The sequence below is a fragment of the Pocillopora damicornis genome, chromosome 14 (genome assembly GCF_964200805.1).
Source record: "Pocillopora damicornis chromosome 14, jaPocDami1.2, whole genome shotgun sequence".
Lineage (NCBI taxonomy): Eukaryota > Metazoa > Cnidaria > Anthozoa > Scleractinia > Pocilloporidae > Pocillopora > Pocillopora damicornis.
This window is the reverse complement of record NC_142683.1, coordinates 4,951,474-5,007,500: the sequence shown is the minus strand read 5'-3', so window position 1 is coordinate 5,007,500 and position 56,027 is coordinate 4,951,474. Positions and strand designations below refer to the sequence as shown.

Here is a 56,027-nt window from a genome sequence, read left to right as displayed (position 1 = left end):
ACAAGCGCAAATCCGGAAAATATTCATAATGCAGATTTTTCTAGTCCTAGCAAGAGATTGTCAGTTTATAATCTCTTGCTTGTAGATACTCCATTTACTAGTCTTTCTCGCCGCATGAATACGAGCCCGCTGATTCATAAGGAAGAACAGGGGAATAAAATTCTGCACAATGAGCGCAGCTACGCCGCTATAAATTGTCTCTTCTTCTTCCAGTTTTCAAAGTGGAAAGGACAACATTTCATTCAAGCTGGTTTACACGGTTAGTTGACTATTTTCATCCACGTGATATTCTCACGTGACAGTCTAGGGATCTGTCATAACTCAAGGGGGTGGGAGGGTTTTTTGGGGAGTCACATGATTTTCAGATGTAACGGAGCGGGGCTCAGTCTTCGCTAACAGAGTATAAAAAGGGGACTGTAGAAAATTGACTGCCAACAGGAGCCCATTACTTGTAATGTACCCCTGCTGCCAACGAGAGAGTAACCCCACAATACCACAGAGCCTCAGGGGAGGGGAACAGGTAAATTGTTTTTGTTAGCCAAATAAAACTCTTCTTCCCCCCACCCTACCACAGGTGATATGTTATGAACGGTCCCCCTTTTAACTCCCATGAGTGACCAAGAGAGAATTTCTCCATACAATATCGATACAATATCAAGCAGACAAGTGATGAGAATAAAAGTAGGGATTATTAGTTGATCCAATACCAAATTCTCCAAACTAACATCACAAGAACTATATGGCAGACAGTAAGGAGAATTACTAATGAGATATTGGAAGGGTTAACATTTCACGCAGTGGACGGTAGCTTCCGAAAAAACCTTCAAGGGAGGAACTTTACGTGAACGCTTCAATTTGAGGTGACGGGGAAACAATTTTAAGTGGAATTTAGTTTCGCCCTATATCTGACGAGAAGAAATCGCACGGTGCCTTTGTCTTTGGATCTATTTCACTTGAATTTTCAAAGTTCTCCTAATTTGGAGAAAGGCTACGAAAATACGAGAGAATTTAATCCATTCATTGTGATTACAAAAGCATCATTCACTTTTGTGGTTTGTACATGTGGTAGATATTCTTTCAATTTGAGGGGACATAGCCAAACAAACGGTTTCGTATGTGAGTCCATTTCCGTGAGAACCACACAACGAGTCAATTTTTAACTCTACGACCGCTGGCCGACGATAGCGCTGATGTCTTGAGTTAAAGATCACAGGTTGTTTTGAAGTAATCCATTTAATTGCCATCTAATTGGCAAGCTGCCCTAGAAGATTAGCACCAGGAGTAAACGCCATTGTTTGCCCAGTTGTCCCTTTAAAAAGACAAAAGCACGTCATTCTGGATTTTAATTTTACTCCAGCTGTGGTTTTCCGCCTAGGCGCGTTTGTTTTGTTCTTTGTTGGGGTGCAATTTCGCTAATTCATCAGAGTTCCATAGGGAAAAAAAATTCTTTCATGGAAATTTCATTACAGTTGTCATAATTGTTTCTCGGCTACCTTAAGGTAGAGAATACCAAGCTTCTAGCTGTACAAAGAAACCTAAAGGACCGTACGTTGAGTAATCTCTCACTGCCGTTTTACTTTGCCTAAACACCATGAGATCTTAAAATAGCTCATTCTTGCGTTCCGAGTCGATATGCGTAGCGAAGCAACTCAAGCGAAATAAAAACAAGTATTGTATGGGAAGAATAATGTAGGAAGGAATTTAATCAAGGCAGAAGTTGTTTTGAACGGAAGCCGTAGTGGAAACAGCATGTTTTACTAAATGAAAGTTACTTTAAGTGCCTTCTACGAGAATATCTTACTTCGTCACTGAGCCTTCCAAATGAACAATGGCTTTAGCTCAAAGACAGACGCCTTTCAAATGAAATGTATGTACACGAGCTGGTTTTAAGGATCATTTGCGTGGAATTTTAGGTAACCCTTTCTTGTTTTTTAGGGGCAATGAGAAAAGCTTTGGAGCTCATATTTACTGCACGGGGATGTCGTGTTTTCTGTTACATAGTTCGTTCCGTAGCTCTCTGGCGGATGCAAGTCATTGTTTGACATTTGAACAACAAGCATGAGCGTTTGTTTTGATTGATTTATTAGCTAATTTTCTCTCACTGTATTTTTTACGGTTTTGGATGCGACAATTTATCATAGCACACATGGCGGCAAAGTAACACGACAGTATAGTAAAGAGTATAGTGACAGTATAGTGAATGGAGATCAGTCTCTTGTTTTGAAGCAGAGAAGGAAACACTATCATATCTTAACCTTCGTTCTAATTCGTCTCTGTTCTTAAAAGAAGTGTATTAGAATTCTATTTTTGGAACGTAGTATACTTCAATGAGTATGGTTCACGCGACGAATCATAGAACAACAGAGGCGATATTAATGAATGTTTGCGGAGTGTAACTGTCTCAACATGCGTGAATAAAAAATAATGAGTATTCCTGAAATCAATCCTCGAGCAATCATCTTAAAGTTCATTAAACTCTTTGAGCGATAGTAAACTTTAGCGTTCTAATTCTTCCTCTAACTTTTCAATACTTTAATGAGTTGAAAGGCTTGAAAACTGGCAATCGGGGAATCGTTTTTTTTTTATCTAAGTTCTCCATGTCGGATTTTGGGTCAGCTCCTTACCACGTGGAGTTCAGCGCCACCAAAAGCGGGTCGATAAATGAATAACGATGTTTTTGTCAGTGTCAAATAATCAAAAGAAACAGAATTTTACAAGGTATATTTATAGTTCAGAACTTCTGAACCTTACGAGCAGCGAAGAGTTTCTGGGCACGGTAGTATTCAGAGGCTTCGCAATGGTGAAATACTTCGAGATCACAAAAGATGAATTATCTTAATTGACGATTTTAAAAAGTAAGGCATGTCACAATTTTCTTTTTTTTTTTTCAGGCCCAACTAAAGAGAATATTCGTTCATGTGAAGAGTACTTTTATGGCAGTCACATTTCCTATGGCTCTTTGATCTCAGGTAATGTTTTAATTTGTTTTCGTAGCCTCCTGCCTCTCTCATGATAACATACAATTCATGGCTAACCGCAAAGTTTATAGAAGGCAGATTACTATACCACACGGTTATATTATGCTTCTTTAAGTAGAAATCGATAATTTTTGAAATGTACAAAGATTACTAAAAAGAGGCACTAAGTGGAAATCTGCCTCTCTCAGAAAAAGAGCAAATTAAGTGTTTTTTTTCCAAATAATTCGCACTCAAAAAGAACAGTTGAGAACTCTCAATGATTCCAATCACTTAAGCCTCGAAAACTTTCTTGAATTAATCTCATGAAAAGATCTGTCTTTTGATGAAAAATATACATCTTTAGTTTAAGAATATAAGTAGAGCTCTATCGATGGCATTCCTACATGCATGAGCGAATAAAAGGAAGCTTACAGCACGTGGAGCTCTGATGTTTTGATAAACTGGTCTGTACTAATTTCCAAGGTTATTCAAGTTACATTTTTGCTTCTTCAAAGTAGATGTTCACATGTCAAAGTGGTACGTTTCCTTTCCTTACCTTAGATGTAAACTTTTGTCACCAACCTAAGTTCTTTGGAACTCTTCAATTTCTAAAACTCTGAGATGAAGCGAGAGAAACTTTTCCCTTTTAATGTATAACGATTTGATGTAGCAAACGATAATTTTGTCGAGTTCTTACCTATCGCAAAGCCCTTGCTATTGTCTCTGTTTTGTTTGCGCATTAATTGATTCCAAGTAAACTTGGACGATCTTTTAGGTCAAAATTAAAGCGTTTCTGTTCTCAAATTCTAAGCCAAAGGATTTGGAATTGATATTCAAGTTAGGCTACTCAAGTGAAAGCTGAGGAAACGTACCTTTTTTCTTCCTTTTCTTTCACCAAGGATACATTTGTTGATTCTTTGGAACGCTATTTGAATAACAGTGATGAACATAAATCGTCTTAGAGAGCGAAATTGTAATTCAATCAAATTGAGAGGTGGGGAAAGCTTTTAACTCCTAAACGGACAATGAATGTTCAAGATGTATCTATTGATTTTCGGAAACTGTTTCCCAAGATTTCTCCAGATTTTTTTAATACTGCGCAGTTCTCATTAGATTTTTTAACTTGTGTTGGAGGTTGATCTGCAATAACATGCCACTTTCCCGTCGCCAACAACTGTACACTGTTTTACGAAATTATAAGCCATGTGCTCTTGAGTTACAAAACTAACGCCCTTCTTAAACGTGGTCGTACCGTGCCACAAATGCTTTCACCTGAGAAACAAACTTTCGCACAGAGTTAAGCGTACTCCAAAAGATTTTCTCGGCGGGGAGCTTGTTTTTGTCCCCCCCCGGCCTAAAACCTTCTAAACTCCGAGCACGAGTGGTATTAACAATAGATGTAACAGTTGAGTGACGATATAAGTACTTTAAATTTCGTACATGTACACATTGAAATGCCTACCTTAATCGTTGCAATAATTTTGGTCCAAGGCAGGTGAAGGTTTGAGCCTGAATTTTATGGTTCCTTTAAATATGATTTCTTGATCTCGTCACGAGCTGATAAACAGCCGTTTGTGTATGTAGTGAGCTTACAAAGTGTATCAGCCAAGAAAATGTTGCTGTCAAGATTAAGTTAGCTCACGAAGTATATCACTCGAGAAATTGTTGCTGTCAAGATTAAGAAAGCGTTTTTTCTGTCGAAGAACGTAAATTTTATCTGCGGCATGCTTGTAAGAACGTACTGACACTAGTTGACAGAGATTACATGATTTCGCGCCGTGAAAGTCAAAACCCAAAAACAGCAGGGCTGCCTTTGTTCTTCTATAAATCAAATCTTGCCGTTAATTGTACGATTCATCCATCAATCTGTATAGCTCAGCGGAATATTTCTCCTCTACTTGTGATGAACAAAGGCGCTTTTGGAGAATTAAAGAATTATAATGGAGTTAGCCTCCGGCGTGCTTACCCAATATCGCATTACATTGACACGAGGGAAAAAGGCGTGGTCCGGAAATGGGTGTAAAAACTTCGCGCGATCCACCGGCGTTGTTACTCTATACAGCACAGCGTGTAAGCGAATCAACACTGTACACACCTTGGTTTAAATTTTCAAGCATGTGCCTCTTTCTTTAGAGAGTCAAGTTGAGGATGATCTCTAGTATAAAGTTCGGGGACACATATGGGCGTACCACCTGTTAGACACGCCTGGACCAGCCGCCTTGGTTAAGAGTTTCCCCTTTTGAAGAGCATGTGTTGATCATGTTCCACACATGCATCACACATATGCTTCATGCTTCATTTCATTTGGAAAATGTCTTCGAACTCAGTTTTAAAACTGCATACTTTAAAATCCGGATTTGAACGAAGACATCAACAATGGCCTTTGTTGTTTTGCGGTACCATCATCAAAGCGTTCAAAGAACTCTCTTAAAAAAAAAAACCTTCTAATTTCGTAGATCTACTTCTCACGCAGCGTTGGTTTTCTTCACAAAAATATTTGAAACTTTTTTGTTTCGCTTGTGATATTCTTTGTTATCTAAAACAGCTGCCAGTTCTGACAGTGAGTTTATTTTTATTCTTGATCACACACTTGGTTACTTAGGTCTTTTTCTGAGAGGCCCGAAGTTTTAAATACTTAGGACTACTTTAACTGAGTCAAAGTAATTTATAAGCCAGAGAATCTAACAGACAGCGTCAAGATTTAAGTTATTTTATTCAAATTACGGTGTTTTTTTTTCTAAAAATATAACATAGTGTTTGGTGAAAGAAGCGTCTTAACCCTAAGATGGCACCAGCTAATTTTAGTAAAAGTTATTTTCAAAGAGGGCAGAAATCGTGGCCAAGGTCACTGTTTCAAAATACACGAATGGAGAAAAACCTGACGGGAATTTTATTTAGCAGTTCTGGTACCTACATAGAAACATATCAATCATCACTTAGAGGGCCTTTGTATCCAAAGCCACAAGTATTGTAAATAACTCCTTTCAACTCAACCACTGAATTCATCAGATTTGGTTGAATGCTGCCTGAAGGGATAAGTGGAGTTGTCGCGGGAAAAAATGTGAACAGTTTGAAATGGTGTGGTCTTTTACTTGAAACGAAAGTGAGCAAATAAAGATCAGTTGTCATAAAGATTCTTTTTCAAGAGCGTTATCTAAGGAGTGCAACATTCAAATAAAATTTTATCGAAAAGAACCGGAAAAAAAGGAAACACTTCGATAAATAAAAGCTTGGATATCCTCTTTTATGAACTATTGATGTTTTCTCTGTTGATTTCCGTTAAATCGGAAGCTATACTTGACACCACGTGCTAATTGTAAGTATTGGAATTACTTGACCTTGTCAGTAATAATAAAACAACTTTGTTTGCAGACATGTTTGTCAGGGTATTCAATATTTTATGTATCTTATACCATGTTAACCGGACTTTAAATAATTCTCTTTAATTGGAAACTTAATTCACAATCATTAATCCAACATGCATGAAACATCCTCTGTAGAGATTGCGCAAGAACTGTTGAAAAAGTACTCAGAGGAGCTGAAAACAGAGGAGGTTATTTGAAAAATGTAAAAAGAAAAGTTTGCTGTACATTAAGGTTGAAAAATCTTGTTAGGAAACCTTCTAAAGGCCATGTTACTAACAGTAATTACACAATAACTTGAGCGAGACTCACTTTATAAAAAAAAATGGATCGTACGAGAGTATGACACAATTTTTTTTGTCTTTATTGTTTGCTGTTGTAATAGCTTGATTTACAAAATGTTTCCTCCCCTTCAATTAAACCATTAAAGCTGATATAGTAAGGAAGCATAGGCGTTTAATTCCATTCATGTATTTTATTGGGGGACAAAGCTTTCCTATAGATTTCGGATATTGGGAAAGATAATATAAGGTACTGTGAAATCTTTTTTTACCCATTTAGACATCGACCTTTTTACAACTTGTTAAATATTACATTCATCACCGCACTGCAGTTAGATCATATGCACTTTCTGTGTGTCTGACTTGTTTACAAATTTCGATAGAAAAAAATTACACCCCGTGTCAACCAGGCAGTAAGGAACATCGACCATGCTTCTCCGAAGATTTTTATCGGTTCCGCTGATGAAGTTCTCTGTTTTTTAGTACCGTAACTCAACTTATTTCATACAAAAAAGCTCTAATTTGTAAAGCAAGTCTCTGGAAAATAATTTGTGTAAGCAGGGTAGGAAAAACTTACATTTACAACTTCATCTTCGAAAGGAGACGTGCTTGAACAAAGCATTTCTGAGAGTTGTCTTATGTATTCTTGCGCGAGTCGCAAAAGTTCTAATTTAGTCAATTTACGTTTATTGTTTGTGCTTGGGATAGCTTTTCTTAGAGCTTCCATTGCATCGTTAATTGCTTGTATACGCCTCCTCTCTCTGTTATTGGCCCTAATACGGCGTAATCGTGGCTCAAGGGAGGTACTTTTGGCAGATTTCTTAGGTTGATCATTAGAAACTTCGTGTGGGTAGTACTGCTGCTCATTACAGCTTGTCAATGGGTTCACCGCCGGCATCGCAAGGCTTGGGGTCGCCGTCGCTGAGAAATTCTTGGTATCCTGAAAAAACCACTGATTTGGAGATGCTGTTTCTTCCATAGTGACACCAAATGTAGGCCTACTACCGGAGGATGTCCCAAACATGTACCTTAGCAACTGTAAACCAATATCAAAGACAAAAACGTGAATACGTAACTCAACAAAAACTCTCGGAAGTACATCCTTGAAAGAAAAAAAATATTTCGCAATAGAGTCGCCGGTTTAAAAATTCCATAACCCTTTAAATTCTGATAAGCCTAATTTCCAAGGTAAAGAAAATCACTGGAAATGTTAGAAAACACCACTTACCACGACTTAAGAGATTATGTCAAGGAAAATACGATCACTCCTTTTTAGTCGAACGCAAATATTTGACTAGCGTATTTTACGACCAGACGTTGAATTTTGTTAGCTAAGGCAATGATCCATTCTTGATTTTATTTACGATGGGGAACAAAACAGAGCTTTCTTCAACCAATCAGAAGTGACCCTTAAGTCAAGCTGGCTCCAAGACACGGCACTAAAGTGACATAAGAATGAAGAAAAAACCAAAGCATTTCTCAGCAAGAGGGAACAATTGTTTTGTAAGCACTTTTATTTGCCTTTAATGACTTAGCATTCGATATAGCGAGGTCCTTTCATTTCGTTCTATCTTCTATTGTTGCTGCTCGCCACATGTAAATCTCATTCGCCAGAAAACATATTCCTTAGCCCTTATCCAGGCAACCGCGAAAGGAATATTGCTTTTGGAAACAAAGCTTTTCCATTGTGCAGTCGTTTTTATTATTAACATGGATAAAGATCAATGATGGCTTTTTCAAAAATCGAATTTTATCGTAAGAAAGAATTCAGAGTGAGTTAAAGAGCTCTTCTCTGATAGAATTTAAAAGCCCACTTCTTTTGACGACTTATGGTGTTTCACAGTGGCGTTTATTTGTTGCGATACGGGAAAAGGTTACTCCATTTTTTGTTGTCTCTTTACGTCAATGCCAGATAGTTCTGCGTAAACAATAGGCAGATATGATCCCTGTAGTTAAATCAACGGCAGGTGGGGAGCTTAATGCTGATTGGACAAAGAGGAACGTTAAAAAGGCCGCGGAAAAGTTCCCACGGTTGAAATTTAAGATCACTTTAAGACACATGGTTGGAACAAAGACACCTCGATGGCACATGCTTTCGCTTAGTCCCTCGTATACTGTTGGTAAACAATGCACCTAATTTAGAGAATTAGAATTGAAAACCTTTACAAAGACGTTTTTCAAGTTAACGTTGAAGTCTCACGCAGACACGAATTTGAAGATTTCATTACAAATTTCTCCATGACCATAGTCAGGAGAACTTGACGGAGAGAAAGCGAACCTTACCAAGGCTGAGAAAATCACGACACCGTGAGTCAATTCCGCTCTTAGTAAATGGCCTCGAAACATCTTTGAGTTTGACCAAATTTTAATAAACGGACATATTCTAGATCAAAAGCTTAAGTAAACAAGCTAACAAATCGAAAGTACGGTATTCCGTATTAATCTTGATTTCACAGCCAGTAAGAATGAAAGTGGAAATAAATACATCTAGTTTCGCAAAATAGGTTGTAAATGATAAAAAAAAATTGGACAAAGCGGATCAAATTTTTTTACAATCAGCCGCGCACAGCGTTAAGAAAAATATTAATTCAACCTCATTATTCATCGCTTCTCAACCAATTTTAATTTGAGAACTGCTTGGTTAGAATGGATTAACTCAGATAAAATATTTGCAGTTTAAAACAAGGTTTGAATAAAAATAACAACTAAGAGTAACCTTGTCATAGATGATTGCTTTGCCTAAAGGATTTTAGGATTTAAAAGAAAAGCTTCGCGTAAAACTACTGTTCCCCAGTCAAGTTCACACTCACAAAAGCAGTTTTTGGTTTCTATTGAGAACTCAGTTCGCTTCTAATCGAACTCAGGCTACATTGATGTAACGAAATGACAGCGCTAACGTACACCTTGGAAAAACTATTTGATCAATCGGAGAAATCGAATCACTTCTAGAGTATGCGAGAAGATTCAATTTTGACCTTCCGCCAGTTGAAACAATAGTGTAACAATGGTTTTAAGGGCCTGAACTGGCCATTTGCCATTATGATCAATTGGCGTACAATTAACCACACTGTTCTGTAATTAGCCGCGCTTCTTCATAATTTAGAATTTTAAGGCTCAAGGTTTCTTGTTCTTATAATCTCCACATGGCAGGATAGTGGTTGAACCCGTTGTTACAAAAAGAAAATGCTTGAACAAATTTGCATATATTTAATCAGTCTTATGGCATTTACTTGAGAAGTTACTGTGTAATAACAGTTTCAGCTACGAAAAAAACAGAAAAAAAAAAACTGGCCGGAAGTTTTTATGGCAGCCAAGGCAAGTCAAGCTTTAAGCTAGGTACTTTGACTTTGTAACCAAAACATATATTATCAATAGCTTTTGACAAAACTGAATATGTGCATTACAAATCAAACCTGTCAACATCTGTGCAATTAACAATTAACGACAACTTTAAGAGAACTTAATTACGTTATACACTATTGTACAAAGAGTTTTAGAACGCGATTAACTTGTACTGTACCCGTAGACAGGTGTGCTCGAAATGATAAACCGACGTTAAACAGACTCAAATTCTCCTCAACATGAAAGATTTATCAGTAGTTCAGTACTATTCAAAATTTCACAAAATTATGTTTTATCCACAGACCATCAAAACCAGAACGAAAAATATTTCCAGACGAAAGTACTGCTTTGTGGCTTTTTTGTATCATGTCTGAAGGTTTTACCAACAACCGGAAAAGCTAATGTAGATGGTAATGTAGATTGTACCTAATAAAGTATAAGCAGCTGCACTTACTTATTAAAGTGGAGCATGATAAAGAGCTGCTAAATAGTACCAAATAAAAGTACTGCTCAGTTTATCGTTCATTTGAACGGTCACCCAGTACTAGATTTAATCCTCAAAACTAAAAGTTTGCATCAACTTCCACAAATGAGCATGATAACCAGTACCACATGAGAGTAAGGCTTGATAGCTTTCAAATGAATGGTCACAACCCAAGGTTTCATGTACAGACATAACCTTGGAACCAACCAGTACAGCTTTGTGAATATGAAATTAATGCTCAATTGATCATTTTAAAATCACCACATATCACAATAAACCGGATAGCTACCTGGCAAAGCACCATAAATGCCATCACATGAAATCGCCCCTGTTCATGAGTAACTTTCATTGGAATAATTACACTCTTGGGCTTCATCTACAGACTTAATAGTTTGAACTGCCATGTACAGCTTAATATGTAAACACACCTACATGAAAGACTTTTGCAGTTATTCCAACACTGAATGGCTACAACTACTTTAAACAGCATGATAATCATTGCCACGTCAAAGTAGTGATGCTCAGTAGCTTTCATCTAAATAGTCGCACTCCAAGGTTTCATCCACAGAATAGGAAGCAGTGGCATCTTTTACAGCATGGTAAACAGCACCACGTCACTGTAATGTTCAGTGATTTTCACTTGAATGGTCATGCACTAAGGTTTGAAGAGACTTACACGAAATCATATATGTGAACTGCGGTAAAAGAAATGGAAATGAAAGCGATCTCATATTAACTTCTTTATCCGCAGTTCCCATATGTGATTTTCATATATCCACAGTTGGTTATTCATCACTTTGCGGGTTTATTTGGAACCATCATAATGACTTACTCCCATTTGGCTTGTTAGCTCACTTGGTAGAGTACTTCACCGGTATCGCAAAGATCATGGGTTCAAATCCCGTGCAGGCCTGAATTTTTTCAGGCCTTATTTTCACCACAACTCAAGTACAACGAACAGAATCTTTTCAAAATTGTGCACTAGATAGGATCCAGCCACAGAATTAAGAGTTCGAACCGCTGATTTTAAACAGCACAAACCACCCTAGGTATCACCTTAAAATTCTGTTTTTTCCCGCTCTAATTGAATTTTCCATAAACATTCATTTATTAGCGATTACTTCGATCAACAGACTGGAAAGTTATAAACACCTAAACGAATTGAAAGCGGCAAGGTTGAGAATGCAACTCAACTTATTGCAAACTAAAGCTTTAATGTTACAACGCAGGAGTTCGGTGTTTTAAAAAACATAAAAAGCAAATAGAAGCTGATGAATTATTTGGATGATAGCAGACCCTCAATCAGCGTGACTGGAGATAAAGTTCTTTATACTGACCAAAGCTTCTTAAAGTGTATAGCTTTGATTAACGGAAGTTGAAATGTCTTACTTCGGCTGTTTTGTTATCACAGACATCATGGTAAACGTGTTATAACTTACGTCCAAAAACAATTCAAATATCACTTATGCAAGGCGGGTGACACCCCAAAAGAGCTCTTTCTTTAATCGTAACTTGCATTTAAACAAAGGTTGAACTGAACACGCGCAATTCAGATCTAGTCACATGTTTTACAAAAATGAAAAAGAAATTCTGTCGACAGAAGGAATATTTTAGTTTGAACATTAGCTTTCTTCGTTATACCTACATTGTCTTTCTTGGGCTAAAAACGACAAAATTTGGAAGTAAAATAAGTTGCCACGGACAATTTAAACTTATCAACAAATAGCCCATTCAGAGTCCATATAAACTTGAAAGCGAGAGATTCCTTATCATCTCTAACGAGTACAATATGTACGTAAAGTAAGTTATGCCAATTTGTTTCACTTCAACGGACTCTTCCAACATAGTAACATATCGTAGTCCTTGGCCTTACCCTACATCTTGGCAGTTCGGAAAGCCGCAAAACTCTAGAATAAAAATGTTTTATTTCTAATCGGCAGCGTCCATCTCCATGGTAGCAACGAACACCCTCTCCGAAACAGCTGTATAGAATTCATTTATTCCGTCGAAAGTTAATTGAAAAATTTAATCGTTGCTGGCTATTTTTTACTGCTTCTGAACTGCTATTTATTTCGTGATGTTTATTCTAAACCGACAGGGAAAGCTCACTCCCAAGTTGAAGACGACGACACTGAGGCCAAAATGACTTGGAAATATGCTGTCCACATCTTGAATATAGATATGAAACTCTGGCTAAGAAATTTTTATGGTATTACAAGCCCCTGATGAACCATCATTTCTTTCTTTTTCTCCGGATAATGACATTCCTCCTTTAGATTCGATATACATTAGTTCCCCTCACAGAAAAATAAACAATGAAACAAGGGAGAGTACATTACAAGGAGTGTTTGTATGTAGAAGAGTAACTGTTGCTTTTCTAAAGGAAATGAGACCTTTCTTCTCTCTTTAAGGGAGTAGTATATATCGGACAAAATTTGACGACATCATTCATTGTTTTTAACTGATCAAGCAGCATATTTGAAGGTGACCTTGTTTTAAATTAGAGAAGAATGAGCTAAATATGGTTAAAATAACCTGCTTCATTAACCTCGCTTTTCCGCGTTTCAGAGGTACAAACATCTGAATTGTTATCTCTGCCATCAAAAGGTAGAAATGAAATTAATCACTTACCGCAATTTGAGATTTCAAAGAGATTCCGAGCCCCCCGAAAATTGTATCTAATATTGCTGAACATTCAATTGAAAACAACTCGGCCATTGCATATTTGCTTAAATGGCGCGAAACCACAACGCGCGGCTCACAAACAGCTGCTCCTCGATCCCTCCTCTGGCTAATTTTTAAACCAATCTCGGGCGCTCAAAGGAAAAAGAAGAGAAGCGGGATCTTTCAATGTCACAGGTAGGCGGCATGGTTACTGAGCAAGATTCAAAATGGCGGCGTCCACAGACAAAGTGTTTGCAAATTTGAAGACAAATTTTCTAAAGGTTCGTTTGCTCTTTGGACTCTCAAAACGCAGTTAAGGTCATAATTTTAAAAGCGAATATAAAATTATATGGTCTCTTGAGCTTAAGTGTGTTGTCTTCAATACGTAATGAAATTAAAAAGACAACAACAAAGACAACTTAGAGGTAAAGTTTGCAAATAGTCTGAGTACAGGTCCGTTTTTAGAGGACCGTGAAACACAACGCGCGAACTTACCAGTGTCCTCCTTATATCGCTATCGTGAGATATTTATTATAACAAAAACGTTAACCTTCATTTTATCATTCGCGTTGGATTTGAGCGATCGAGAATTGTTGAGTTTCTTCGTCAAAAGAACCAACGAAAATGGAGCTGGTCTTCTCTTGATCTCACCTGACTTCTGAGGCGTAGGATTCAATGAGGTCTGTGCGAAACAAACTAATACAGACCACGTAATGCGACGATTAAAAATTTTAGCGGGTAGTTGCAATACAGGTAGGTCCCTTAAATTTTTTTCAGACAAAAACCTTTGGCTAGCAACTTAAAGTTTACAACTCACAACGAGTTTTGAATTCAAGGTTTGAAACGTCACTTAGACAAAAAAAAGTCTTACATAGACAAAATTATTTCGAATGTGTTTGTTCCCGCTAGACTTCAAGTGACAATTGCAGATCAAAAAAATTTATACTGTAAATATGCTTTACCTTTAGGTTTCCGACGCCAAGTTATTCCCTCAACGGAACGGCTAAATATTATTGCTTGCACCGGGTGTAACTTAATTCAGAAGCAGATCACATGGTTTACTGGTTTGACATATTTAGTTAGTACTGCGCATGAATAACTTTGAAGACTTGAATAAACCGTCCATTTTTGCGAAGGAACCTTCAGAAACGCAAGTAAAAATATAAAAGCATTCTTAATCATTTTTTTCTTAAAATCGTCACATTCACGCGGACACGGATTTGAAGTAACTTTTTATGTTTTTCATACAACAACAACTACAGAGGAGCATAACATCTTTCGCTTATACTTATCACGGAACCCCGTTGAGATACACGCCGGCAGAAACAATTAGGAAACATCAACAAAATTAAGAAACATATTACATCAAACGAGATAGCGCGGAAACCCTCTGATTTCAATAACTCTCTTTTAGAGAAAAACACAAGAAAGAAGAGATGAGAATGCAAGGAGAAAGATCTTTCATGGAATGGTTTTAATGAAACTCTACGAAACACTCTTTCAGGAAAACCAATAAACCAATGAAGAGGAACGAACATTGTCTTACAAACAAAATCTTCTGAGGGATTGACATTTATCTATCGTTTCTTGCCATCGCCTAAGGAGAAGGAAGGGGGGGGGTTCCGAGGATTTTGCAGGGATCACCTGGTTTTCAGGGGGATATGGATGGGAGATCAATCGTCGCTAAAGGAGTGAAAATAGAGGGAGAGGAGTTTAAGAATTGAGTATTTCTTTTGTCTCATTCACTCCCTCTTCCCTTCAACATTTCTCCTTTAACTCTTTCACTCCAAAGATTTTATTAGCAATTCTCCTTACTGTCTGTCATACAGTTCTTGTGATGTTGGGTCAGAGAATTTGGTATTGGATCAACAAATATCCCTTGACAGATCTTTTTTTTTTAATTCTAATTACTTGCACACTTGATATTGTATCGAATATTGTGAGGAGAAATTTTGCCTTGGTCAGTCATGGGAGTTAAAGGGTTTACGAGCCTGGCCACTCAAGTAAATTATCATTTATCTTTTTTTTTTTTCTTTTTTTTTGCGTTGTCATGGACCGAGACGAGGTCGAATGATGGGAATGTGCATTGGTGGAATCAAAGGGGACGATAACATGGAGTCTACATTGCCTTGGGCACCGTGACTCAAAAAGGGTGTTTGTATCAATTTATCTCTAATGATTTAAGGTTATTCAACCATTTTGAATACCTTTAACTGTTCGTCGTACTATACAGACAAGCTGAATTCTGGAGAGCTGGATCGAGTGATTTGGTTGGTTACCATACCACCTAGTTTGTTTTTCGCAACAACTCTCGGTTCATTTCGAGAGAAAAACCGAAGAGGAAAAACAGACTTCCAGCATTTTGAAGACATCGTAACAGTAAGAAATATCTTTTTAAACCATTGATTTAAATCTTCCCGGGAGACTTACCTTAACTGTGACTTTCCGAATTTGTCTAGGTGGAAAAAAGGTACGCTTCCTATCAAGGACGTCGAAAAGTGTTGGTCAAAATGGGCAAATGTTTCACAAAGCAAGTGAAAGAAAAAGAAGAAAGAAAAAAGATTTTAGGCATCTCGCTGAAAAAATTTATCACATGCCCCGGACGATGGAGCTTAAACAAACGTCATAGTTTCAGAGGTAAGGAAGAGAAACGTGATATCGATCTCCAACATCTTCATTTTGAAAACAACAAAAACTCTAAAGGTGAAGAACCGGCGCAGACGACCACAATGGCGGCTGAAAGAAGACTGAAGAAACTGCAGATGGAAAGTCCACCGGGGTTCGAGAAATTCGACTCCGAGGTGGATTGGCAAACCATCGACCCCGAAATTTCCCTGAAACTTTGGGAAGATGTGTTCAAGCCGCTTTATACTTTTCCTGTAATGAAGAATTTCCTGGAAGATTCTGGGTAGAAATTAAAAAAAAGAGGCATTTGAAACGATGGAGAAAAAATTTCCTACTCAAGTTTTATACATTCTATTAGTCAGTTTGTTGTGATAGTTACGACAGTACGACAGTACGACAGTACGACAGTGTCGGCGTTAAAAATGGCATTGTAACATTTTAGTCTTGTTCACCGTATGCCATGCATGTAATATAAATTCTGTTCCCACGACACTAAGTTCGATGTTATCAGTAATATAGTGAATGTTTACACTGGTTACTTTTGCCAAATATAAACGACTTGTGGTTTAATTCGTGAAATAAAACATTTTAGTCTTATTAATCTGGTGCATTGAGTTTATTTTTGATCAGACGTTTTCGAACTTGAAAACAAATAACCAAACCAATAGTTAAAAACACTAATTATAATAAATTCAGCAATGGATAACCAGTTTAACTCGTTTCCGAGAAGGTTACGATATACCCCTTTGGCTTGCCCCAATGATTTTTCCTCACTTAAGAGCCTCCTTAATTATGAACAAATTGTCTCTTGATATCGGATCTCTTCTCTGAATCTATTTAGAAAATGACAGGAGCACATTATTCATCAGGGGCTCCTAGCAAGGATCAGTATAGAGGAACAAATTTTAAGAAAACATAGGAACTTTGCCACAGTAATTCAACATTGCGTAACACTAACTCACTTGGGGACAACGTGGTTACGATCAGCTATCACGTAATTTCAGTTTTTTTTTTTTTCTCAAAGGGCCTTATGAATTTGGAGGGCAAAGGATCAGAACGAGAAGAAGCTGGGTCAAGACATATGGCGTCAAATCTCTCTCGCCCAGTATATATCTTCTCGTTTCACTCGTCTTGTAAGTTTTTCCGTTCGTTAAGCGTGCATAAAAAAAAAGTGAGTGAGCAATTTCCACTACTGCGTAAACTTTAATACCATGAGGTTTGTTTTTAGTCCAAAAAACCGCAGGCCTGTGCGTTTAAGTTCAAGGCTGTAAAGTTCATTTTGAGATCGGTAAAAAAATTTTTAAGGTAAGTTCACGTGCGTATAAAGAACCGAAGATATGATCATCATCGAGTCTGCTTATGTAACAAACAGACTACAAAATGGCTTCCGGAAAAACACGTGATATTCATTTCTACGAGGCCCGAAACAACATCACTACCTTTCCTTTTTCAGAAATTTCCTGAAAAATAGAATGGAAAGATCACAAGATCTATTTTATCAAGGCCTAATTTATCGCTCTTTGATGATAGGGTTAAGTTTTTGATATATCGTGATCAAGATCAAAGGAGCGTTAAATAATTTTAATTTTATGCACCGATTAATTCGAGCCTCTTCAACATTACCCTTCAGGGCAACATACGGGCATTTGACTGTAGTCCGTGCGCGGGGAGAAGTGAATTGACAAAAAGGCTCTCCAGGGGGTGGAAATTTTGAACCTTGCCTGGGTGGGGTGGGGAATTGGTGCCAGAGGTTTCAAGTCTTTTCAGTGGAATATGCGTGTTTTAGTTTTAGAAATGGAGGGTTTAAAGGTTAAGCCGAGGGTTCGATTTTTTGAGCGGATGGCTGCAGAGAAAAGGTCCTCAAGAAGCTGAGCAAAATTTTTGAAGGTATGTTTTAAAAGGAGAGTGTCCATTTAAGTTAATTGTTGGATTTTTAGGCCGAAGCTTGAATAGTCAGATCAATTGCTGGCCAATGAGAAGAAAGACACGTTCGCTGATCTGGCCGGTTTCCTAGAACATGACCTGTTATTGAATAGTGAGTGAACAAACGCTGTAAAATGTATGACAACTTCTCTCAAGCAGTGTTGAACATAATTCATTTGGAAGCATTGCATTGAGTTGCTGAACGCTTCTGGTATGATAAATTTTAACGTCTCGGAATGATGCTTGTTAGCGAAAAACCCAACGGTGGCACCAAAAACGAGTACATCATGTCTTTCCTCCCACTACCTTAAAAACATTTGTTCTTCAGGAGGGGTTGCCCGTTGGAGGCGGGAACCGATCTTTAAAAGTTCAATTTTCACGGGGGGTTGCCTGGGGTAGAGAATATTGAAGCGTCAACTTTATTGACGCATTGCGGATAAAAGGATCGACCTGGAAATTGAGAAGAATTAAACAATAATTAGACCAGTAATAATGGGTCTGGGGCTGAGCCATGAAATAATTGTCCGTTCTCCATGACAAATGTACACTTCGCACAAAACCAACGTCGAGAGTTGTCTGTTACAAATGGGGACATGTCCAACAAAGGAAGTGAAAGTGCATGCAGGACGAGACGTTTTGGGAATGAAGCAAGGCAATAAACCCAATGAAGCATCAGGGTAGTGGAATAGAAGAAAGAAAGAAATATAATAAATTTTAATAATTTAGTTGGAATTGTAATAATGAGTAGGTATGATTCAGCATGATTTTTGTTTTTGTTGTTGTGTTTTGTTTTTTTTTTGAGGGCCATTATACAAACTACCGGGCTACGGGTGATAATGTATTTCTCCCTCGATAAATAAAGTATTTGTTTGTTTGTTTGTTTGTTAGAAGCAAATATCAGATTTTCAAACAAAAGGAAATAACGTTTCGACACCAAGAACAACGCAAAATCCAAAACGATTAGGACGAGAGGTTTTGAAATGTCGCAAGGTGGCAAACCTAATGAAGCATCAAGGCGCTGGAGCTGAAGCAAACATCAGATCATCAAACAAAGGCAAGTCACATTTAAAAAACCACGAACCGCCAAGACCAAAACGTTAACGCCGCAGATAACGGAGTGTCATCACCCCATTGAGACCCTCATAACGTAAAAGCCATCACCCTATTGAGACCCTCATAACGCGATACAGATTCTCTTTAAAACGGCGGAAAAAAAGGCTGCGCGAATTACAGATGGTATGTCCTCCTAGGTTCAAAAATTTCGATTCCAGGCTGGAATGGCTAATACTCGACCCGGAAACTTTGCCTGAAATCGAGGCCAGACAAAAAGGCGTTCAAGCATGCGATCGACGTTCTCTTACTGGCATTTTACAATGTCGGTCGTCAAAGGTTTCGTGGGGGGGGGGGGGGGGGAACTTTTAAAAATTGCTCAAGGCAGAGGAAAAATGAATCACATGCGAACGTCTGAAAGTTCATGAGAAGATCAAAATGATAAGCCGAGTCCATTTTTAGCATCCCTAGGGCATACTAGATGGGGTCCCGAACCATCGCTTTACCGAGTGCTCTTTTCCCATAAATGGCTTTGTAACTTTGGTTGAATGCCTTCCTCTCAGTCAAAATTACGGCCACCAAACAGAGGACTTCACAACTTACGAACGTCCATTTCGCTAAAGCAAAGGTTGAACTCTGAGATTTGTAGATTCAATAAGGCTGAATTCTTGTTTTAGTGGGGTCCATTTTTCAGTAAAAGAAGCTATTCTGGACCTAAACAGTTCCTTTCGAACGCCATTGCTCTCACTAGTGGCTATAAAGCCTTATAATATTTACCGCTGGCCACGAATCATCGTGGCTGTTCGTGTGTTACGGATGAAAGTCTTAATCTTTAGCGCAAGATCACTGGAATCTTGGGCAACTTGTGCTGCGAAATTTCTGGTACGTTTAAGATACCTTTCCTCGGATGTGTTTAAATTACATTTAAGATAGTTATTCATCTATATTGTTCGTATTTTTGCTGCAGACATGTCAGATATTGCACCCCTCGAGGAAGGACCAGTTGAACAGCACTTGCCACGTCACCCGTGCGCCTAATCCTGTAATTCTTTATTTTGTAAGTCTGTAATTTGACTCAGTTTATGGTGTACCATAAAGAGAAAATTAAAGCAAATTTTAAATTACAGCGGACAGTAAAATTTTAATTCAGTTAACAGGTGTTAGTAGGATTTAAATGTTTTTCTCTGTTTTGTCCTACGGTCTCTTTTCCTGATCGTCGTTATTAGTGGATGTCTAAAGACTCTGAACATGGAAAGGAGACAAAAAGCAGATTCAGAGCAATAACAGGATTTGAATGGAAAAAACAAATCAATAGACGTGTAGACTGAAAGTGCGTAAAAGCTGTTTTATAAGCATTTGGTACCTGTTCTTTGTCAATCTATTTTTTCTGTCTCAACCGACGGTGTATACAGTTAATAGGCAATTAATTAATTTCCACTAAGGGGAAATTTATTACAATTTCTTATTCAGTTTCAATAATTTTTTGTAGTAGAGGTCAATAGATTTGCGGATCGGCAGCGAATTTGCTCCTCAAAAGCGTGATTGCAATTTTGACTCTTGCGAAATTCGAATTTCAGAACAAATTGTCATTCTAACATGATCGAAAACGGAAAAATGTACCTTCAAACTTTCTGGTCATGTTTGAAATACTGAGAGAAAGAAGCTTACTAATTTTGTCTCATTGAATTTTAACCGATTTCAGGTCTTCTTCGTGACAATTTACTCCTCTCTCCATGCTTTCAATATCCGATTTTCGATGAAGGTAATGCTAAGTGAATCCGCGGTGATAACATGTTTCAGTGCGGTTTTTTTTTTTTAATGTTTAATGTAAACTTTGGTACTTTTCTTAGTTGGGTGATACTATTCCATATCAAGACCCTTAGTCTTGAAAAAAAAATTGCATGAAGGAAACGAACGGAGGAACGAAAGAATTTCTTTGCATATAAATTTATTTTGTCGGTTCTTTGAACCATGACTCGAGCTGCAGCCTTTTCTCAGCCTTTAATTGGATACAAATGAAAATGAACAGAACTGATTGACTGGAACTTAACAGCAAAAGTTGCCTAGTCTTCCATTCGAGTACACGGAACTAAGCAAAACACATAATGAAGCTGGTCTGTATATTTTGTATTAACAACGAAAGTTGTCCCAAAATCTTAATCACCACGGGCTGCAAGTTATCGAGCCAAAGGCCAAACCGAATGTTTATAAAATGATAAATTTAGGGGAACAGCGGCAGTTAGCATAGAGCGCATGCGCATGAGCTGATTGGCATTGTTATGGAGAGCGCTTACCGAAGCAAGTTTATGAAAAGCGATGACGAATCAGTAAAAAATTACAGATTTCTACGCCGACTCATCTTAATTCAGCCATAAAAGCGAAGGGGTCGCTTTATGAAGTAAGTACAGATATTTTGTAAATTCTAGAGCTCACTAAGAAGGATGAGTTAGGCGAATATTTAGCTCTAGCAAATTCATCAAAGTGTGACAGACGGCATGTGTTTCGTTACAGAGCTATTTATGTTCATTAGGTTATTCCCCGCGGTAGTTGTGTGCTTTTCTTTCGACATAAAAGATGAATTATAATTGATAAGCCTCAAACTAGTGAACCAGTTTTGAAACCGAAAATTTTTCTGCACGGTCGATGAATCAAAATATTTTAAACGCGGTGTAATTAACCAAAATATATTTTTGACAAACGAATAGAAAGTGCATGGAGGATATTTGTCGAGCGAGTAAATTTACGATTGCTGATAATAAAAAACTTAACTCCTACGTTGCATAGTTCTTACCATACATAGACTTGATCATACCGACAAAATATTCACGAATGCGAAGTCATTCTGACGTCTCAATATGAGCTGAAACGTGGTTGCGAGTAAGCTGTCTCGGTTTGTTTAGATCAAACCCAACACGTAAGGCACTAGTTAACAGATAACTTGGCAGACTAAAAGCGGTTCATTATCGACGAGAACGGTACCGATTTAAAAACGTAAGTTGTATTACACCAGATTCTGGCGTAGGAGGCAAACTTCTCAAACAAACTCCATTTGTCGAAGTTCTGTGATCTTTATTTAGTTGGTACTTCTGGTCTTTTAGAAGCTGCTTCCGTTGTTTCGCTTTCAGTTTCACTTCAAATGATACTAATGAACCCCAGCTCTCGAGACTGGCAGTTGATGTTTTTCTTTTAAATAGAAGGCGTTATTTTCAATAATCGTTATTGTTGTGGTTTTTGTTCTTAAATTGTTTTATTATTTGATCGTTGCGACTATGGAGTAAGCAGCCATCCTTTCTGGTTAGCCATCTCTGCAATGGTCTAACTTCTGCAAAAGCGACCGGCCTTGTTAATGTAGACCTTGTGGATCATGGTATAGATAGATACTGATAAATATCTAGGTTATCGAAACAGCCTGGGTCGAAACCGAAATAGTTAAAGCTTGCTTTGTGAGCAAGAAACTTAAGTTAACACTTTCTGTCAACAAAAAATTGACAGCAGACGCTTTGCTTGCAATTCTGTAAAAGAGGTTTAGAACTGGCCCCGATTTCTGTTGATATGCAAGGACTCGAAAAGGAAATTCTTAGCAGCAGAGACTTTCAGATAATATAATTCTATTGATAGAACCATCGTCAGGTATATTTTTGTTATGAAAAGATTTCATTTTTTGATGTACTGTTTATATAATGGCAAGCTAATACTTGTTTGTCACGCAACGTAGGAAAATATTGCCGAGAAAAGCGTTTTAAATCATGGAGGAAAAGAGACGCGATTCTGATCAATCCCAAAGGAACAATGAAAGGCAAGGAGGAGTTCCTTATCAGCAGCTTGCAGCTGACATGGCTCCATATCTAGCAGCTCAACAACTTCCCAGAGAAGGCAACGAAGCTGCAGATAACAGTGTGATGCAAAATGAAAACGGAACTGAAAATGCTCGAGAGGCGCCATCGGAGAATGACAACAGACGGAGGAGAAATCATTGTGAGGAACTAGCGGCAGAAATGGCTCAACCTTCAGCTGATCTTCAAGTTGCCGGTGGCGACAACGACGCTCTTGATGGTGCTGAAGGTGGCGTTGAACCCTTCAAAAATGATGTGAAAACTCGTCCTGGTAAATCTAAAAGGAAACAGAAGGAAAATAATTCTAAAAAAGGGGCGCGAAATCCTTACTTTACCCTCGCTGCCAATGTCACCGGTTCTTTTAAACAGCTTCGCACTCCAGGCAGTAATGATGACCGCGATTCGCTGCTTCAGCGTGAGGCAACCGACTCTATGCCTCATCAGGAGTCTCTTTCAGAATACAACCCAGACACCACTTGTGGGCCAGGCTTCGACGAGCATAGAAGCTTCCAGTCAGAGACATACAGGCTAGAGATGGGAACTACATACAGTTATAGACAAGAAAACTCTGGGTCAGTTGTGCAACAGGAGTCCATCTCGGAATATAACCCAGATGCAACTTGTGGCTCAGCCTCGGAGAGCTGTGTACATTTAAACTTCGAATCAGAGATGCACAATGAAGAGAGGTCTGAAACTGAATACGACCTTAAGAAGGAAAGAACGGGATCATTCGTGCAACAGGAGTCACTTTCGGACTATAACCCAGATGCAACTTGTGGGTCGGGTTATGAAAGCTGTGGAGCTTTCAGAGACGGAGACTCGTTGAATTATCGAGGTGAAGGAACTAAATCGGTTGCCCAACAAGAGTCTCTTTCAGAGTATGACGAAAGTGCTTCTTGTGGTTCAGGGCTTTTACGCTCAGGAAATGAAAGGTTTGAATACTCTAGCATTCAGACGGAAGATTCGCTGAGTTTTCACGAAGGAAGTAGTGGGATGGAGGATCATCTTTCAAAGTCTACCACTGCTTTTGATGCAACTTATGGAGAATGCCACTCTAAGACAGATGGAGAGCCTTACTCCAAGCGAACGAAACCTAACCCAGAGGTAACAGAGGAACTGTCACTTCCGCCAACCTCGGAGTCGATGCAAGAATCAATACCAAAAGTATCTTCAGCGAATTCCGAACAAAGCGAAACCATTTCTGTAGAAAGTGAAGGAATTTTCTCTCGGCCTAACGAAGTACAACCAATGTCAAGAAATGTCGATAAAAAATGCGATCCGTGTTTGAGCTCAGAGTTCGAGAACATGAATCTTGCAGACAACGCCAGCGTTGAATCCGATCGAAATGACTTCTCTATATCGGAAAGTGCTGCTTCAAGTTTCCAGTCAAATAACTGGCAAGAGGCATGGAGAGATCCTCAGAAGTCACCGAAGAATGACGATGGTGGTGTCAGAAGTAATTCCAACGATTTCTCTGATTTTGGAGATTATCGCTCGCAATATTCGGCTCCTGTTGGCAATTCGCAAGGCGCTAGACCTAAGACCACTTTTAAGGTACCCCATGGAAAGAAATCTAAAAAGCCGAAACAGAATACAAAGAACGCTTATACTGAGCTTGCCAAGGACTTAGCTGGTGACGTATTAGCCATGAACAAGCAATTAGAAGAATCACAAGCAACAGCACGTGAAACAAATTACAAGGAAGGAAGTGTAAAAGGGAAAGAGTTGTTGAACAACAGCACAGGACAAAAAGCAACGTCCAGAGAACGGCTTTTAGCAGATGTACCCACCGAAGCTCGCAGAGAGGCTAATGATAGAAGTAGGGAGCGAAAAAGCCAAGAGCTTTTTGACGGAAGCATCGTAGAAAATGAGTCAGCTGCTGGCAGTAGTATGGTATCGGATAGTCATAGTGTGAGAGAACAACGGACACTGTTTGATGGCAGTAGTTTGCAAACTGAGATGTCAAACGGCACTTCATTACTTTCTAATCCGTCGGAGGGAGAAAGCCTCAGTTCAAGTCAACAGACGAGCATGACAACGAACAAGGAACTGGGAAGGATGCATGTTTCTACTTCGAGGAAGGACGTTTCTGCTAGGGGAACTGGCGCAACTTTGCGGGACGATTCTGAGGCGGAACGACGGGCTCAACTCGAAGAGCAGCAACGCACGATTGACAATATGGCACCAGAGCTTCAAGCACTGGTGATACAGATGATGCAAGGAAGCGAGGAGGAACAGAGAGGGTACGCGACTCATAACTTGTACTACAACCCCCCTGTACCTTCAAGAACGCTTCCTCCGGCTCGTGGACGAAGCACAAACCAAGTAAACTATGCAGATGGAGCCTCTAAGAAGCGTGGAGGCAAGAAATCTCGTAAGGGCCCTAAAAACAAAGGTCACTATGTAGAGCTTGCGGGTATCATAGCCTCTCAGTTTGCAGCAATGAATGCAGAGATGGTGAATGGACAGGGTAAAGAGCCACAAGCAGCAGCAGCAGAAACAACTGCCCCAGGCATGCGCACTGGGAATGAACCGTCTAAGCTACAACCTGGTTCTCATCATGAAGCCAACGGACTAGATCCTAATCTGACTGGTGCGCGTCCTCGTGATCATGTGTCTTTTTCAGGTACAAGACTTCAATTACGTGACCAGTCACGTGATTATTCGTCTATGCCATACTTGGGAGCTCAGGGTAGAGACACCACTGATGGTCGAGGTGCATCAAGCCTTGTGGCAAACGGAACGACCTCCTCAAGAAGACAAGGTAATGTTTACGGGAATTAGGGTAGGTTTGTTATTGTAAATGGCGGTTTTCTGTATTTCTTTTTGTTTTCAATTGGAAAAGTCTGATAATTATAACTTGTGTAGGCACCTTCAACGCTAGAATCTAGATATGAATTAAAAGTCTTCTTTCCCTCTACGAGCTTAATTTGTTCCTCACTGTTGGTATTGCTTGAGTTCCATTGCGCGTTACGATTTGAATATTTTTCCAATTTTCGCTTTGTATCGCATAACGTGCTTTTTCCTTCAGTTTGCCTTCCACTTGCTTCTCTGGCGCTTTCTACTGGCAGTTAATTATTTTAAAATAATTGATATTTCTGTTGAAATAATAAAGTGAAAAGATGAGGACGTGTTAAAGAATAAGTTGATTTTTAAAAGAATTTATATTTCTGCAGAAATCAAAAAATAAAGGACGTGCTAGAAGGGGAAATAGTTTGGTAGATGCACATACCTGATATTTATTAGCTATAGTCATGAAATAAGTTCTTTTTTCAAGCTCTTAAAGTCATTTGAGGAAAATTTTGCAGAAGTGGTTTGATAAGGGAGAAGTATGATAGAACATGTTTGTTTGTTTGTATGCTTAGTGAGAGCAAGTCCACGAGTGGGGAATTTCGACCAACTCTTAAATCTTTACTAACCTGAGTTTCTACAATCGACCTGTAATTAAAACTCTTTCTGAGTAAATGGCATTTTGTTAAATACAAATGATTTTCACCATTATTTTTAGGAGGCAGCAAAGGCAAAGATCCCATCGGCAAAGAGAATCGTGGGAAGCAAAACAAAAACAAAGCCGAAGAAACGAAAAAATCTACGTTGTCTCAAATGGCGGAAAACATGGCACCATCTTTCCAGCAACTAAACGAGCAGCTGGAAGCGCAACATCAACAACAACAACGTCGACCGCTTTCTTTCAATAGCAACGGAGGTGCTGCTGCTGCTCGTGTTTCACCTGAACACGAAAATGCTAGAACTTTTACGGCCGAAGAAGCTGTTGTGCGTGATAAAAGTAGTGCTGTGACGAATAAAAGTGCCCCGTCAGGCGCTGAGCGCAGTGATAGATAGAGTGACGTTGTGTTCTTCCCGAGTGTTATTCAATCTACTTGCTTTTACTTATACCAAACCTTCCAAGATGAAAGGGCTTTACAAAACATATCCTTTGTCTACCCTTATTTCAATAAAAATAAAATACTTAAGTAGAATAGAGCTTATGTATATTCTGCGCTGATAGACTCACACTCCCTTATTTTAATCTGGCGAGTGATCTGGTTTCATAGGGAAACAAGACAGAAAAATTATCTTAGAGTTCTATTGATGGATTAAAAGGGTCTAGCTTTTTTTAAGTTTGCTATCGGACGACTGCGCAGCAGAAATCCAATTTGTTTTTCGCCAAATTAGACGACACGAAGTCTTGTTACCAATTTACCACTGACAAAATTAACAATTTCCGAGAAAAGAAGAATAGGCAAGTTATGAAAGAAAGAAACAGTTTGCATCAATTAAGGAGTCTGCATGCTGTATCTATGGGGATTGAAACCAAGGTTGGGATTGGTTCATTTAAACCTTAACTTTGACTGTGATTGGTTGATTCAAAGTACAACTTTAAATGTGATTGACTTATTGCACTGTCCGATGACAACTTGGTGTTTTTTTAAACCCATCACAATCGAGAAAATTGTAATTTTTGTTATTAACAATCACTTTACCATTCATGCACAACAACAGACACTTTCGTGTATTGGGTAATTTTGACAAGAACTTTATAAGAACGTTTAGTTTGGGAAGTTTAGGTAAATATATTTCGTTTACATGACTGTAATCACATTCGTATCAATCTTAATTAAAGATTGAGATATGTCAGCTGTGTTCTGTCACTTTTGATGTTTTGAGTTCTTAGAGGTGGATCTGAGTCAAAAGAAGGTGAAATCAGATCAAGTGAACCCTTTCACTCCCAAAATCTCATTAGTAATTCTCCTTACTGTCTGCCATATAGATCTTGTGATGTTAGTTCGGAGAATTTGGTATTGGACCATCTAATAATCCCCTAATTAATATTTTTCTTAATTCTCATCACTTGTATGCGTGATATTGTATTGATATTGTAAGGAGAAATTCTGTCTTGGTCACTCATGGGAGTTAAAGGGTCAAGAGGGAGTTCGAATTAACTGATAATAAATGACAGGAAAAATGGGGTGAAATCCGAGGGAAATCGGATCTTGTTCAAGTAAGCGGGGTTCTACTGTACTATGCTCAAAGAATTTTACCAACCCTTTAGCCCATAAGAGTAATTAACATCTAATTTCTCCGCTCAGTATCTCCGCTAAATCAAATACTAGAGTGATGAGAAACAGGGATATAATCTCCACCTCGAGAAGCTCATAATTGTTAGATGAATTCTTCTTGTCAGTACCAAAGGAAATGTATAATAAAGAGTATGCAGAATGTGGTTACTGACGTTAGGGTATAAAAAGGTTAGGCGTTAATTTTTATTCAATTCGTTATTCAGGCGCTTCGATATGCTGTTAGCTTGCGAAGTCAACTAAACACTTGTTACAAGCGTAATATCACCTTGCGCCAATTTTCTCAGCACCCTTCTACTTGAGAATGCCATGATATTTAATGAGGAAATACATTTTTCCTCACTGATTGGAGTAAAGCGATAAAATACAATACAGGTATAGGGATTTTATCAACTGAATGTGTTAAGGAGGCTTATTATTTTTGTTGAGGGTAAACAGCAGCGATTTTTGGTCCCAATAAAGATATTGAAAAAAAAAATAGAAAGAAAGAAGTGATTAGCTAATGCTATTCACCTCCGAACAGCTGAAGAGAGAAAATCGCGTGGCGACAATTTTATTTTTGACCATTTTTTTTTATGCTTGATTGACAGAAGTAAATTACTTTTTTTTTTTCAGTTTCTGTGTGTTATATACTAATCAATTATTCACCTCAGTGTCCTTGAATAGTGGTGGATATTTGGTTTTTTAAATATTGTTTTATCATAGTTTCGTTATCAATACGGGCTCTGCAATTTTTCAAAATGAATTGCTTAGCTACCGTTTAAGTATTTTGAAAAGTATTGAAGGTTTTGTTAATCAAACAGACGCACCAAGTAATCGGTGTTCACCAAAGTTGAGCGAGCAACCACTCCCCCCCTTTCCTCTGAGCAATATTTCCACAGATAAAATATATAAATATCTTCTATTTTTTTCCACCATTGAAGACATTAAAAAGCAAATGATTTCGTTCAAATGATTACGCTGAAAGTGCATCTAAGTATGAAAACTAATCTCGTACCCAGATCCTACCTTCTAACTGTAACTGAAATGTAGGATCCCTTCTGGATCCCCTACCGACCGTGGAGGATCTAGGTACGAGAGTGTATGAAAACATGTAATTGGAGGGGGGCAGTGGGGAAATAAGCCACCTATTCCCCTATTTTTACCACCCTCCCCCCACCCCCCCCCCCCGCATCCAAGCTACCTCTGTGCACTGAAGTAGCGCTCCTTTACCCACTTAATTCACCTCTTCCCCCCCCCCGAACTAATTTCTCTAGTAAAAAATTTTTCAATCTACTTTGCTAACCGAGGGAAGTGTTCCAGTGCTCTCTCTAAAACTGTAAAGTTGTGAAAACCTGTTGAAAATCTGAAAATTGTTGCGCGTTTCGGCTAATTTGACCAGAAGTTTTCGTCTTTCATACTTGCTACAGTCTTGAACAGAATAACGGAGGAAAAAAAAAGGATTTTATCCAGTAAATCCTACTGGTTCTTGGAGTTTAAATTCGGCCCTTTCAATTGATAAGATCTTAGTTGAACTTTGTACGGATCAAAGTGCCTTCTTCCATCGAGAAAAGCCTGGGGTAGTTTCATCCGGGTCTGTTATATACCATATTTGGTAAGTGAGTGACATAATGTGTTCATGAAGATTCTATGTCGTCACTTTTGTTTTGGTCGAAGGAAGTTGCTGAACAGGCTGATTTCTAGAATTGCACAGTAAGCGAAAGGGTTTTTACCCGTAATACTTTCGTTCGAAGGCTCATTTATTTCTTGGAAACGCCTCGAGTTATTCAAATGACCGACAGGGTCAAAGTAAAGGCCAGATTCAATGGCATTGCTCGGCGATTCGAGATCAGTTCTCCCATATCCTGGGAGGAATTAACGTTTCAAGTAAGTGTTTTTAAGCAAGAATTTCTTTTAGCCTGGTCTCTCCTTGGCTGGTTTAAATTAAAAGATTGTAAATCTTTTTCAATAAATCCCTTCTTTTCTAGATCAAAGAACTGTTTGATGTGCAAGATTTCACGCTGAAGTATATTGACGACGAAAACGAATTGGTAACTACATATTTGTTCCTGCAATAGTGCATGCTTCTTCTGCTGTAAACACTGGTTAACGTAAACGGAAAAAAACCATCGTATTTAATTCAAAGCACTCTTTGCAAAGATGTGAACTATTTATATAAGTTACTAGATGAAATAGCATTATGTAATGGTCTTCAATTTGGGTTTAAGGTTTTACATGTCAGTATAGATGATAATGGTTCTTGTATCTTTTCTGTTACTTTCAGGTCACGATTGGAACACATGGTAAGTTAGTGAAGGAGAGTAAATCGATGCTAGTCATGGTACATTTTAAACATCATAAGTTCGATTGCATAGTCAGAATTTCAAGGAAATTGTTTAGTTGTGGGTCAATTTTCAGCTGTTTCATTTTCGTTGCACTTTTTAGTTGGCTTAAATTCAAGTTACATGCAAGTTTCGAACCCGTCATGTATTCTAGAATTAATATTTCTGTGCTGGTTCAGGCTGCTTTCCATTTTTCAGAAATCCATTCGATAGCGAGGTTTAGAAGACACAAACAAATTAAATTACTGAAAAAAGAGATCGTTCAGTTTCCTTTGTTTTCCGTTAGAAATCTTTCTCTAAAGGAAAATTTTGAAACATTGAAAAAAGCTTACGATTTCCATTGTTTGTCGGTCATTGTTGTAAAAAACTAAATTTAATGTTTTATTGATATGTATTTTTAATTGATGTTTTAGTGGAACTTGAAGAAGCACTAAAGGTGAGCTCTGAAATACCTTTTTATAAATAGAAAATGAGGAACACGGATAGTCATAAATGCAAAGGGGAGACTCCCATCAGTGAAGTTTTTGTTACTTTTTCAACTCTAACCCTTTACATCTTAACATCAGTTTGCATATTCTCCATACTGTTCTCTATAAATTTCCTAAGGTGCTGATGAAAAGAATTTGTCTAACAATAAAGAGCTTCTTTTGTTGATGATCATTTACTTTTTTCTTTTGACCTTACTGGTTGATTCAGGAGTGATAGCAAAAAATGTGATTTCCTCTGGATTTGACCCCATTTTTTCACTCATTTACTATCAGCTAACTTATCAGCTAACTTGAACAGGATTAACTCAAACTTCCCTGTAACTCAAACTTCAAGGAAAAATACATTTAGCTAACCTTCCCAAACTTATCTTTAACACTCTTCTAAAAAAGCACAAATGAAATAAACTGTGTGTACAAAATTGACTGTTGATTGTGCAGAATGGTAAAAACATGATTCTTTCTTAATTCTTAACAGGATAGTTGAAATTTAATGTACACTGATCCTGATAACTTACACCCTTGCTAACTTGGACTGTTTTTTGTTTCCTTGAGTCAGTGGGGTTCTACTTCAGATCTTCTCATCAATTCTGCTTCAGCTTGTGATTTCCTCTGAGTTATTAATTCTCTTCCTTTGCTGTGGTTGTGCAGGGAATTTCAAATAGAGTGTCTTGTGTTTTTCTGGCTTTAATTTCAGGTCACTCAAAAAACAGGTTTATTTAGACTAGTAGTGGAGAGTCCCTCTGATCCACAAACATCTGTGCCAGGAATTGAAAGTCTTAAAGATTTACTGGTAGAAAGTGAGGAAGACACACCTGTGGTAAGTGTTGTTTGATGTCTCCATCATGAGATATCACTAACTTAGTGAGTATAAGGTGTACAAGTTACAGTACAGTCCAAAAAGTAGAGTTTCTTTAATTTAGTCCTTCTGCCCAGAGTAGATTCTTAGGGATCGAAATAACAAACACTACACTTATCCAAAAATTAAGGACTTGTGGGTTAAAAAGAAAGTTCCTTGCTGCATGTGTGTGAATGCGGTAACCATTACAGTCAGTAAACCTTTTTACTTTGTTTCAGCTTCAAGCCCAGAAACGTAAGTTAATCTTCAACACTACCACTCCATCAGAGCTAAGCAGTGCCTACAAGACGGCAAAAATGGATGATGCAGAATGCCAAGAAACTGTAATCAAAGCAAACTCAAATTTTCAGGAAGCTGAAAAAGACTCCCAATTTGAGACAGCTGAAAAGGAACCATTACCAACTGAGGGGAATGAAATAGTGAATGGCAGAGGTGATTCAAAAGTGGTAGATGAAACTGTGGAATCTGCAGGTGTACTACAGAATCCTTCATCCACAGGGCCACCAATACATGAGAGAATAGCTGACGAGTCCACAGCTGACCAATATATCCCTTTAATTGAACTAATGCAGCCAGTTCCGAGTAATCCTTCCCAAGTTTCAACTTCATCTTTTGGGAAACCCAAAAGAGCTCCAAGAAAACCTAAGGCAAAGAGCTGCTATTTCCAGTTGGCTGAGAATATTTCTGATGAGTTGGCAAACATGAATGAGAAGCTTCACAAACGATTGCGGAGTTCGCTAGATGTATTAAAGAGTGAAGAACATGTTCCTATGGAAGGACTTGGAGATTTTGGAGAAGATTCATATGTGTTTGTTCCACAGCAAGGTGACTAAATCAAAAAATTATATGTAATATTTGAAATAAAGAAGAATGTTCTAGAAACTATTAGGTTTTTTTGCTTTTTATCTCATCTAAATTATACCTGATGCTGACACTGGCCAAATTTTGAGATTCTAACAAGTAACATGGCCTTGCAAAAATTGTCCTCAAGAAAGATTTTCAGTGTGGGAGAAAGAAAAATTTATGTTTTTCAGTTTCTGTGTTTCTAATCCCAGGTAGTTTGGATTTTGCAGTCAGATGCTTTACTAACTGTACTGAAGAGAACTCACTGACAAGCAATACACATAAATCCAGGAAAGACAAAAAGATGGAGTTTTTTGTGGGTCTTGTTCTGAGCCCTTTTTTGTTATTAATCTCAGGTGATATGACGGCTATTACTGGAGCTGTGAAGGTAGAAAATGAGAAGTTGTTGTCTTCTCCCAATGAATCAAATGAAAGCCAACCAAAAGCAGAAGGAGAAGGGGAAGTTGAAATGACTGCCAATCCTGATGTTTTGAACCCATCAGCCAGTGGCAACAAATCTAATCAGGGCAGTGTTGATCAAGAAAAAATGGTAGAAGTCGTTCAACGAGTGGTGCAAGAGGTAAAGAAAGATGAAATAGAATAAACTGCTATGTGGAATGAAATCAGAAAAGTGATGAGAAAAAATACTAATATCAGATCGGAGAAATTATTCAGTAAAGCAATGATCTTGGCAGGTGAGCTGGAATTGAATCGATTGCAGAAAAGAAGCCTAAAAAATTCAGGGGGGTAAGTTTCTAGAGATACTATAGTGCTGCGTCATTGGGGGAGTATAGCAAGGTAATTTAGTATTATCAATTGAGTTGATACTACTAAAGAGTTTAAAAGTTGAGGTTTTGTCAGCTTTTAAAATTTTTTCCGGTAGACAATTTGCATTATAGACTCAGTTAATAACAATACTGAATTAACTTAGCCTAAATTATCCAGGCTTCAACAGGATTCAAACCATGCCTCCTAGATACTAGTTGGTGCTACTAACAACTGAGCTGTAAAACCACACATTTGGAGCCAGGAAAATTTTAGTGCCTGGTTTATCTTTTCCTGTAGAGGAACCTGATCACAAATTTTTTTCTTTAATTGGGACTTTTTGACAATGTTGGAGACATTTCTTGATATAAAATCAAATTCTCAGAGCTGAAATTGCTTTAAATGCATCATACTCAATGCAGATAGTTTTTATTTAGCTCTTGGGAGTTAAAGAGTCAAGCTTTTTAAGTAAGTGCAGAGAGCAGTTTTAGAACATACATTGGATGACAACTCCATACAAAATTATTATAAATAAGTCATTAATCTTACTTAAAAATATGTAAGCTAAGACTACAAAGGTTCTTTCTATTTACTCTATCTAGTCTGTGCCACAAATAGTGGAGGCAGCAATGAAAAATCTGCAGCAACTTCACCTCAGCAGTCCCTCACCAAGCTCCTCGCCCACACAAACATGTGACAGGTTGGCCTGGGGTAAAGGTATGGCTATTATCCCTTTACACCATAACATCAGCATGCATATTCTCCATACTGTTCTCTATACATTTCTGAAAGTGCTTACAAGGAGAAATATATTCTAATTTTATGTCATTTTAGTCATAAAAAGTTTGTGGTTACTCTTGGTTTAGAAACAAATATTCAATTTCAGCAAAGTGCTGTTGTTTGTATGGAGATGCAGTTATGTCTGATGTGGATTTCAAACAGATATTTCTATTGTGCATTGCTAGTTTTTTTCAAACAATGAGGTTAACTGGGTACATGTCACTTCATGAAACTCTGTAATGGAGGGTTTTTGAAAATGTATACCCTCCTAGGTGCAGCTTCAACTGTAGTAGAGGATCCAAAGTTTGATGCCAAAAACGCAGAAATGTGACATTTTAACTCTTAACAGTGGCCAATTTACGCTATCAACTCAGTTGATAAAACAAAATTACCCTGCTATACTCTCTCAACAATGCAGCATCATAGTTTCTTTAGAAACTTACCCCCTTTTTTCATTTGTCTTTTGTTATGTTGATCTGTTCTTTGATGACAGGCATCCATGCTACAAGTCACACAATCAGCGATTCTTCGTCAGCACTTTTTATTTATTTTTTAAATCATTATTTTCATTATTCTAACCAAAATGTTGTTGTTTTATTAGTTGTTCATAAAGGTATAGTTTGTGCTTCATGTGGCCAAGCTGTCTTTGGAATCCGATACAAGTGCTGGTGAGAACAGAACAATTTTAATTTTTAAGTTGATGAAGGGTAGATGTGACCCAAGTGAAAACATTTATGTTGTAGTTTTTACAGAATTTCAAGGTCAAACCAGTTTTGTTCCAGGTGCATCAGTACAATTTGTAAACAAAGAAAAATCCAATCAAACACCTTCAAATCTTTTCAATCAGAAATTGTTTTAAACGTAAAATTTATGTTTCCCAGTGTTACAGTAAGGTGATGTCATTCGAAAATGTATTTCTTTAACCCTTTAACTCCCAGATCAAATTTGTAATTCTCCTTACTGTCAACCATACAAATCTTATAATATTAGTTCAGAAAATTTAGTATTGGATCAACTTATTATCCCCAAATTGATATTATTCTTTATTCTCATCACTTATCTGGTTGATATTGTATTGATATTGTAAGGAGAAATTCTGTCTTGGTCACTCAGGGGAGTTGAAGGGTTAAACTGGACTCTTCACTCTTGAAGTGTTCAAGCATTAACACAGAAAAGGTTCTAAAGGTGAAGACATTCTCTAGCAGATGCAGAAATTGAACTACAGTACTTGTAAATTGTATATTGAGGCTACAGATTGGACATCGAGTAGGATAAGAATGAATGACTTATTTGGTCCAGTTCCATTATTAGATGGAGACATTCTCAGCTTCACTTTTTTGTTTTAATTTGTTTTTCTACAGTTTCTGCAGAGATTACGACCTGTGTGAAAAGTGTGAAGGAAAAGAAGGGATTCACGATCCTAATCATTTCTTTGCAAAGCTGCGAAACCATGTGCCAGGAATAGGACTGAAAAATGGAGAAATGGTGCCAGTGTTGAAACATTTTGTGTACAAGATGACAGTTAAAGAAGGGTACAAAAAGGAGAAGAAAGAAGAGAGAAAGAAGGAAAAAGATGAAAAGAAGGAAAGAAAGAAGGAGAAACTGATCATTAAGGAAAGAGAAAAAGAGAAGAGAGATGTTAAAAGAAGGATAAAGAAGGAATGGAGGCAAATGTAAGCTAAGATCTCAGTAGTAATTCCCCTAACTGTCTGTGGTACAGTTCTTGTGATGTTAGTTTGGAGAATTTGGTATTGTTTCGACTAATACCTGGTAATCCCCTAGGTTATATTTTTCTTTTTCTCTGCCACTTGTCCGCCTGATATTATATTAATATTGTAAGGAGAAATCTGTGTTGGTCACTCATGGGAGTTAATTGATTAACCCCTTAACTCCCATGCGTGACCAAGACAGAATTTCTTCTTACAATATTAATACAATATCAAGTGGACAAGTGATGAGAATAAAGAAAAATATCAGTTAGGGAATGATAAGTTGATCCAATACCAAATTTTCCAAACTAACATCACAAAAACTATATGGCAGACAGTTAGGAGAATTACTAATGAGATCTTGGGAGTTAAATGATTAAATAGGTTCTGAATACCTACATTGTAAGTAAATGCCTATGAAAAGTTCTGTTGTCCCATGCGGATGTTATGATTGTATGTAGTTGTGTTTTGTTTAGTAGTTGTGATACCTGTAATTTACTCGGATTACTTAACATCTCTGAAAAGTTCGGTTGTCCCGTTAGAATAACAGGACAGAAGTAGTTGTGTATGGTTTTAAATTTAGTTGTTTTGATAACTGGAATTTTTGTGGACACTTTTGAAGAATATGAACATACATGTGGAAACCCAGTTGCAAGGACCACTGTGGTGTCATGAAATTGAGTCTTACAGCTAACAACAGTTGTGCAATTCTGACCAATTATTTTTCGTCAACTACATGTAGCGTTGTAACATTTATCTGACCAAAAACTATTAACTTAACTCTTTTGACGACAGACGAGAGAGTGATGCTGACACTTCTAATGAGAGGATGGGAAATTGCCTTAATGCAGAGTTCATAGCCGATGCCAGCATACCTGACGGTACAGTTATAAAGGCAGGACATAAGGTGAGACACAGACGATTGTTATTCAATTTGTGCACTAGCCGTATTAAATTCACCTTTTGGGCTTTAGATTTCACGTATAGTGTCAAGTGACTTTTGATGTAAACAAACACCGAAAGTTCGGACATGGAGTCGAGCTCGCAGCACATGTGTTCAAACTTCGGCTTTGGAAATTTTTCTTAAATAACTTCTCACTTTCAAGAAACGTTTCTTCGCTCAAAATTGGTATCTTTCTTTTATCATTTATTTGATCGTGCGTCAAGCAAGTTGTCATTTCGCTGCCGTTGAAGCAGATTCGAAGAATGTCCGAACTTTCGGGGTTTGTTTACATCAAAAGTTACGGGGCACTACACGTGAACTCTAAAGCCCAAAAGGTCAATTACAGAATGATGCGTTATTTGGTGAGCGAACCTTGATGAAATTTACCGGCGAGTAAAAACTGTATTAAGTCAACAGCACTAAGGCAGTGATTAAACAAACCCAGCCGTTAGAAATTCAAGACGATCGACGAATTTTCTGTGTAATTTAACCAACAGTTTTTACTATAAATACAGTGCCCATCCACATAAACACTGACCGTTCCTCATGCTAATTAGACAGACGCGTCTACAGTAGACGCGTATGCTTTTCTGTCGAGACTAGTCTGCGTCTGGTCTCAGACGCGCTCTACACGAGTTTGACGCGCACATTTTGGTCCCCTTCTCTTTTAGCTGCGCTGTAGTATGGCATAAACCCTGTTTTGATAAAAACCATGGATTCTGAAAAACATTGAAAAAAATGTTTAATTGCAACCTTTTCATTAATCAATGTGAAACACTAGGTCTAAAATGTTTCTTGGCATTTCATCAAATCGAATTTTCAAATTTACAGTTTTTGCGATTAAATTTTGCAATATTCTCTTCAAAACATAACGGAAGGCTGCCTTTTTCGTTTGGAATCTTCGTGGCAGTTGGTTCCAAGACAAATATTCTGGATTGTCTTCAAGGGTATAGTTTGAACTTGATGCACGGCTAGTGTTTCTTAGTAAGTTTTCAGTTTTCTCTTTACTTGCTAGTTTCTGAAACGTTGGATTGTGAAGAACAAAGGTCGAAAGTGGAATGCTAAGACAGTGGTAAGACTGTTGTTTTGAATAATTCATTTTGTTGATGGAAGATTATCTCAAACCGTAATATTTAGAAAGCGACGAAAACTCCCATTTGATCCATATGGCCTTACAGATGCCTCTCCTACTCTGTGCGTGGCTCATCTTGTTCACTCTGATGTTGTGGAACGTTCTTTTGGTTATCGGTGCCCAACCTTACATGTGTAGATATTGAGTCTAAACTGTTTTAACATTCTGCTGAACATCTTCTCCTCACAGCTTCAGTGTCTAGAGGGTAACATCCTAGTTGCTACAGAAGAAAACAAAGTTGAGGTACCGTCCTTGAAACTAGATGAAGAAGGTGAACTTATGGTGCCGTTCATTGCTCCATTAGCACCTGGGCGTTATGAAAGGTATTTGAAATTCGTATCATACAGAAATTTTGTCATACATTTATCAGTCTGTACATTTTACAGTCAGTAAGAAAGACAACAGTTATGGAGCAGTGAGGGGGCAAAACGCATTTTATAAAAAGTTAGGGTCTCATTTTGTGTATGTTGAAAACTTCAGCCTCAGTTGTCGGAGTTTGTCGTTGATAAAAGGGGGTAAGTTTCGAAAGAAACTGGTGCTGCGTCGGTGGGAGAGTATAACAGGGTACTTAAGTGTTATCAACTGAGTTGATAGCGTAAACTGGACACCGTAAAGAGTTTCAAAGCTGACGTTTCGAGTGTTGGCCCTTCGTCACTCGCTAAAGCTCGAAACTTCAGCTCTGTTGAATTTTTGAAATTCACATTGAATTTTTTCTTTCTAAAGTGATAAACGTTAAGTCACATAGCTCCTTAAAGAAGTTATGTCTACCTGAAAATAACGATGTCTTGAAAGCCCATTCACTGTACTCCTCCAGTGTCAAGAAATAATTATTGATATATTTTTGTTGTAGTAAATGGCAGCTGTGTCATCACAGTATCCCATTTGGCCCTCTCTTCTGGTGTCAGATTGTTGTTGAAGAGGAGAAAGTTGAAAATGAGATGCTGCTTAATCAGGACAGCCCAACAGAGACAGGTATTATTCGTCCGCTTCAAACAGTGTGTGTAAAAACACTTATTAAATATTTAGTTAATTTTATTTGTTAGTCAGTTAGTAAGTCAGTTCTGTATGATTTAGTCATTCGTTAATTTAGAATGTAGTAACTGTATGAATTCAAATTTAAGCTGTCGTGTGAGTTTTCCAAATTGTGACAATTATCTTTAACTTTCTTGAGTGAACTTGCCAAGTTTGACCTTAAAGAAGTCTGCGGCTCCTGATTCTCAAAACGGTTTCTTTTATCCACGACAACAGCTGCAGGAAATATATTTTATAGAATATTAAGTGTCAGAAGTCTTATGTCATGTTTTTTTTTTCACCCAAACAAGAAGCCCCCAAGTACCCCAGTTATGACAGCACCACCCTAATTAACAGTGCATTCCCTGAACGCGACACCTCCCCTGTCAGGAAGCTTGTGGAGGACTTAGTTCTTCAGGAACCAATGGCCGAGGAACCGGACGAAGCATCGGGATCAGACGTATACCTTAGTTCTACCGAGGACACAGCAGAATTCGAGAAGATTAGGCTGCCGTTAGAATCTGTGACCGTGTCCTGCCAAACTGCTCAGTTCTCCGAGCTGGAGTGGGATGCAGCTGGGTGTGGCTTGGAAGCAGAGTCCTTTGACAGAGCTGAGATAGAGGAGCTCGTGGCTTGTGCTGTGGAAGGTGTGAACTCTTGTGATGGTTTTAAGGGCATAGGTTGTTCACACACATTTTTTTTTATGTGCGCTGGGAAGGAAGTACTCCCACCTCCACTCCCCTGTGCTCTCAATCGAGACATTCTCTCATCTCATTCACGTTCTTGGCGATGGGCGATGATAAAAGAGAAGATAAAGGGGCTTTTGAAGAGTGCTTTATTTTCCGACATAAATCTTCTCTGGCTAATTTTTTTTCAAACTGTTTGTGTAGAAACGAGAAAAAGAAAACAAAGAGTTTAAGCATAGAAGCGAACGCACGAACACATGGATAATAAGCCCAACAATAGGCTCAACGAGGGACCTAACTGGTCAAAATGTGAACGATAAACCGAAAAAAAAATATATAAAAAAAAGCGTCAGCAAAACCGTTGAGATGTCACATTGTTTTTTCTTAAAACGTTTTAATTTTGTGTCCACAGATGCAACAAGTGACGTCGAAAGCGTCGCCACTGATATGTCCGACGAGTTCATGGTGGTACCCGTCCCTCCTTGCTTTGACCCAAACGCCCCCCTGACTGCAGATCCCTCTCCGGTAACTGTTAGTGTCACAGAATATAAGCAAATGACCGAGAGTCAACAAAGAGCATTTTCATTTACCCTTAGCGATCAGCCCCCTCTTAAAACCGAGCTCGATAGAGTTCCTGGTACTACTTTTTTCATCGATCAAAGGAGTGTGAGCAGTGACGACACTAGTATGGAGACAATTTCCAGGACCACTGTCGATGAGGATGACAAAGTATTTGAACCGTTAAATGACTCAATCCCACAACTTCCTGATCCACCTGTGTCAGAACCACGGTTGGAGGGTCCTATAGCACCGGAGGAACCTCCAAGAGACTTGAGCTACGAACCCACTCTACCCGAAACGCCCATCATAACTGAGCCTGTAAACGTCCCTGTTCCTGAACCAACGGCACGCGATGAGGACGAAAGTGATGTTAATGAAGATGACAACGGTGATAATGATGATGAGAGGACGGGGGCTCCTGCAGTACCAGATGTCACCTCGCAGCCAATAGCAGCACAGCCTGTCTCCAGCAGTGATGAACCTGCTCCTGTTGCCTTGCAGCCAGAACCATCCTCTCCTGTCGTGATGGTCCCTACTACTGTTCCCGTTAGTGAAGTCATGGTTGTGAAGCGAGTCCGTCAGAACAGTGCTAGTAGTGATTTTGCTTCCAATGTGGTGTCCGATGTATTGTCCACGGCGATAGATGCCGCAGCCAGCGCAGGAAGGGCTGTTTACACTACTGTGGAGAATTTCCTTTCTGGTGTACCAAAACCTGAGGCGACTGCAACATACAATCCCGCACAAGGATGTGAAGTGTCCGTTAATCGGCCATCAGAAGCGGAACCATCTTCTAACGTAAGCCAACCAGCTCTCAATTTTCCTTACGCTTAGAATTTTAATTGAAATATGGGTTAGCGCATTGAAGGTGTCGAACCTCTGGTTGCTTCAACTTTAAACTATATAATTTGAATTTCGAAACCGAATCGGAAGGTATGGACTGAACTAAAAAACGCATGATCTGCTTGCGCGGATTTACGTTTCATTCGTCACCAGTTGCGTTTCTTTTTGCTCTTGCGAGCGAGAATTTTCGTTTTGGATGAACAGTGGTGCCCAGGCTACAGCGCCTAAGCCGCACGCAGTTGCAAAGCCCGTTCACCACTGTGAATTGTACAATATAACTTTATAACTTTATTATTTGTATAGCGCAAAATAAATGGTACATGATCTAATACGCTTAAAATGCACAATGTTTCATAGCCACAAAAGTCAACCTGATACGAATGCTATTTTCCTCGAAACCCAAGCTTTCCTGCTTTTATTACGGCTATAATAAGCTATAAATTTTCTTGTTCTAATGCATGGAATCTTCACCTGATTGTCGTGGTAAATTACCTGTTTTGACTTACATGATTTCTACTCCTTCCCCTCACAGGAGGCTCCTGTAGTAAACGAAGTAACCTGGCCTCCTGGTCGATCCACTTCTACCTGCCATGAATGTCTAATGGAGATGGGCTTTTGCAATCGCAGGCTCAACGAACAGCTGCTGGAGAAACATAACAACAATGTAGCGAACGTTGTCAGTGAATTGTTGTCTTTAACTGACAACGACTGGTCGACGCGAAGGCACTAAAGAAGAAAGCTGGGCGGCTAATTTTTATCTTCACCTTTTATCTGTTATCTTTGCATATATTTATGTTTTTTTTTTTCTATTGGGAGCAGAGAGTCTTATTATTTCCTTTAAATTTAGCCCTTTGGACCTCGCCTTGAAGACCGAGAAGGCAAGAACATCTACGCGTTTTGAAGCTTTGTCTTGGGTTTTGCATCCTAAGGGATTCAGCCAAAGTTTTCAATCTTGGTCGATCTTCTCTATCCAAGGCTACCGTTGTTCCTAACAATTTTAACGTTGCTTTTATTGCATTTTTCTCTCTTGCCAAAGTAGTATTTTGTAGACTCCTCTAAGTCGCAGATAGATTTGCACGTTGCTAAAATAGCTCTAAATACTGATATAGCTCCTGCAAACTTCGAAAAACGCTATGCAATTTGGATGAATTCGAATAACTCGGATTAACTTTTATAAAAGGTTGCTTTGTTTGTACTTGCACTCAAGAGTCGTGGGGAAACTTTTCAGTCTTTAGGGTTGTTGGTTTTAGGAAAAGGAACGGTCCGTGAGAAGTTAAGGTTTTGGCCCTGCAGGTATCGCTTTTCATTTGTTTGTCACGCAAACTTAAAAAGTCACGCAAACGTCTTTGTCAGAAGCTCTCTAGCCGACCGCACTTTCGAATGATCATTTTGAACATCTTTGTTGCGGAAGGAATCTTCAGGTTCCTTATTTGTATATAGACACTGGAACGGTCTGTAAGCAGAGGTACATTGGTTAGGAATTTGTCGTTTTGATTCTGTTTTTTTTTTTCCATTAAGGATGAATCGCTAGCCAGGTCGGCGTGTCTTAATTGTAACGCGGAGTTCTTGGGCAAATTTTTTTGAAAAGATATAGTTTCAATTTCTTACCTGGCCACTTGTCATCTTGAAAATGAACACGTCTTCATCTTCATATGACCAGTCCGATATATTTCTAATTTGTATACTTGACTTTATGGAATATACGTAAATAGTTATATCTATGAGGGTCACTGGATTGACTATATCCATGGTCAGTTAAGACAAGCAGTGTTAGTGTGAGCTTAGAAAATGTAAATAAATACTTGGCAATCTGGGACCATCAGTCTGGCCATTATGTTGTCTATGCGTGTACTTAAGCTCACCATTGGGGATGTGTCATGCTACTTTTTTTGTTCGTACCGCGTTTTTACAGCAATTCTGTGATTTTTTTTTTTAACGGTCGCGCGGCAACATGAAATCGACTTGTATATGATTAAAGATCAAAATGTTGTGAATGGTGAAGTCATTTATGCGTTTGAACTTCAATCAGTAACAACCACATCAGTATCAGTAGGTTGCGCATACCTTGGGCAAGCTATCAGCGACCAGAACAAATCGATCCTCAAGTCCTTACCCGTACATATTTTTCTCCTTTTAAAATTTTTTTACACTTTCTTTCGCGTATAGTTTTAATCAAAAGAGGAAAAACAGGGAGCACTTTTTGGCACATAAAAGTTAAAAAAAGCATATAGAATTATTTCTCAGGACCGGTTTCCTCAAAGTTAAATTAAGAGAAGCCAAAGTCAGTGTGAAGTCTGATTTCAGATCTGAAAGCTTAAAAAGAAAATTCAGTACGATTCTTTTTGTCTATATCTAATGATTGGATGGTTTAGGAAAAAAGGGAGAATTATCCTATTAAAGGCATTTGACCAAAGGAGCAACTTGGCAAAGTGTTTTGACCAAAGGGATGAGATAAATAAAGAATAAGAAGGAATTTCATTTTGTTATGCTTCAGTTGAAGTTATCACAACACCCTCTTGTAAAATATCCTCAGGGATTAAATGATAATTTTTACTAACAATTTATAAAGCGTCATTCGCTCGGGATATTCGATCGTGCGACGGAAACTTTCCTTTTTTAAAATTCGTGATTCACCCAAAGAAAGGGCAATTTTGAATTATCTTTGTCATCTCAGTTGGCGAACATGGACGTTGCCGCAGTGAACAGTTTCTAGTTGGTTCGTCACTCAACGGCCAGATCGCGTGACGAACTTAAGGAACATGTACGTTATCACGTCTCTTTTGCAGGTAAATTTGTTACGCAATCGAGATTAAACACAAGTGATCACGTACTCAAAACCTCGGATGAATTTTCGTGTCTGACTAAGAAGTCAAATTTCTAGCCTAATTTTTCAGGTCTATGTTTAAGCTTTGCACACACATCCACGACAAACCGCTTTCCAGAACTTTAAACTCAGGATTATGTTACACCGTGATGATCCATCATCTAGGCAAGCGTAATTTGTGATTTAGTTCACTTCGAAATGAGACGGGATGACTTCTGGGGCGAAGACTGTGGTGTTTGTGACTGCGTTTGAGCTTTTATATGGAAAGGCCATCTTCGCTGTGTTTCAAGTTGAATGTTGTCCCTTCCAGTGACTTCCGTAAAATTGGTGACTTGCGTCTTTTCACCAGGCGAAGTATCCGTATGAAGATGATTCACATAAGCGACACTAATTGGCACAGATGCCATTCTTTTCCTTGTAAAAGAAATAGTCTAAATAAAAGACCTGACGCTACAAGAGCCTATCGGTTGAGGCAGAGGGTCAACTAAGGTAAAGAGTACATTTTACTTTGCTTCTTACCTGACCTTCTTGCAGAGCAACTCCTGAATTTTTGTTCGATTTGGAACCGACAATCGTCTTTGGAAATTAGAAATTAGCGTCAGGAAAAAACTGGCTGGAAACGTCAACGTTTTCCGAAATCAATTTGACAACACTTGTTCCATCAATCGCATGCACTTAATGAAAGCGACGGGAACAGAGATCGTTCTCGTCCTCTGAAATGTCCTAATGACAGACAGCCTTTGTCTCGGAGCAGCACCCAGATCCGTCATGCAATAGTCATGAAAAATAGATATTGTTCTCGCTTGATTTGAGAAACAATTACGTTTGTTTGTTAAGTCTGCATTACGGGATATTGATCTAATTTTTTTTCGACCACAACAACAGGGTTGACTAGAAATACAATAGAAACACCATAATCCTGTCACTATTTACTGTAACCAAACACAACGTAAACGACTATAAAATTATTTTATTGTTAATCATCGCCAGGATGAATGTTTTCGGCAAAATGCCGTCTAACTTCATAATTCATAATGCATACAGTTCTTTGCTACGCTTACTTGCAAGACAGGCATATAGGATTTCCGTTGCTGTTTACGCAACGAGCAACTTATGTTTCCTCCCACGCGCTGGGATATTGAGATGATTCTTATAATTCTAGCGTCTGCTTGAACCGAGTGCAAAATGCAGAAATTGGCTTCCAGGATGTCCACTGGAGAATTCATGATAACCGCGATTTATTCAGTCTTTCCTCAAACTGATTTCCGAGATAAAACATGTCAAATTGTTACACGTGAATCCTGAACACATGTTGTGATTTTGAACCTTTGATTACAAGGGAGCATCTCATTGGCGTGACGTCTACCCCGATCTCGACTTCCTCATATGAGAAGATCAAAGATTGGCTGTTATTTAGGTTCACGTGCCACTTTGTTTAGTCAGGCTTTTCAGCGCTTCGCACAATTGACACATACATGAAAGAGGTCACGTATATTTTGAAAGGATTCGATAGTCAAGGAGACCGAAAATGAAAAAGGTGTTTCTTCCCTGTTAAAATGCTTCGTAATCACTTCCACTCAGATAAAATTTAGCGTATCTTGCAAATCCGTGCTTAGGGACGATCCACGCACTCTTTAAACCGTTGTTCACTTGGCGCTGATGAGAAAAATGGCAGACTCTGGAGGGAAGATTGCAACATCGTTTGCACATTACAGATGCAACTAGAAAAAGGCCTTCTTTCTTGTGCAATATCCTGATTCTTCTCATATTTTGCCAGTTCAGTACCATTACTTTGTGCTTTCGTTTCCGACATGGAATTTCTCTCCAACTGCTTCACATACGCTGAACTTATCGGAACGGAAGCCATTTTTTGCCTGTGGAATGATAGATACAATTTTTTAACTGTTATCATATTTGCACGCATAACGCATCGATCGGCCCTTGGCATAGGGAAATATTTATAGATATTTTCGACAATATCATAGCCAAAATATAACCAAATACACATTTTGACTGCATTCGGTGTAACCAGCTTTGCTATTAAGACCAAGTATACTCGCCTTGATTTCTCGAGTAATGCTGAAGTCCTCAGAATTTCACAAGTACGTAAACAGGATAAGTACAGCGAATTGCTCCTGGTTGCGACGGATCTAAAACCTTTCTGAAAACACAGGTCTCTTTAAAAGAACGGGCGTGAAAAAACGGAACTGACAAGTACAGACACAGTTCTCTTCTACCCGCACAATACTTGGAGATCGATTCATATAAAAACATTGTTTCATAATTTCTCTGATTGACGTAACCGAAATACACGTCACAAACTACCTCTGAGACATCCGAATATTTATTCACCAGAATACATGCTAAGGCATGCCCCTATCTGTATATTTAAAGTATGTGGTCATTTTAAGAAACTGCCTCGAGCAAAGTAAGATTTTCCCAAGAGCAAGCTAAAAGAGATCTAATCTGAATGTAAATTTTAAGTTAAGATGGTATAGTTGTCACGCTCTCGAGAGATGTCGCGCAATACGTGATAATTGATCGAGCGCCGCACACGGACGAGAATACTTAAAAATTCCGCATGATTCCAATTAATCCCTACGTCTTAGCAAAGTTAACCACATGGCATTGAGAGAAAACTGAGCGGAATTCAGGGTATCAGTGATTTTCGTTTCGAATTATAAGAATTCTGGGGGTGAGAAAAACTCAGTAATTATAGAGGCTTGTTACTCTTTGCCTTGCCTTGTGATGAGTTGAGGAAGTTGTAACCACGTAACAATCAAAACTGCGAAAAATGAGGCATTGGGCTGTAACCACCCTTTCATATGATTCGTATTTCCTGAAAACGGAATGATGTTGGTGTCCAAATGTTAAACACATTTCTTATATCAGGAGTCCGTGACTTCGCAATAGGCCTGCCATATCCACAATCGAGTACAGCCCCAGGGGAGGGGGGTAGAGGTGTGCTATCCGTGCTTCAAATCCTGACCCTTAATTTTATACCAAACATACCATTTTTCACACCTCTACTGAGTTCGTCATTATAGGAAAGAGGCTGGCCGAGAAACAGTCAGCAATCTTCCGGTGCTCAACTAAGCTGTGAGCCTACACGATGAACCACAATTCTATGTGATACACTACAAGTAAGCTTATACCCATGTAAATTTAAAGTTGCCAACATGGCGGCCTCGAAACTGGAAATAAATTTTCGGCGACTTTTAGAACGATGTGAAGCTATGGCGGAGGAGACTCAAGAAAATAAAGAGAACGTAAACTGGAGACTAGATCGGGTAAGATTACATCACTAATGTTAATTCACCTCTCTGAAAACGTTTCTATTCCAAAATATTATTGTTAACGACTTCACGTACATCATGATCTTTTACATCACAGTGATTGATTTTATACAATTTGTACCGTGTTTACTGGTTCATCGTGAGCGGCTATTCCCACAGACAGGGAAACAATTTGCTTTCAGCGCTTTGAGAAATTTCCTCCTTTTTAATGAAATAAACAAGAGAAATGCTTGACCTAAGGCGATAGAAAAAAAATATATAGAAACCATTTCTTGATTTCAGTCAATAAAAGTTATGAAAACAAGTGATAACCCTATTGGTGCAACGTATTAATAAAACCTGGAAACTATTTACTGCAACATCATTTTTTTTATCATTCATTGCTTATAAAAATTACTAGAAATATAAACGTAAGGGGCCTTGCCAGATGATATACATGGGAGGGAGGTATTAGGGTATATAAGAAACTGCAAAACCATAGAAAAAGTCATTAAAAATCGGAAAACTGCCAAAACAATCAATCAAAACCAAATAACCAAAAAATTTTCACATCCCAGTATCAAACCTTTTAATGATTCAATACAGTGGTGACAAGAGGAGCAAAAGGAGGTTTCGCAGCTATACGAAATCAGTGGAAGGGAAAAATTGCACCAAAAAAAGACTGAATTGACAAATAACTAAAATCAAAATGGAATCAAATTGGCCATGCTTAGTACGTTTTAAACTTTTTAACCCCCGAGAGTGACCAGCACGTAATTTCTCCTCACAGCAATACTGCTGAATCAAATATGGAGGTTATGAGAAAATCAAAATTGGTTGTTAACTAAAGGAGCTCTTGATTGTAAAACAAAGTCTCCTTGTCAATACCAAAGGGAAAGTGTAGAGAACTGTATGGAGAATATGCACACTGATGTTCACAGTTAAAAAAAATTACTTTTATGTTCACAGTATGTATCAACCCTCCAGAGACAAGTCACCGAACTACGGAAATCAAGCAAGTGGGTATTTAAAAACACTTCAAAATACTAACCAGATTCCCCTTTACACATCTCCTGGCAAATAAACCAAATATAATTTGATTTTTATCAAGAAAAGGGTCTCTTGTAGACTGGAATGTCTATGTTAAAGCTCAAATTTTAGTTTGATTCAAAACTTTTTTTGGGGGGGGGGGGCTGAATATCTGTTGTCCTTTATCTCTACCTCAATTTTTTTTAGACATGAAAAATGGAATTACAACAACTATATCTGGTATCAGTGCCCATCAGCTGATGGGATGTAATTCAGTGGAACAATACGTGGGAGATGTTAATATTAAGTAACTCTGGGGGCTCAATGATAAAGCTTGTCTTTATGCTCTCTATTTCTCACCATGCAACTCCCTGATTGTATGTTTGAGAGATGCTTCAAACCTCTGATCCTTTGTGCTTTCCATCAGAGAACCAGTGTCTTTTCACTAACAGGGGAATTAAGTATTATCAACTGAGTTGACAACTTAAATTGGCCACTGTATAGAGTTTTAAAGCTGATGTTTCAAGCATTAGCTCTTCATCTGAGCAAAAGACAAAGGGCTGACACTCAAGACATTAGCTTTAAAGCTCTTTACGGTGGCCAATTTACATTATCAACTCAGTTGATAACACTAAATTACCCTGTTATACTCTCCCACCCATGCATCACCACTGACATTTTCTTTAGAAACTTACCCCTTTTGTTCTTTTCAATAATACTTCTTTATAAACAGTGTAGTGGCTTTGCCATTCTCTTGAAATTTAATCTTATTTAACAGCAAACCAAGTCCTGATGCAATGAATGAGTACACCAAGAAGGTGGAGTTTCTGAAAGGTTTCATTGAAACTCATAAAATGGTAAGACTGGCAATGGATTTAACAGTGACTGAGTTGAACTTTAAATCAATATTTTTTGGCACTAAAGAAACACTCTCCATGAAGATTATATTGACTTTTGTTTTTTCAGGCACATAAATCCTGCCATACTTAGCTATGGAAAATCTTTGTGATAAGATACATTAATGGGGGTAAAAATGAATTTTCAAACTTTATCTAGCTCCCAGCATATGAATTTGTAGTCCAGTAGGTAGTAAGCTTAACTTATATGCACAGGTTCAGTGTAGCTTAGAGCCTGATCACTGTGCTAGGAGGAAATTAGTATGCAAATTTATTTAATAATGGCTGCTGCATGATTATCAATTAAGTATTAGCTGGGGTTTTATTCTAGAAATCACCAACTGAGAAGCTGATTGCCAGCCAGCAGTTGGTGAGACCATTGAGTCAGCCACCCACCCAAACTAACCGCGCAGGAGACGCAGGACGGCCATTAAATAAAGGACAAGAACTACATATCAAGGCAAAATCACAGATAAATAGGGAAATGAGAAATGAACTGCTAGGAACTGGTAAGAACAAACTTCTAAAGTTTTTATTTTTATGATACAGCAGTGGCAGGCCCAAGGCAGGGGTATGGGGGTGCAAACATCTGACCCACCCCCCCTTCCCACTCCAGACCAGTGGATTTTTTTTTCACCTCTTGCCCAACAACAATGAAGGAGAATGGTCAGTGAGTGTGGGGGTAGGGGTGCAGACTGGCTTCCCACTCCAGAACAGTGGATTCTTTTACCATTTATCTGATTCCAATTTAGGAGAAGGGTCAGAGAGGGTGAGGGAGGGGGGTCTGGACTCCCCCTGTACCAGACTGTAACAGAATTTTTTACCACTAGTCTGACACCAAGTTTTTGCAATGACAGGCTACTCAATATGAAGTATTGAATATTTACTTCTCTTTAAATGGTTCTTGGTTTATCAAGGCTGTGGTATTGGAACCTCCCCCTCCCTTCCCCCATCAAAAGATTCCTGGATTCACCCTTGCACAAGAATTATCAGTATATAATCTATGAGCCTTGTAACTGTTAAAAAAAAAATTTTGTTTATTAATTCTCCTTGAAATGCAGACAGTGACAAGAAGGATCCTCTGGGCTTGCGGAAGAGGTAAGAACAGTCATTTGCTTTATTTGTACAGTGTCATCTATAAAATTTATTTTGTCATTTAGAATGAAGCTTTGAATGATTTATAATTACTTATTGATGAATAATCACAAGTTTAATCAACTGCATATTTGGTACTATTGTTCCCATAACACAGATTTACAAATAAGTTTAAAGTATCCTTTTTAATTTACAAAACTTATATTAATAAGATCAACATGTATTAGAAAAGCATATAAGTATACAATTTACAAATAGTTTCTGTCTTGCGGTGTGTCTGTTCAACAATAGATCACATGTAATTTCATAATAGGGAAAGGACAAAACAGTGATTTCAACTTCATATGCAAGTTGAAGAAGTGAATGTTAGTATAGTCTCGCCTTTCAAGTTTACCTCCCACTTGCCTTCCCTCACCTGAAAAGTAGAAAGGAAAAAAATCATACTTGTTCTGCAGGCTAGCCAGTAAATTACACACAGCATATATAATGTTTATAGTCAGATCTGATTCTCCTTGGCTGCACTTCATTTCAGGGCAACAGGTGATAAAAGAGAAACCAAAGATGGGAGCATAGACACAGTGTTACAACATCACCAGAATATGCAGGAAAATATTGCAGAGGAAATGATCAGAATGGCACAGAGCTTGAAGCATACATCACTCATGGCCGGTAATATTATTAAAGAGGATTCAAAGGTGGGTTTTCTCTGAATGCAACTGGGTGAGAAGAGCATGTAGTTCTCTTTGTTACTCCAGGTTCCTTAATCCTTTCAACCTTGACTAGCATCTAATTTCTCCTTACAATATCAGCCCTGAATTACAAGTTGAGGTCATGAGAATAAAGGAAATGATCACCAACTAAAGCAGCTCTTGATTGTTAAACAAATTCTCCTTGTCAGCACCTTAGGAAATGTATAAAGAGCAGTATGGAGAATATGCATACTGATGTTAGGGTGTAAGAGGTTAACCCTTTCAGCCGTAAGTGACCAGCGTCTAATTTCTCTTTACAATATTACCCCTGAATTACACATCAAGGTCATGAGAATAAAGGAAACGATCACCAACAAAAGAAGCTCTTGATGATTGTTAGCCCTTTACTCGCTAACATCTGCATGCATATTCTCCCTTCTGTTCTCTTTACATTCTCTAAGGTGCTGACAAGGAGAATTTGTTTAACAACCAAGAAAATGCGAAGCAAATCGCTTACCAAAATTACCCCTGCTCTGCAGGCTACATCGAAGTGCGAGTGAGCAAGATTTCTGAAGTTTCTAAAATGCTTTGAAATGATTTTTTTCATTTTTCTCATCTAGACACTGGAGAATTCAACAAAACTTGCAGACAACAATTTCGAAAAACTGAAAAGAGAATCGGAAAGACTCGAAGAGTTGACGCAGACGCCCTGCTCCATGTGGCTCTGGATAATGATAATAACAGTTTGTGCTGTCTTTATGTGGATGATAATGTTTATAAGACTTTTTCCAAAGAAATATTGATGCGAATTGTTATAGAATTATAAATATGAAATGCATTTGAAGGGCATTAGGATAATAAAAACTGGAAAAAAAATGACAATGAAACAGCTCGAACAATCACGCCAGCGTGTGAGCGGGCTAAAATAAATTTAAGCCCTCTAAAATCTCAGTTTTTGTCCCGCGAAATGCGCCACAATGCCTGACAAAGTGATGACGATCAGAAGTGGACGTCGCTGGAAACAGATATCGGAAAAGGAAGAGCAAAGAAAATATGTAACATGTTAAGTTACAATTTTAAGAAACTGTGTACGGTGTGCATTTGCGCTTGCAATTTATGCTGTAATTGAATAAATTTCTGTCGAGGTTTCTTTGCCAAAAGGACGTAAAACTTGGTGATTTCACGTTTTTGTTTTGTTTGGGACGCTTGAGAATTGTTTCAAGTTTTAAGGCGCGCGCGCTGTGTCATTGTTTTGCTCAATAGCTGTTTTGTTTTCCTACGTTCTTGTTACCGTCGCCGCCAAGGTTTCTGTGAGTCCCTAATGGGTGTTCTTCGTATCGGTTTTTGTGGAATCTTAAATTTAGGCTTTATATTTTTATATTTGATTAGAATCTAAGATATTTTATCAGTTTTATCAAAGTCGTAAAAGCAAATTTCAATTTCCTATCAATAAATTTGTTTGAAATCCTTTTTCAGTTTCAGGGTCACCTTCTCGATAACAGATTTTCTTTTTTCAAAATACCGTGACTCTTGATTTATTTCCCTTTGCAGGTGTGAATTCATCACACACAATGCCATTATTTCTATCTTATTTTCGTTTAACTGGCAAGGTACACCTGGTATCCCAGGTGTCCCAGGAGTACCTTGGCTGATGTTTCAAAAGATAAATTATCTTGTTGTTGTGGATGACAAAAAAGGGCAATAAGGAAACTGATGGCAAATTGAGGGATTACTTAGTTCTCGAAATGAGTTCAGTAAATTAGCAAGTTGACTCTGTGAAACAAAATGTGTTCGTTAGTCAAAAATGAGCGAAGAAAAAAAACATTACAGTGCCATCGTAAAACTGTTATCTACTGTTTTGTTCCAACACCTGTGGTCGGTTTCAGCAAGAGGACATTGGTATAATTCGACGGCTAAATTACTTTGCGATGGTTTTTTATTTTGCTGGTTTATGTAACGCCATGTTTTCAATTCGCACAAACAAGTTTGTGGGCAAAAGTTCAAAGTCTGGCTGAACATGACGCAAGAAATTCTTTGTTATTTCTCTGGACGAGGAATTTGGTTTTAAGTGTAATGTAATTTAATAATTCTTTAAGTAAAATGAAAATATTTTATGCTTCCACTCGATGTAACACAGGAATACCGAAAAAACTGTTATCCTAAATTTGGTCCTTTTGAAATTCAAATTGACGAGTTTCTCGTTAAAATAACGCACTTGAAAATGTATTATTTCACTTGAGGAGTTTAATTATCAATTTCTTGAAGTTTTAAAAAATTGTGCTGCTGGAGCTCAGCAACAGTCCTCTTAATGACATGCCCCATTAAAACATTTGCCATGCATTTAATAACGGGATCGTAAGCTTATTTTCCTCTTCGAATACTGTTATTCACACTTTATAAAGTCGATCGTTAATTTGTTTAGTAATCATTTGACTGTCCCTATATCTATATCTTTCAATTTTTTATGAGGAGCGTTGTTTGGATTTCACGCTTCTGTGAGGACAGTTTCAGCGTAGGCGGCGAGCATGCGGGGGCGTCAAATATTACAGATGAGTGTGAATAAGTTACGGTAACTGCAACTTATTCTTCATAACTTCCAACTTATTCAGATGATTCATCTGCATCAACAGTTCAGAAAGTTGTCCTTGTTCCATCTCTGCTTGGAAAAAAATTATACAGGCAAACATGATTGTTATTCAATACATTTTCAGCCTACTCTGTGTCATCGTACCGTTGATGACCATCTATTTCCTCATGAGCAGACCTGCGATGCAAAGGGAACCCGTGGAGAATGATGAACGTGCCGTGTTAGCCAACAGAACGATAGCGAATGGGGAGAGGAGATGGGCAAGCGAGAATATAAGTCACAGTATTCAACCAAGCCGAAATTTTCCCACGGAACACGATGAAAGGTACGACTAAGAATTGACGTTCTAACTATTGCTGGCTATGAATTGAAGTTTTCTGTAACTTAAATTGATGATAGTGAAATATTTTAGCTAAAGCTTACTCTAGTACCGTCAATATAGCGATTCTCTGTTAAATTATCTGTAAAACACGTAAGTTAGGCAAGAGAGGAAAGAATAAGAAATAAGGATGTTATTCATATTTTCAAGAGCACTGGCCTTAAAGTTCTCTGTAGCTAGGACTTGAGAATAGACTCACAATTTTTACTTTCTCTCACGATTGCGACTTGACGAAGAAGATCTTTATTAACGAGTTAACTGAGAGTTAAGTTTCTTAGGGCCTGTTTACACGGTGAGGTAACCCGATTAGTTGGAGAAAGACTGAGTTCGCTATTCCAGAAATTTGCAGTCTACCCTCATTCGTATCCCTAATAGCAAGCACTAATAATCAGACCTAGTTCTTGGATAGGTCGTGTGGTATTTGTGGAAATTCATTAAACTTCTTTTCCTCTTTGTTTCTGTTTAGGTCTTGAAGAGTGGAAGTAATCGAGTTAATTATTGTAAGTTTTATAAAGCCGGAGAACGCGGAGCAGAATTGTGTTTTAAAGCTAAGTGCTGGTTGTATGATCCCCGAAATATGACAACACGCAATAAAATGTATTTAGGCAATTGTTGTAGATTAGCAAGTTGACTCTGAAACAAAATGTGTTTGTTAGTCAAAAATGAACGAAAAAAAAACATTACAGTGCCATCTTAAAACGGTTATTTACTGCTTTGTTTCAATAACTGAGGTCGGTTTCAGCAAGAGGACATTAATTGGCATCAAAGCTATCACAAGATTTTAAAATGATTTAAGTTGTTATAAACAAGTTTAAATTTCTATTTATCTGTCTTTTTTTTTTTTGTTACGTGGCAGCAATGCCCTCTTTTTGTTGTGGAAGCAATTTCCTTTGAACTCGAATGCCTGGTTAAGAGTGTTTCGAAAAAAGAGGATTCAATAATTGCGCAAAACTGATTCGAACCTTCTTTTCAACTGTTTTGATTTGTAGCGATATTTCACGAATCCAATGACGACAGATAAGAAAGCGTCTGAAATCATCTCATATTTGCTTATCGTGGTGAGATATAATTATAAGATATAAGATTAGATAGGTCGTGTGGTATTTGTGTAAATTCATTAGACTTTTCTTCCCGTTTGTTTCCTGCAGGTCTTGAAGAGTGGAAGGAATCGAGTTCATTATTGTGGGTTGTCTTACGCCGGAGAACGTGGAGCAGAATTGTGTTTTAAAGCTTAGTGGAGGGTCTCAATGGGGTGATGGCTTTTACGGCTATCGGTTAAAATTTTGGCCAATTTCTGGCTAACGGTTAAAACCTTTCCATTGTTTCCACCAGAGATATTTTTTACGGTTAACTTTTTTTACGACTAACGGTTAAAATTTGTCAATTTTTACGTCTAACGGTGCTAATTGTATGTGCTTAGTGCTAATTGTATGATCCCCGAAATGTGACAACACACAATAACATGTATTTAGGTAATTGCTGTAATTTCTGCAGCATGTTTCAGTAATTATTCTAAGCTTAAAACGAATCGCGTTAAAAGAAATAAACGAAAATTTACATCATCACGTATGGTATTAAAGCTTCAAATTTCTATCACCCATTCACAGTGATTGAACGATTGGCAATCATAACAATAAAAGGAAAAAAAAGCATTTCTTGAAAGCTTTCTTATATCAGTATGACGAGTCAGTCATTTTGTAGTTTCTGCATGGTTCTGGTTCGCTTGTACAAGGTTCGAGATTATACAAGTCTCGAATCATATCCGCTCATGTTAACTCATAGACATGGAATTTTAAGTTTAGTTTATGTCACGACTCGAGACATGACAATCATGCAATGAGTAATTTGTAGCATAAGGAAATCAAATGGACAAGAATTCTAATGTGTAAGCTATCTTTTGGAAAACATTTCCTTTTAATAAATCCTTAAGGAAGGTAAATGAGTCGTGGCATGTTTTCGAATGGAGCCAACACGTGACATTTATTTCGTCTCTGTGGCTTTCCATCTCAAAGTTCGATTGAGTCGAGGTGCGGAACTCTGCAAGAGCAGAGGCTAGCAATGGTGCTGTTGTGATAAATTGTGATAGAATTTAAAATTTTTGGGACGTGATTCCATTATTTAACATGGCCACGTGGATTTTTGGAGACTTACCACCAAATCCCTTCGCTCCAGAGTCTTGAAACACCAAGAAATAGCGCAACACATCTCTTTCCAAACTCTTTAGAATTTATGTCATTGTTAAGAGAATTTTTAAATGTTGGGGAAGATTTACTTTGGTAATCATTTGATTGTCACGCAAGCATCTCGCACACTTTAGAATTCTTTTTCACTTGATACGCTAGCGTAACAATCAAATGAAAAAGAATTCTTAAGAGCGCGAGATGCTAGCGTAACAATCAAACGAAAAAGAATTCTAAAGAGCGCGAGATGCTAGCGTAACAATCAAATGAAAAAGAATTCTAAAGTGCGCGAGATGTTAGCGTAACAATCAAATGAAAAAGAATTTTAAAGAGCTCGAGATGCTAGCGTAACAATCAAATGAAAAAGAATTTTAAAGAGCGCGAGATGCTAGCGTAACAATCAAATGAAAAAGAATTCTAAAGAGCGCGAGTTGCTAGCGTAACAATCAAATGAATGAGAATTCCAAAGTGCGGGAGATGCTAGCGTAACAATCAAATGAATGAGAATTCCAAAGTGCGGGAGATGCTAACCTAACAAT

General features: G+C 38.1%; 5 protein-coding genes and 3 long non-coding RNA genes across 16 annotated transcripts; 6 read left to right on the top strand and 2 right to left on the bottom strand.

Moving 5' to 3' along the window:
* The first annotated feature begins 1,682 nt into the window (after window positions 1-1,682).
* On the top strand, window positions 1,683-15,281 carry LOC149034117 (uncharacterized). Of its 3 annotated transcripts, XM_089193094.1 has the most exons (4): window positions 1,683-1,867; window positions 2,892-2,969; window positions 10,245-10,352; window positions 12,525-15,281. In XM_089193094.1, the coding sequence occupies exons 1-4, from the start codon at window positions 1,822-1,824 to the stop codon at window positions 12,650-12,652; spliced, it is 360 nt and encodes a 119-aa protein (XP_089049220.1). In that variant the 5' UTR covers window positions 1,683-1,821; the 3' UTR covers window positions 12,653-15,281. The 3 variants fall into 3 exon arrangements, 1 of the variants encoding a protein (XP_089049220.1); XR_016182733.1 differs by lacking the exon at window positions 12,525-15,281 and having other exon boundaries at window positions 1,683-1,913; window positions 10,245-10,293; XR_016182732.1 differs by lacking the exon at window positions 10,245-10,352 and having other exon boundaries at window positions 1,691-1,913; window positions 12,525-12,665.
* Window positions 15,281-16,002, top strand: LOC149034116 (uncharacterized). Its single transcript, XM_089193095.1, has 2 exons — window positions 15,281-15,469; window positions 15,550-16,002. The coding sequence occupies exon 2, from the start codon at window positions 15,601-15,603 to the stop codon at window positions 16,000-16,002; it is 402 nt and encodes a 133-aa protein (XP_089049221.1). The 5' UTR covers window positions 15,281-15,469; window positions 15,550-15,600.
* A 4,930-nt stretch (window positions 16,003-20,932) lies between these two features.
* Window positions 20,933-27,159, top strand: LOC113676770 (uncharacterized). Of its 2 annotated transcripts, none has more exons than XM_089194024.1 (3): window positions 20,933-21,086; window positions 22,404-25,285; window positions 26,030-27,159. In XM_089194024.1, the coding sequence occupies exons 2-3, from the start codon at window positions 22,435-22,437 to the stop codon at window positions 26,362-26,364; spliced, it is 3,186 nt and encodes a 1,061-aa protein (XP_089050150.1). In that variant the 5' UTR covers window positions 20,933-21,086; window positions 22,404-22,434; the 3' UTR covers window positions 26,365-27,159. The 2 variants fall into 2 exon arrangements, with proteins under 2 accessions (XP_089050150.1, XP_089050151.1); XM_089194025.1 differs by lacking the exon at window positions 20,933-21,086 and adding an exon at window positions 21,502-21,679.
* A 2,076-nt stretch (window positions 27,160-29,235) lies between these two features.
* On the top strand, window positions 29,236-42,350 carry LOC113676782 (uncharacterized). The gene is made up of 17 exons (XM_027193492.2): window positions 29,236-29,465; window positions 29,567-29,629; window positions 29,863-29,881; window positions 30,334-30,356; window positions 31,103-31,225; window positions 31,483-32,089; window positions 32,464-32,687; window positions 33,475-33,589; window positions 34,254-34,320; window positions 35,014-35,325; window positions 36,157-36,268; window positions 37,320-37,376; window positions 37,626-37,759; window positions 38,287-38,408; window positions 38,759-39,094; window positions 39,546-40,489; window positions 41,067-42,350. The coding sequence occupies exons 1-17, from the start codon at window positions 29,370-29,372 to the stop codon at window positions 41,262-41,264; spliced, it is 3,552 nt and encodes a 1,183-aa protein (XP_027049293.2). The 5' UTR covers window positions 29,236-29,369; the 3' UTR covers window positions 41,265-42,350.
* LOC113676784 (uncharacterized) lies at window positions 39,267-44,206 on the bottom strand. Its single transcript, XR_003446737.2, has 3 exons — window positions 43,878-44,206; window positions 41,027-43,772; window positions 39,267-40,520 (listed from the first exon to the last, which is right to left on the bottom strand). It is a non-coding gene; the product is annotated as an uncharacterized LOC113676784 (long non-coding RNA).
* A 107-nt stretch (window positions 44,207-44,313) lies between these two features.
* On the bottom strand, window positions 44,314-45,821 carry LOC149034115 (uncharacterized). The gene is made up of 2 exons (XR_016182967.1): window positions 45,419-45,821; window positions 44,314-45,232 (listed from the first exon to the last, which is right to left on the bottom strand). It is a non-coding gene; the product is annotated as an uncharacterized LOC149034115 (long non-coding RNA).
* Window positions 45,822-45,879: 58 nt separating this feature from the next.
* LOC113676783 (vesicle transport protein USE1) lies at window positions 45,880-51,512 on the top strand. Of its 3 annotated transcripts, none has more exons than XM_089194023.1 (8): window positions 45,880-46,013; window positions 46,581-46,648; window positions 47,603-47,652; window positions 48,441-48,519; window positions 48,890-49,067; window positions 49,620-49,656; window positions 50,186-50,348; window positions 50,963-51,512. In XM_089194023.1, the coding sequence occupies exons 2-8, from the start codon at window positions 46,595-46,597 to the stop codon at window positions 51,143-51,145; spliced, it is 744 nt and encodes a 247-aa protein (XP_089050149.1). In that variant the 5' UTR covers window positions 45,880-46,013; window positions 46,581-46,594; the 3' UTR covers window positions 51,146-51,512. The 3 variants fall into 3 exon arrangements, with proteins under 3 accessions (XP_089050149.1, XP_089050148.1, XP_027049294.1); XM_089194022.1 differs by having other exon boundaries at window positions 45,956-46,501; XM_027193493.2 differs by lacking the exon at window positions 45,880-46,013 and having other exon boundaries at window positions 46,071-46,648.
* Window positions 51,513-52,233: 721 nt separating this feature from the next.
* On the top strand, window positions 52,234-54,870 carry LOC113676764 (uncharacterized). Of its 4 annotated transcripts, XR_016182965.1 has the most exons (4): window positions 52,887-53,254; window positions 53,775-53,808; window positions 54,298-54,366; window positions 54,457-54,594. It is a non-coding gene; the product is annotated as an uncharacterized LOC113676764 (long non-coding RNA). The 4 variants fall into 4 exon arrangements; XR_016182964.1 differs by lacking the exon at window positions 54,298-54,366 and having other exon boundaries at window positions 52,878-53,254; window positions 54,457-54,870; XR_016182966.1 differs by lacking the exon at window positions 54,457-54,594 and having other exon boundaries at window positions 54,298-54,373.
* Window positions 54,871-56,027: the final 1,157 nt, after the last annotated feature.

Bases quoted from the DNA above. Each gene is read 5' to 3' on its own strand.
- LOC149034117 (XM_089193094.1), top strand. From the start codon at position 1,822: ATGAACAATGGCTTTAGCTCAAAGACAGACGCCTTTCAAATGAAAT. The intron at 1,868-2,891 runs GTATGTACACGA...TTTTTTTTTCAG, and splicing joins AGACGCCTTTCAAATGAAAT to GCCCAACTAAAGAGAATATT. The intron at 10,353-12,524 runs GTAATGTAGATT...CTAAACCGACAG, and splicing joins CGGAAAAGCTAATGTAGATG to GGAAAGCTCACTCCCAAGTT.
- LOC149034116 (XM_089193095.1), top strand. From the start codon at position 15,601: ATGGGCAAATGTTTCACAAAGCAAGTGAAAGAAAAAGAAGAAAGAAAA.
- LOC113676770 (XM_089194024.1), top strand. From the start codon at position 22,435: ATGGAGGAAAAGAGACGCGATTCTGATCAATCCCAAAGGAACAATGAA. The intron at 25,286-26,029 runs GTAATGTTTACG...CATTATTTTTAG, and splicing joins GACCTCCTCAAGAAGACAAG to GAGGCAGCAAAGGCAAAGAT.
- LOC113676782 (XM_027193492.2), top strand. From the start codon at position 29,370: ATGACCGACAGGGTCAAAGTAAAGGCCAGATTCAATGGCATTGCTCGG. The intron at 36,269-37,319 runs GTGAGACACAGA...TTTACTTGCTAG, and splicing joins TTATAAAGGCAGGACATAAG to TTTCTGAAACGTTGGATTGT. The intron at 39,095-39,545 runs GTGTGAACTCTT...TTGTGTCCACAG, and splicing joins CGTGGCTTGTGCTGTGGAAG to ATGCAACAAGTGACGTCGAA.
- LOC113676783 (XM_027193493.2), top strand. From the start codon at position 46,538: ATGGCGGCCTCGAAACTGGAAATAAATTTTCGGCGACTTTTAGAACGA. The intron at 48,520-48,889 runs GTAAGACTGGCA...GTTTTATTCTAG, and splicing joins TCATTGAAACTCATAAAATG to AAATCACCAACTGAGAAGCT. The intron at 49,068-49,619 runs GTAAGAACAAAC...CTTGAAATGCAG, and splicing joins AAATGAACTGCTAGGAACTG to ACAGTGACAAGAAGGATCCT.